The sequence below is a fragment of the Apium graveolens genome, chromosome 6, assembly GCF_009905375.1.
Source record: "Apium graveolens cultivar Ventura chromosome 6, ASM990537v1, whole genome shotgun sequence".
In the NCBI taxonomy this organism is placed as follows: Eukaryota; Viridiplantae; Streptophyta; class Magnoliopsida; order Apiales; family Apiaceae; genus Apium; species Apium graveolens.
Window position 1 is genome coordinate 22698641 of NC_133652.1, and position 70796 is coordinate 22769436.

The 70796-nt window shown below is 37.7% G+C and overlaps 4 protein-coding genes and 1 long non-coding RNA gene across 9 annotated transcripts; 3 read left to right on the plus strand and 2 right to left on the minus strand.

Annotated features, from left to right (window-relative positions):
- Positions 1-15092: 15092 nt before the first annotated feature.
- Positions 15093-18320, minus strand: LOC141663712 (uncharacterized). Of its 4 annotated transcripts, none has more exons than XR_012551606.1 (4): positions 18079-18293; positions 16880-17722; positions 16169-16790; positions 15093-15266 (listed from the first exon to the last, which is right to left on the minus strand). It is a non-coding gene; the product is annotated as an uncharacterized LOC141663712 (long non-coding RNA). The 4 variants fall into 4 exon arrangements; XR_012551604.1 differs by having other exon boundaries at positions 16876-17722; XR_012551605.1 differs by having other exon boundaries at positions 15094-15266; positions 16925-17722; positions 18079-18292.
- An 8112-nt stretch (positions 18321-26432) lies between these two features.
- Positions 26433-28115, plus strand: LOC141664758 (uncharacterized). The gene is made up of 2 exons (XM_074470712.1): positions 26433-27112; positions 27854-28115. The coding sequence occupies exons 1-2, from the start codon at positions 26433-26435 to the stop codon at positions 28113-28115; spliced, it is 942 nt and encodes a 313-aa protein (XP_074326813.1).
- A 17919-nt stretch (positions 28116-46034) lies between these two features.
- LOC141667800 (E3 ubiquitin-protein ligase UPL5-like) lies at positions 46035-48030 on the plus strand. The gene is made up of 3 exons (XM_074474424.1): positions 46035-46136; positions 46580-47163; positions 47261-48030. The coding sequence occupies exons 2-3, from the start codon at positions 46639-46641 to the stop codon at positions 47315-47317; spliced, it is 582 nt and encodes a 193-aa protein (XP_074330525.1). The 5' UTR covers positions 46035-46136; positions 46580-46638; the 3' UTR covers positions 47318-48030.
- A 1058-nt stretch (positions 48031-49088) lies between these two features.
- Positions 49089-50183, plus strand: LOC141664759 (uncharacterized). The gene has a single exon (XM_074470713.1). It carries the CDS (start codon positions 49089-49091, stop codon positions 50181-50183), a length of 1095 nt encoding a protein of 364 aa, XP_074326814.1.
- A 6255-nt stretch (positions 50184-56438) lies between these two features.
- LOC141668860 (uncharacterized) lies at positions 56439-60728 on the minus strand. 2 transcript variants are annotated; one of them, XM_074475891.1, is made up of 7 exons: positions 60516-60728; positions 59047-59198; positions 58845-58954; positions 58648-58733; positions 57320-57400; positions 57072-57176; positions 56439-56931 (listed from the first exon to the last, which is right to left on the minus strand). In XM_074475891.1, exons 1-7 carry the CDS (start codon positions 60623-60625, stop codon positions 56790-56792), a joined length of 786 nt encoding a protein of 261 aa, XP_074331992.1. In that variant the 5' UTR covers positions 60626-60728; the 3' UTR covers positions 56439-56789. The 2 variants fall into 2 exon arrangements, with proteins under 2 accessions (XP_074331992.1, XP_074331993.1); XM_074475892.1 differs by lacking the exon at positions 57320-57400 and having other exon boundaries at positions 60516-60725.
- Between the last annotated feature and the right edge of the window lie 10068 nt (positions 60729-70796).

Below are 70796 nucleotides of genomic sequence, written 5' to 3' on the forward strand. Positions count from 1 at the left end.
GACAATCCACTAGTATGGCTGTAGTATTATTTAGATTAGTTTATATTGACTAATAAATAATACTAGTATACTTTGTGTATATTGAACATGATCAAATTTAGAATTGTTCCCTTAATACTGATTAAGAAGGAGAACTAAGATTCTATGTTATTATTAATGCTTAGGTTCTTAATCCGGAAATAGTAATTGACACGTGTATATTATTTACATGCTTTGATTTATATATGAAATAATTCTTTTGAATTATATCATTATATTTTGGGTGATGGAATTATATACATGGTGGATATTATTTATTGAAGGAATCTATGTCCTGATAATATTCGGGTTAATGATGTCCCCTTGAAAGCTCAAAAAGATTTAATTATGTGAAACCCTGCAGGTGGAATTTATTCTGGCATAATTAAATAAAGGTTGAGTTGATGATCAAGGATAAAAGATATTAATTAAATAAATTATCAGTAATTTATTTAATTAATGGACATATGATATTTTAAACATGGGGAATTTAATAAGCAAATAATATTGGAACCGAATTAATTAAATTACGGTATTAGGAAAGGTAGTGCAAATATTAATTCTTTAGTGGATTGAATTAATATTTAATTACATTGGGCTAGGCTCAAGATGTAATTAGAAGGCCCAACCTAATTATCCATGGTCCCTATTGTAGCCTATATATATTCTTATTCTCTTCTTGCTTGGAATTGTGTGAAAACATATTGTAGCCACCAAGGAGCAAGAAGAGAGGATAACTTGAGAAGACGGAGGCCACACTTCGCTCAAGGGAATTTGGGAATACAATAGAAGAGCGTGGAATCAACCATTAACAAGGTAATCCTCTTTTCGTAATCTTTATCGTAAAACTTAGTAACACCCTAAGTCCGTGGTTCCCAACAATTGGTATCAAGAGCCTGGTAATGGGTTCTACGTTTTATGATATAATGTCCATGTCGTAATTATATATGCGTGTATATAGTGTTTTGCTTGTATTGGTTTTGATGCAGGTTGTTAATCCACTATTATGGCCATGTATATTTTAATTATGTGTTTGGATCCCACGTGGTTTAATCGTGGTTAATTTTTGTTTTGGTTTTCACGTGGTTTAATCGTGGTTGTAATTTACACGAGGGTTGAACGTGTTAGAATAGATTTTACAAAATTAGTTTTGTATTAGATCTATTTTTTTTGTAATTGTTCCGGGTATTTTGTAATAGTTATGTGCGATCGGAAATCAATTCCGGTAGTTTTTTGTTCCGCTGTGCGATTACAAGGGGCTGCTGTTGATGTTTGGATCGAACAAAATCAAAACAAAACTCACAGAAAAGCAACAGGCGCGCGCGCACTGCGGCCGCTGGGACTGCTGGGGCTGCTGGGCCTGCTGGGGCTGCGGCGGCAGCTGGGACTGCTGGGGCTGTTGGGGCTGCTGGGGCTGCTGGGGCTGCTGGGGGCGTCGGGGCGCGTTTGGGGCAGATTTTTTTTGAGAGTTGGATTTTTTTTTCAAGGGCCATAATAGTGGAAAATTTATTTTAATTTTTTCCATTAAATTTTAATTATTGCTTTAATTTATTGATTATGTGTGTCGTTAATTATGTGTGTAATTCTTTTAAAATTGCATGTTTAACTTAATTAGGACGACATGGACATAAAATTTATTTATTGCTTTAATTAAATGTTATATGTTGCTAAAATTATGTGTGTATTTTGAATGCATGATTAGACATAATTATAACAACATGGGCCCCATTTAATTTTAAAATTCCTCAATTTTAATAAAAAAAAATCTAAGTGGGAAAGGGAATTAATATGAAATTAAATCTCATGGTCTCCATTATTGGTTGTAGGTAATTTAACATAAAGACGAATATAAATTATATATACGTCACCCATCGTGGCATGTAATTTGTGGTGTCTAGAATGTTATAGAAATTACTAGAACAAACTTCTTAAATTAATAAATTTTGAAAGGAATAAATACGGATTTTCTTTATTTCTGATTTGGGGCGATTTTGTCAAAAACGGGTTCATCGAACTTGTAAGGCTGTGGGTTTTAAGCGAGACCGATGTGACTCCTCCACTACCTGGAAATCAAACCATTGATGAATATTGAATTGAAGTATTCTATTCAAGGCAAAATTACGAATATTGGAAGGTATACACGCCACCCATCGTGGTGTACCAAGTTCCATAGATTTCGAATAATTTAAGATTTGATGATGGTATACACTTAGCTATGAAAAATAATATAGTCCACCCCAACGTGGCATATTGTTTAGTAATAGGACCGAAGTGACATTTAAACAAAATTAGGTGGTATACATGTCACACATCGTGGCGTACCAGAAGCTTATGGTGTTTAGATGTTAGTGCATTAAATTTTAATAATTTAGATCTTAATAATTAATGCACCCTTATTTATGTGATGTTTTTATGCATGATTCTCAGGATAAAATGGGCTTTAATCCACTATTCACCATACTTAAGGATAACAAACTTACCGGACCTAACTATATTGAATGGAAACGAAATTTGGACATTGTGTTGACTGCTGAGGAGTACAAGTTTTGCACTTATGAACCCAAGCCTGAACAGCCTGCTGCTGATGCTCCTGAAGATGAGAAAGAGTATTATAAACGGTGGATTAAGGCTGATGAGATGTCACGATGTTACATTCTGGCAGCAATGTCGGGTGTTTTGCAGCATCAGCATCAGTCTATGGTCACTGCTTCGGATATGCTCTTTAATCTCAAGAAACTTTTTGGAGATCAGAATAGGGCTGCTAGGCAAGTAGCCATGAAGGCTTTAATGAACACTCAGATGGCTGAAGGCACACCTGTAAGGGATCATGTTCTCAAGATGATGTCGCATTTGAATGAGATAGAGATCCTTGGTGCTGAACTTGACGGGGAAACCCAGATTGACATTATCCTTATGAGCTTGTCCAAGAGTTTTGAGCAGTTCCGCTTGAATTACAGCATGAACAAGAGGCAGTATAGTCTCGCGGAACTGCTGACAGAACTTCAGGCAGCTGAAGGATTATTTCGGCAGAGTGTTCAAGTGAATGTGGCTGAGAAAGGTTCTTCCTCTAAGCCGAAAGGTATTAAGAAGAAGAAAAAGGCTCAGACACAGAAAGCTGTGAAGGCAGTGGGAGTTCAGGGTGGTGTGAAAAAGCCTAAGGGAAAGTGCTTCAGATGCAAACAGTCAGGTCACTGGAAACAGGATTGTCCTCTTCCTAAGAAGACAAACAATACTGGTATGTCTCTTTCTCTAATTACAGAAACATTTATAGCGGCTATATCTACGAGCACTTGGTGTGTAGATACAGGATCCACTGATCATGTTTGTAATTCTATGCAGGGGTTCCAACTATCCAAAATGCTTAGAGATGGTGAGATATACGTGTTCATGGGAGATGCTACGAAAGTAGCAGTAGTTGCAGTAGGAGTTATTCATTTATCTTTTGGTTCTGATAGGATTTTGGTTTTGAACAATTGTCTTTATGTACCTTCTTTTAGAAGGAATTTAATTTCGGTTTTTAAACTTGCTTTGGATGGTTATAATGTTTGTTTGGATCGTAATGTTTCTATTATGATGAATAAACGAATTATATGTTCTGGTACATTGCAAGATAATTTGTATATAATTAATCCTAGTCAACCTGCACTGCAACTGCAATTTAGGGAATTGAACAACACATCTTCTAACTCTACTAAAAGAAAGGAACCTTCTAGTTTGAACCAAACATATCTTTGGCACTTGAGATTAGGTCATATTAACTTGAGGAGGATTCAAAGACTGGTAATAGACGGGCCTTTAAGCTCATTGCCAGTGGAGCCATTTCCAGTTTTTGAATCCTGCTTGGAAGGTAAAATGACTAATAGGCCTTTCAAGGCAAAAGGGAATAGAGCCAAACAACTGTTAGAATTGGTTCACTCTGATTTATGTGGACCCATGAATATCCAAGCAAGAGGTGGTTATGAATATTTCGTCACTTTCATTGATGATTATTCTAGATATGGGTACATTTATTTGTTGCACCGTAAGTCTGAGTGCTTTGATAAGTTCAAAGAGTACAAAGCTAAAATGGAGAAGCGACTTAATAAAAGTATCAAGTCACTACGATCATATCGTGGTGGCGAATACTTGCTTGGAGAATTTAGGGAATATTTATCAGAAAATGGGATAGAATCCCACTTAACTGCACCAGGCACACCCCAGCAGAACGGTGTAGCAGAGAGAAGGAACCAGACTCTTTTAGAGAGTGTTAGATCGATGATGAGTTATTCGGATTTACCCAAGTCGTTTTGGGGACATGCCTTAGAGACAACAACTTATCTTCTGAACTTAGTACCTTCTAAGTCGGTTCCTAAAACCCCCTTAGAATTGTGGACCGGGGATAAACCGAGTCTAAGACATATTCGAATATGGGGTTGTCCAGCACATGTGCTGAACAAGAACGCGACTACGTTAGAATCTCGTACAGAAGTAAGGTTGTTTGTAGGCTACCCCATGGGAATGAAAGGATATTTATTTTATAGTCCGAAGAATTGGGATGTCATTGTTAGCACCAATGCAAGATTCTTAGAGGAGGAATATATAATGAATCACAAACCCATGAGTAGTGTCGTTTTAGAGGAACTAGTGGGAGGGACAAATAATACCCATGAAGCTGTAGTACAAGTAGAACAACCACAACATAATGTACAACCTGTCACTAATACCGCACCAGTGCCTCGTCGTAGTGGGAGGGTTGTTCAACAGCCTGATAGTTTCATGTTTTTGGGTGAGTCTTCAGACTTGGTCTCTGGTGAACATGATGATGATCCCCGTACATACGAAGAGGCAGCACAAGACAAAGATGCAGATCTTTGGCAAAAAGCGATGGAATCTGAGATAGAATCAATGTATTCTAATCAGGTCTGGGAGCTCGTGGAACGACCCAAAGGTATAAAACCTATTGGATGTAAGTGGATCTACAAGAAAAAGAGGGGATTAGATAAAAAGGTGAAAGCCTGGAAAGCAAGACTTATTGCGAAAGGGTATACTCAGAAAGAAGGTATCGATTATGAGGAAACCTTTTCACCGGTAGTCATGCTTAAGTCAATCCGTATTCTTTTATCTATAACAGCTCATCTCGATTATGAGATTTGGCAAATGGATGTCAAGACAACTTTTCTTAATGAAAGTCTTGAAGAAACCATCTATATGCAGCAACCAAAAGGATTCATTAAGGAAGGCCAAGAGCATCTGGTATGTAAGCTTAAGAGGTCTATTTATGGACTTAAACAAGCTTCTAGAGACTGGAATATTCATTTTGATCAGGCAGTCCAGTCATATGGATTTGATCAAAGTCCAAGCGAATCGTGCGTGTATAAGAGAAGTGAAGGTAATGCAGTGGTTTTTCTAGTACTATATGTAGATGATATTTTACTCATTGGAAACAATATTGAGATGTTGTCATCAGTAAAGGCATGGTTGTTCAAACAATTTGACATGAAGGACTTAGGTGAAGCGGCATACATCCTTGGGATCAAAGTTATAAGGGATCACAAGAAAAGGATGTTGGCTTTATCTCAAGAGCCCTACATTGATGAAGTATTAGCTCGTTTTAACATGCAGAACTCCAAGAAAGGTTTTCTACCTTTTAAGCATGGAGTTGCTCTATCTAAAAAGCAGTGTCCTTCGACACCTAAGGATATAGAGAGCATGAAAGCAGTTCCTTATGCTTCAGCATGTGGAAGCTTAATGTATGCTATGTTATGTACGAGGCCTGACATCTGCTTTGCTGTAGGCATGGTTAGTAGATATCAGTCGAACCCAGGTCAGGAACATTGGAGTGCAGTAAAAACTATACTCAAGTACCTGAGAAGGACTAAGGAGTATATGTTAATTTACAAGGCCTCAGATCTATTTCCTTTGGGATATACTGATTCAGATTTCCAATCAGATAGGGATAAGAGGAAATCAACCTCGGGATATGTTTTTACTTTGGGAGGTGGAGCCGTTATATGGAGGAGTGTAAAGCAGAAATGCATTGCAGACTCTACCATGGAGGCCGAGTACGTGGCGGCCTCTGAGGCTGCCAAGGAGGCTGTATGGTTCAGGAACTTCCTTTTGGACTTAGATGTGGTACCTAATTTGCCTAGGAGCTTGACGGTGTATTGTGATAACACTGGTGCTGTGGCAAATTCAAAGGAACCGCGAGACCAGAAAGCAGCTAAACATATTGAACGTAAGTATCATCTCATACGAGGAATCGTAAAGCGAGGGGATATAGTTGTGGCTCACATATCATCAGAAGACAACCGAGCAGATCCTTTCACAAAGAGCTTGCCAACCAAGGTTTTTGACAAGCATGTGGAAGCGATAGGAGTCAGATGGATGGACACATAGATTTTTATGTAATAGTGGATTAAATAAACACTGATGTACACATAGAATATTTTGAGTATAAGTGGGAGATTGTTAGTGTATACTGAAAATATTTATTTGAAGTATGTACATTTATTTCTGGCCAGTTTATTTGAGAATCATTTGAATGTTTACATGTTGTCTAATATTATATATTGTGAACAATCTAGTATCAAATGAGATACAGAATATTAGATTGTTAAATACGGTTATATAATATAATAAGGTTCACAGCACAGGTGGTGTTGGACAATCCACTAGTATGGCTGTAGTATTATTTAGATTAGTTTATATTGACTAATAAATAATACTAGTATACTTTGTGTATATTGAACATGATCAAATTTAGAATTGTTCCCTTAATACTGATTAAGAAGGAGAACTAAGATTATATGTTATTATTAATGCTTAGGTTCTTAATCCGGAAATAGTAATTGACACGTGTATATTATTTACATGCTTTGATTTATATATGAAATAATTCTTTTGAATTATATCATTATATTTTGGGTGATGGAATTATATACATGGTGGATATTATTTATTGAAGGAATCCATGTCCTGATAATATTCGGGTTAATGATGTCCCCTTGAAAGCTCAAAAAGATTTAATTATGTGAAACCCTGCAGGTGGAATTTATTCTGGCATAATTAAATAAAGGTTGAGTGGATGATCAAGGATAAAAGATATTAATTAAATAAATTATCAGTCAAATTCTAACAAAAAATTAGCTAGGGCTTGTCCTTTAATCGTCATCCGGGGCATATACTCCAAATTAAACTGTCCCAACTCCGTAGTGGGTATGTCGTACGGACTTCAACTCTATGGGCCTAGAAATATGGCAGTAATTTTCTTGATGCAAGAACCAGGGCATAAACCAGCTTCTCCATGCTTGTGTAGCGAGTTTCAGCGTCGTGCAATCGCTTGCTCACATAATACACTGGTGACTGCTGCCCATCTTCGTCTCTTACCAGAACTGCGCTGATTGAATACTCAGTCACTGCGAGGTACAGTATTAGAGATTCCCCATCCAATGGTTTTGATAACATGGGAGGGTTCCCCAGTTGTTCCTTGATCTTTCTAAAGGCCTCTTCACATTCTGGTGTCCATATGAAATCCTTCCCCGTCAGCTTAATGGCTTTGAAGAATTCCTTCCATCTGTCGGAGGACTTGGAAAAAAATCGATTTAACGCGGAAATCCTCCCAGTTAAACTCGGCACCTGCTTTACATTGGTGGGTGACTTCATATCCAATAATGCCTTGATCTTTGCGGGGTTGGCCTCAATTCTCCTATGGTTGACGATGAGCCGAGAAACTTGTCCGACTCCACGCCGAACACACACTTTTGTGGGTTTAACTTCATGCGAAGCCTTCTTAGAATGTTAAACATTTCCATCAGGTGCTTGATATGGTCATTCGCCGCCCTGGACTTTACCAGCATATCATCCACATATACCTCCATGGTTCTCCCAATTTGGTTCTTGAACATCATGTTTACTAACCGCTGGTAAGTCGCGCCAGCATTAATCAAACCAAACAGCATTCCTATGTAACAGTATAACCCCCTATCAGTGATGAAGGATGTATGCTCTTGATCGGGACCGTACATCGAAATTTGATTGTAACCAGAGTATGCATCCATAAAACTCAGCAAGGCATGCCATGCTGTCGCGTCAACCAACTGATTAATTCGTGGGAGCGGGAAACTATCCTTTGGACAAGCCTTATTGAGATCTGTGAAATCCACACATGTCCTCCACTTCCCGTTCGGCTTTTTCACAAGTACTGGATTTGCAAGCCATTCGGGGTAGAAGGATTCTTTGATTAGTCCCACCTCTAACAACCAGTCTACTTCTTCTTTTAATGCTATCGCCCTTTCCCCACTCACCGGGCGATATTTTTGACGTAGCCCGTACAATTCGGGAAGATATTCAATCGGTGACACATTACTTCTGGCTCGATTCCCACCATGTCTGAATGACTCCATGCGAAGACATCAAGATTTGCGATTAAAAAGCGGGTAAGACTTCCCCTCATTTCATCATCTAACTGGGATCCCACTTTCAAAACCTTGTTCGGGTCATCTTTGTCAACCGGAATAGATATTGTGTCTTCGGCCGGTCCTGTCTTTTCGGCGGGTATAGGGATCCTGGGATCCAAATCAAAATCAAAGTCTCGGGGGTCCTCGACTTCCACTCTTGCATCTGAGGGCGCGTCCTCGTGAGTTTCTTCAAGGCGCATCCTCTTTTTGAGGAGCATCCACCTTGAATTTATTTCTGAGACCTTGCAAAATCTCACTTCTTCTTTCCAATTTTTCCCCGTTAACCTCCTTCTGCATGATCTCCTCTGCATGGTTCACCGCGACTTCTTCCACGCTACGGATCCTTGAAACATTCCCCAGCGTCAAAACAGAGTTCCCGGTGACATAAGTTTCTTCCTCTTCGGGGAAATCTATGAAATAGTGGGCATGAACCTCTCCACTTGGTTTTGTATGAATGTCCTTCGTACCCTCGAATGGAAGACCCTTTCCCTCGTACCTTCTCCTGCGGAATTCTTTAACAGCCTTGTGATAGTAGTCGCGTGACTCGTACTGCGACCCTCTCAGACTGCCTACTCTGTTTGGTGTTGGGAACTTTATCATCAAGTGATGTATCGAGGTTATCACCCTGAACGCTCGTAACCAAGGTCTGCCGACCAACACATTGTGCGCGGAATCCTGATCCAGCACTTTGAAGTCCATCATTTGAGTGACCGATAAAGCTCCTTCCCCGAGTGTGACGGGAAGCCTAACCGAACCCATAACTCTCACTGCTTCTCCAGTAAAGCCATAGACGTGTGCATCTTCAATGTACATGTCGCTATCCAGGAAACCCAATTTTTTGTATGTGCTGTAATACAAGATGTTCGCAGAACTCCCATTGTCCAAGAAGACTCGATGTACATTCATTGCCCCAATAAGTATGGTAATCACCAGTGCATCGTTGTGGGGATGATGCACCCACCTTGATTCTTTTTCCTTGAATGTAATGTCAGCGGACTCTCCCTTAAAGATCTTTGGAGGTCTGTCTTCCAAGCTGTGAATGTTGGTGAGCGGCGGATGTCGTGCCTCTCTCGCGTTTCTTTCCAATGCTCGATTACTATCACCAACAAAAGGGTGTCCTCCAAAAATTGCCCTGATACTGCCAGCCCTCTGAAACTTAACTTCAGCTGTTTTCTCAACATCTTCCACTCGCGGGAGCTGTCTTTCATCCTTACCCTTGTCATCGCTTCCCCTGCGTCGTTTCACCTTGTCAATCCATTCTCCCAGGTACCCAGCCTTGATCAATTCCTCAATTTCATCTTTTAGGTGACGACACTCGTGGGTGTCATGGCCGGTAGACTCATGGTAATCACAATACTTCTTCTTGTCTCTACTCTGCCATAAAGTTAGACGGTCTGGCTTCTTGAAGATTCCTCTATCCTTATTTACCTCGAAGATATGATCAATGGATGCCGCTAATGGGGTGTAATTGCTGACCCTTCTCTCATAGTTCAATGGCGGGCTCCATTCTCTCCGCGTGTTTACGGTGTTCACTCTATTAGGGCTTCTGGCATTCCGCCGATAGTCTGGGTTCAAGGATCTATCCCTTCTCTTTGATCGCCCCTCGGAGTTAAGGTTGTTGTCATTCTTTTTTGTTTCTGCAAGCGACTGCTCAATCGCTTTGAATGATTCCGCCTGCGCAGGCACATCAGCTAATGACACAGGGTCCTTCCCTTGCAGATGCTTCCAGAAGTCCATTCCCACACGTAGTCAAGCTATAAGGAGTATTTTCAGCGTTTCATCAGTTGCGCCCCGTACCAAAGTGGATTCTGCATTGAACCTTTTGAAGTATGAGGTCAAACTTTCTTCTTCCTTCTGTTTCACATTAGCCAGTGTGGTAACTGGTGGTGTGTACTTCACTGTAGCTTGGAATTGAGTTAAAAACAAAGTTTTTATCTGTTCCCAGGATGTGATCACACCTGGACCAAGTTTCTGGAACCACTGATGAGCGTCTTCTCTAAAAGTGGCCGCCAGGAGACGGCATCGAGCCAAATCAGGTACTTGATATACATCCATTTCAATGTTGAAACGCCCCAGGAATTCTACAGGGTCAGAGTTCTCATGAAAGCGCAAGTCATTGGTTGTGTTCCTGTATCCTGCCGGCAATTGCGCCTCCCTCACGACAGCAGCAAAAGGAGAAGGAGCTTGTGCGGTTGCTGTTACTCTTCCTCCTTCAAGATGGTTGAGTAAGCTTTTGAGATCGTTCACATTGAATGTCCCTACCCCAGGAATAGTTTGAACGTTAGGCTGTTGGAGTTGTTCCGCGACTTGTTGGGGTTCCCCTTGATTACCCCCCGGGTGTATCGGTGGATCTTGCCGCCCCTCACCCTGAGGCTGCGGCTGTGGTATGTTACCCTCTTGGTTTCGAACATTTTCCCGCACGCGAGGTTCCTCTTGACCGTGTCGTGGAATTTCATCATTATTCTGCACTATAACTTGATTCGACCACCGTCCTGGTCATGAGGACGCGCCCTGGAGCCATTACCCGTAGCACTGTGGAAAACTACAGGGATAACGACAGGAGCTTCTTCAGCGGAAGGTGCTCCATCTCTCCCACCATTGTAGGGTGTTCTTCCATATTGGTATCCCATCCTTCCTCGTCCATTCCTCTGATATCCCCGGTAGTAATTCCCGGGCCTTCCTCGTGGAGGGGCACGCTCGTGCTCGCGGTGCCGCGCCCTGTCATCCCTTTGGAATGCAGGGGGCACACGCGTTGTATCACGGGGACTCGCTTCTCCAGTGTTTCCTTCCTTTTACCATTCTACCAGCAACATCCTCAAATCGTCATCTTCTAACCTTATGCCAAGCCTTCTTTTCAAGGTTGAAAAATCCCTTCCTTCCTCATCTTCATTTTGAGTGTTCTCCGCACGACGACGCTCGTCCATCGTACGCCCAGACCTATGTGGGTGTGGCACCACCTGATTACCAAGGCGAGGCCTTTCCCTACCATCAGTGTCCTCATCGACAAGCTCCACAATAGGCTCTATATCATCAGAATATTCCAAGCGCCGCGGAGTGATTCGCGGGTTTTCCTCGATGCCCTGGGTATCTCCTTCAACTACTGGTGTTTTCCCCACGGCATGGCCGTGACGGGGAAAATGACGACATCTCCTCGTTCTCCGACGCTCCACTGTATTCAGTCTTGAGTGAAAACTATTAAGAGTATCCCCATGCGGTAAAACTGCTCCAAGATATCAGCGTTGCTGATGAGAACCGGAGGTATCCCCCCACATCAGGAGCTCTTGGTGGATCTGCCATGTTTCTGGGAACGTAGGGTTCATGGCGAGTGTAGCCTCCCCCGCCTTCTCCTTCAGATCTGCTATGACTTCCATCATAAGAACTTTCATCACGATTGTAAGACAGCTTTTCCTCATAAGATTACGATCTTAATTAGCACCCCTCCTTCTAGCGCCAATTTGTTGACGGAGGAATCTGGTAACAACAAAGATTAAGGTTTCTCGCCGGAACTAAGATCTATGACGGTGGTTCTTCGCCGGAAAATCAAGCGGTGTGCGGTGGTTTGTTTTAGGCTGAGATTGATCAGAGTAAGTGGTGGCTCTCTTATCAGCTCTCAACTTCTTACCCTTTCAATGTGCCTACGTACCATTTATATAGGGATCAAGCCTGACGCAGCTCTTGTGGAACAAGAAATCGAATGGGCTTAGACTTCTTATTCCTAGGCCCGGTAGAAGCCTATCCAAAGTCCGTCTTCCGCTAGCTTTAGGAATGTCCAACTATGAGGCCCAACCGCAAAGGCCCAAGACTCATCCGCAATCGCAGGACTTCACGGATAATACATCTCCCTGCGCAAGGATAACACTCCGCTACAGCTATTTCCCTTGATTTACGGACGCAGGTATAGCCACGGTTCACCCCAAGTGTCGGACGCATCCCTGTCCCCCGAATGAGGATAACCCACCAGATAACAGGACAGGTGATCCCAAGCTCTTGGGTGCAAAGTGCAGGATGACTCCAAAGTTCTCCAACGAGGACACCCGTTCAATACAAGAACAGAGTTCCCCAAACACACACCAATGTTAACCCCGCATCCCCAACGAGGACACCCGTTGAATACAGGAGGAGACCTTCAATCATCAGGCATACCCCTGGAGGCCTTCAAGCTTTTCACGGACATCCCCCTCCTTGACCGCCTCAAGAAGGAAATTCTTCAAAGAGTACCTGCAACAAATACATTAGTAAAAATGATCTCCACTGCTCCTCTCCACACAAGCTTTATCCTAAAGTCACCATTGAAAATACATTGACCAGGCACTGGACGCGTCCTAAGACCCTGGGCGCGTCCTCTCCTTCATGAACCTGCATAGCCTCCTCAAACCCTGGTGCACAACATTCCTCTACACAAGGCGCGTCTTAGTCAAGACAGACGCGTCCTCCAGCTGTTATTGCTGCGAGACCATGTTTGCCAAATGCCTTCACCAAGGTTGAAGCGTCCACGTCCCTTGGGCGCGTCCATCACAAGCGATGCACTTCCATGCTTCACCACCACCTGGTCACAAAACATCCTCTAACATGTAGACGCGTCCCCATTACATGAACGCGCCTTAACCTTCCACAATGTAATACCGGTCTTGACCGCACTTAACCCGCGCTTGACCCGGATCACTCAAATGCCAAATTTTGGGTATAACAATAGTCCTTTAAATTTTTCAATCATATATTTGTTTCAAATGATAAAAATAAGGGGATTATAATCCTTTAAAAATGACTTGCAGAAGGGGATAAAACAATACTTACTCCCACCAAGCTTTAGAGGGGATTATAGTCATATCCTCTGCTCCAACAAAATAAATATACGATAGGATAATTTAAAGAATTATAATTTTTGGATAACTCTTTACTAAATTTTTACAAAAAAAATTATGGGATTAGAAAATTTAAAGGATTATAATCATATTCCCTACTTAATATCATTAAACAAACATGGCGTGACATTAAAACGTGAAATACTTCGCACAGTCATTTGTTGCTACTTGATGAAACAAAGCGAAAGTATTACAAGACGCAAAAAATTCATGATTCTTTACATTTTCAATTGAAACTTCTAAGATATCATTGAAAATAATACAGTAAGCATCATGCAACCGCTCATAATTGAACCATTTATAAGCAAATATTGAACTCTATTATCATATCTGTAAGGACTAAGGAGCACAGGTAGTACGAGCCACTGAGCCAGTCATGCAATCACCACTGTATTGATATTTGCAATATTATAAAAATTCTGCGTTATCAAAATTATAGGATAATAACATACGAGAAGCAGGATCCAATAATTAAACCATGCCTTGAAAGAAACAACATTTAAAAACATACAGAAAAAGCAGTGCGTGCAGAGAAGAATGAGAGCTTGTATAGCTGAAGAATCCACAAGTGGATGACGGAACTAAGGTTTTAATACACTGTGACAGAAACTTCTAATAATTAACATGGTTAGGCATCATGAATTAGTTAGAAATCAGGATCTTTATATAGTGAACAACAGGTTTCACAAATACAATACAAAACCACACATCACTACACTAATTGTTGCAAATTTTACAAGGACCATCAGGCATCAACAACAGGTCTTTCTTAAATGCAAGTGTCAGAACTCTTAAAGATGTTCTTTCCAAGATTAAGTAGTAGACTACTAAATACACATTCAATCTTGGACAAACTTGGAGAGGAAAAATTTCAGAATCTAGGTAATATATTCTAAAACTCATAATTATAGCATCATTCAACCATAAGAATTTATCACAGCACAAGGTGACGAGCCAGCCTGATAAATCATTTACTGAGTCTGGCGAAAACAAGTTTTTTGATAATATTCACCTCCACTAAACTGTAGATTTGTGAAATAGACCCAATCGCGCCCAAGTTTCTGTTAAATATACATAAACACATCTAAGGTTTGCAATTTTAATCTCATGAAAATTAAGCTACTCAGAATGGCAACTTCGTAAAAGCATTCACATCAACCTTTTGTGCTTATTAATCCCTTACCAGAACCATAAAAAACAACCTTGTTATTCGCCCTTAACAGCTGATTAATCTTTTTTCAGTACTAATAAGGCATACTACAGGTATAGCAACCAGAATCAGGGAACCATGACACCAGCAAAGATACATGCTTCTGACAACATATACCACGATAACTATGGTAGCATCTGACAGTCACTAGAAGCATAAATATAGACCCCCAGTGAAAATAAAACGCAGTATAGGAAAATCAAACATGAAAGATTACCATGCTGCTGGCTTATGCTAAGATAAAGATGCAATTAGGGAGTTGATCTTTAGCAGGGAGTAAAATCGACTAGTCCATGGAGAGATTGAACCAGACGCAGTTCCTACTCCCAGACCAACAACACGTACACATTACACCAACCATGCATGTTACAGTGATCCTAAACAAAGCTTGAAATAACTTTATATCATTGAGCTGATGCTTAACACGATCTAAGAAGTAAAACACCTAAATCAACAACACAAATCATTTAGACAGACAAAAATTGACTAAGCACAATATAAACAGAAGTAAAAAAATATACGAATTCTTTAATATAAAAAATTACAAAAAATCATTTCATAGCTAACCAACCACCTATTGCAGACTATACCAGAGGTGTTCATAATATAATACACCAATAACAAACTGAGAATCACTATACCAATGAAGTATGATTTACGGCATTTATTCCTAAACAGTAATAAATTGATGATTTATTGAAAAAGGGGTCTCTTCTTTTTATCTCTTTGAAGGAAAGGTACCTGAAAAATCGCCAATTAGGGCTCAGTATGATGACCATTACAAACCACCCAGGACTCTGGAGACTACACCACAAAGCAAAGAGAAGCCAGCCACAAAAAAACGCTAATACCAGAAAGCAAAAAAAATCCAGAAATAATTGAGTAACAGCAACATCCAACCTTTGATATCTTTTGCCCAAGCTAACTAAATAAATCAACTCACTACAACCATTAAGTCTTTAAAAAAAACCTCAGTCTAAGCATTTCGCACCAAAAACTAAGAATTAAATCGTTCTGCACCATCTGGATAGGCAAGGGACACCCCTGCTGCATCACAATGCAACCAAGACCCAGTCTCTGCTTATAATTCCATTTCAACTACATTTAAGTCTCAGGTCGATTTCAGTAACAAAAGAATCTAACAATGAAGATTAATATAAGTATCAATCAAATTAAACAACCAGGTTTAAGATTCATACAATTAAGGAAATAAATTAATTATATGATAGAATCAAATATGGATACAAAAACCAACAATAATTAGGCACGTCAAATGGATCTAATAAGGAATTTTGTACAGATACAAAAAGGAACTACAATTGAATTTAAAATTCATAAGAAATTAGGCACATCAATGGAATCTAACATAGAATATTGTAAAGAAAATAACCCTTCTATTAAATCCCCCAAATATAATAACAGATCTACTAAAGAACATATTCAAACATCTACACAATGATTTTAAGATATAATCTCCCAAATGAAATCAAAAAATGACTAGAAGTACATATTTAAACATCAACAAAATGATTCTCTTAATGAATTGCACATACACATTATAACAGATTCACAAAATACACATACTTTCAAGTAATAAAAGAAATCAGTAAAAATGTCCTTAGATGGTCATACAAATTTATTACCACATTGGAATGCCTGTGCAGCTCATGAAGGCCTCTCGTTTGATTATCATATACGTTCAAGAAAAAAGGATCGTGTAATAATTTGTCGAGCCCACTAAATGCAGTCGCAAAGCAAAAAAGAGGGAGAGGGGAAGGAAGAACGGCCGTTTTACTTTGGCACAGGAGGTATTGGGTTTGGCTAGGTAACATGATGGATATATATCGGACTACAAATCCTGGAATAACGGTTTCACCATGTCCTTGGCATCGAGTAGTGGTGGTTGATGCACAAACACAGCAAAGATATCAAAAACTTTATACACGCGTGATATTGATGTATGAACACAAGTGATGAGATAGATTTCAAGGCAAATATAGGGTGGTAAACCATCTGATTACATTAGAATATATGTTTTCCACGGAAAACAGATTATTTCAAACATAAGATATCTATTCAATTTGCAGCACACTTAACATAAGATCAGTAATTAGTTGGTTACGTTCTTCTTGTGTCAATTTTTTTACCAAATTCCAGCACCATAGCCTACTCCAAAAGCTTCAGTATATGAACATATTGAAGAGCAGCAGTGACTTCTGGGTTCTTCATTGCCGCCATCATCTCAAGAATCAGGATCCTAGTCGTCTATATGAACATTAAAAAAGAAACTCACATTAGCAATTCAGAGTAGATAATTTTTTAATAGACCGCAACACAATTCAATACATACATACTATCATATTTTAGAACTGCATTGAAACAAATCACGGTCACGAGACCTTAAGAGGAACAATGTCCGTGTGATTATATGAATGACAGCAGACCACAGAAAACAATTAATCCTGACTTGCATATTACATTCCATAGAATATTCTGCTATAGTGGATGCCACCGGGCTTCACCCTAGTTCCAGACATGTCATTGTCTCTGCCATGTCATCTGATTACATAAGTATACACATTTACATTTACACAAATTCATATTGAAGCAAACAATTGTTGATACAGAAACACAGTATACACGGCAAATATATCAAAAACTTCAAACACACATAATATTGATGCATCGACACACGCGATGAGATTGACTTCAAAATCAATCGTAGAAATGTAGGCTGGCATGCAAACCATCTCATTACATAAGTATACTTGTTTTTCCATAGAAAACAGATTATTTCTAAAATGGCAAGTGCTTGATAGCTACAACAAAATTCTCATTCTTCTCCTGATTTACTGCAACTAACACCTTCCGTGAGGATTAGCATTTCGCTTTTGCATAATTTGTCTGTACTCCTTTCTATCCTCATCAGTTATATTTTGCAGCATACATAACATAAGATGAGAAACTAGTTGGTTATGTTCTTCTTGAGTCGAAATATTTCCAGTCACTGAACAGATACTTCTGGCCCTCCATAGCTTGATCATGTAAGATTCCCTTTTGGCGCTTCTCCTCCCTTATTTTTATAAACTCTTGTCGTTTAGCTTGTCTAATAGCCTCCATCTCAGCCTTTACATTGTTTTCATCAGGCACTGTCATTGTCTTTTCCATTGATCAAATTGATTACAAGCCTAGGGTTTCTGCAAAGCAAATGAGAAGCCGAAATTAAAATTACAATAGTCTCAACAATTAAAATTACTAAATTAATAATCATACATTTTATGAACAGGACAAATTAGATTGTCTAACACTAAACAGAACAAATCAATCAAGGACAAATTGGAAGACAATATAAACAAGAATTGAAAAAAAACGAATTGAAGATGGCGGAGAAAAACACATAATTACTCGGTAATTGAAGAAGACATGATGAAATTCAGACACGCTGTAAATTATAATAACAAAACAAAAATAGGCAAGAAAATCAAAAGTGTATTGAGATGTATACAGATATAGATAACTGCTACACAAAAGAAGCATCAAATCAAGCGATTACCTGTACAAATCAGCAAGACCACGACGACAAGAGCGATTATAAGAAGAAAATTAGGGCTACAAAGAACAAGAGAACGAATAATTAAATTTATTTATAAATTTATAAATAAAATAAAGCTTATATAGACATGATTTGGCCCAATTAATCCCTTTTCACACCTGCCGCACTCTCTTTAAAAAATACTATTAAAATTAGCAAGAATCGAATTCAAAATAAGTGTGACTAAAATAAAATAAGCCCTTCGTCCCTTCACTCTTATCTCGTTCTATTTACAAAGTTGAAAACGGTATTATATTATTGGGTTAATGGTTAACAAACTGTAACTTTAATATTTGATTTTGAATTGTATTAAATAAATTCGAATTGGAATAAAAAATACTTGTATCCTGATTCCTCTTTAAAAACAATCGCACGTATAAACAGTGTTTCAGAAATCGGCATCCTAGGGCGGTAAGGGTATCTTTCAAAGATTAATCGACAAATTGGAGATTAATCAGAACATTAATTGGAATAATACAATATTATTTTTAATTTTCATAATTATATAATGATTAATATGTCAAATATTTGTTTGACAAAAAAAATTGAATGATATTAAACAATTTCTTCGCATTTGACATTTGTTATGTACTAATTATTGAGTTAACAATATTAATTAGCCCGTAAGGGTTGGCTCAGTTGGTTAAACAGAGGAAAATTGTCCTCTTGGTCACAGGTTCGAATTCCACGGGAGGAGAATTTATGATTATTTGTTCACGTGGTTTGCAGGCTATTACGTGAGCCGTAGGGTTTACCCAGTGCGCACCCGAAAGGTAGCGGATGCGGGTTACCTACGATTAAAAAAAAACTAATTAAAATATGTCATTTTTCTATTTTAGGTGAGAAAATAAATATATTAAATTACTTGTTACTTCTAACCAATATTTTATATTAGAAATTGGCACGATTGTGTGAAATTATAAAATTAATGAATAAAAATCATAAAAACCTAAAAAATTGATTTTTTATTTATTTTCCGTCTACACCGTCTAGGACCGATTTTTGACTGCCTAATCCCGATTTTCAGAAAAAACGTATAAATCACCGCTTACGTCCGTGTCGCGTTTTACCACCGCCGATCTGTACCCATTTTCAGAACATTCCATGTAATACAACCTATATGTTAACATATATCACTCTCTCTCTCCCTCTCCCTGCATTCGTCTCTCTCTGTCTATGACTATACGACCGTGTTTGACTGCAGAAACTCTAGACTTGCTGAAAATATAAAGACGCACTAGGTCAATTTTAGCGCCAATTCTCATTCGCAATTTTTTGCAAATCTGAAGATCATAGATGTACTCTATCTAATCTTCGTGGTCAATCAATTGTATCTCGCTACTAAATTCATCATTGTATGTATATAAATATGTTTAATTCAGATATAATTCCCATAATCTCTCTCTCCCTTTCTCTCACTACATTCGTCTTTCTCTTGTTAGAATATATAATCTTGGCATAAGTTCTTGGCTTGCCATTGCGTCACAATGAAGGGGAGACTTCATCCCCAAGAAATAAAGTTGTCAGTTCGGATGGGCACAGGCTTTATAAATATCCTCGATCTCCGTCTCCCTGGCAACAAAACAGTACAATCACTTCAAGAAATCATTAAGGAAAGACTCGGAATTCCTATATGTGAACAACTGCTTCGTTACGAAGAACAAAACCTACTCTCAGAGTACACACTCGAGGAATGTTCCATTCACAATTATGCAGAAATAAGTTTGTTTGATATGCGGCATGTGAGGGACCTTGGACAAAACCCTACACATGAGAAAGCATGGGAAGATATTCATTCTTTCTTGTTCTTGCTAGATATCGTACTTACAGAGCAACAAGATGATCATTCAATCTTTCTGCTTAAAGATACTCTTACTGCTTACCTGGAAAAAGTGCCACTAGAGGATGATGATGATGATGAGAAAGCGGGGAAGTACATCGATATTTTAACTTTTTCCGCTGCTCTGCAAGCATTGGTACATCTATCCAAGTCAAAAATTCACCATCACGAGTTATGCACTCAAGATTTAATATCAATTTTGCTCAAGTGGATTAAAAAGGTGCATAAAGATCGTCCATGCCTTGCTGTACCAATTCTGGTGAAATTATTGTTATACCCCAAAATTTGGCATTGAATTGACTCGGGTCAAACACGGGCTAATTACAGTCAAACTCAGTATTGCGTTGTGAAAGTGAGGACGCGTCCAAGCATTCAGGACGCGCCTACTTGAGAAGGGATATGTTACGAGGCGAGGAGAGTGCATGATCAAGGAAGGACGCGCCCAGGCTTTATGAACGCGTCAATGTTTATGAAAGTGCTTGGCAGATGAAATCTTATGGTGATGGACGCTCTAGGACGCGCCTATTTTAGCAAGGACGCGTCATAGGAGGTGAAATGTTGTGCATGATGGTTTAGAGGAGACGGTGCAAGTCTAATAAGGTTAAGGACGCGCCCTAAATTCTAGGACGTGTCCTGTGATTTTGAATGCTATAAGGAACGATTGATGAGGAAACAGGTTTGGATTTATGAAGGTGAGGACGCGCCCAAAGGGTTAGGACACGTCATGTGTTTGATCTATATATTTTTGATGTTGAATTCAGGACAAAGCTTGCATGGAGAGGAGCAATGGAGGTTATTTTTACTAATGTATTTGTTGCAGGTACTCTTTGAAGAATTCCCTCCTTGAGACGGTCAAGGAGAGGGATGTCCGTGAAAAGTTTGAAGGCCTCCAGGGGTATGCCTGATGATTGAAGACCTCCTCCTGTATTCAACGGGTGTCCTTGTTGGGGATGTGGGATTTACTTTGGTGTGTGCTTTGGGAGCTCTGTTCTTGTATTCAACGGGTGTCCTCGTTGGAGAACTTTGGAGTCATCCTGCACTTTGCACCCAAGAGCTTGGGATCACCTGTCCTGCTATCTGGTGGGTTATCCTCATTCGGGGGACAGGGACGCGTCTGGCACTTGGGGTGAACCGTGGTTATACCTGCGTTCGTAAATCAAGGGAGATAGCTGTAGCGGAGTGTTATCCTTGCGCAGGGAGATGCACTATCCGTGAAGTCCTACGATTACGGACGAGCCTTGGGCCTTCGCGGTTGGGCCTCATAGTTGGACATTCCTAAAGCTAGCGGAAGACGGATATCGGATGTGCTTTTACTGGGTTTAGGAGTAAGAAGTCTAAACTCATTAGACTTCTTGTTCTACGAGAACTACGTCAGGCTTGATCCCTATATAAAGGGTACGTAGACACATTGAGAGGGTAAGAAGTTGAGAGCTGATAAGAGAGCCACCACTTACTCTGATCAATCTCAGCCTAAAATAACCACAATTAACCACACACCGCTTAAGTTTCCGGCAAAGAACCACCATCACAGATCTTAGTTCCGGCGAGAAACCTCAATCTTTGTTGTTACCAGATTCCTCCGTCAACAAATTGGCGCTAGAAGGAGGGGGCTGCTAATTAAGGTCAAAATCTTAGGAGGAAAAGATGTCTTACAATCGTGATGGAAGTTCTTATGATGGAAGTGACAGTAGGTCAGAAGGAGAAGGCGGGGGGCGTTATACTCGCCATGAACCTTACGTTCCCAGAAACATGGCGGATCCACCAAGGGCTCTGGATGTAGGGGGGACACCTCCAGTTCTCATCAGCAACGCTGATATATTGGAGCAATTATATCGCATGGGGGATACTCTTAACAGTTTTAACTCAAGACTGAACACGGTGGAGCGTCGAAAGACGAGGAGAGGTCGGCGTTTCCCCCGTCATGGTCATGCCTTGGGAAAAGCCCCTGTAGTTGAAGGAGATACCCAGGGGAGCGGGGAAAACCCGCGAATCACTCCACGGCATTTGGAGTATTCGGATGATGTAGAACCTATTGTGGAGCTTGCGGATGAGGACACTGATGGCAGAGAAAGGCCTCGCCTGGGCAACAAGGTAGTGCCACACCCGCATAGGTCTGGGCGTACGATGGACGAGCGTCGTCGTGCGGAGAACACTCAAAACCAAGACGAGGGAGGAAGGGATCTTTCAGCCTTGAAAAGGAGGCTTGGCATAAGGTTGGAGGACGACGATTTGAGGATGTTGCTGGTAGAATGGCAAAAGGAAGGAAACGCCGGAGAAGCGAGGCCCCGTTATACGACGCGTGTGCCCCTCACATTCCAAAGGGATGACGGGGCGCGGCACCGCGAGCACGAGCGTGCCCCTCCGCGAGGAAGGCCCGGGAATTACTACCGGGGATATCAGAGGAATGGACGAGGAAGAATGGGATATCAATACGGAAGAGCCCCTTACAATGGTAGGAGAGGTGGAGCGCACTCTGCTGGAAAAGCCCCCGCCGTTATTCCCGTAGCTTCCCACAGCGTTACTGGTAATGGGTCTGGGGCGCGTCCTCATGACCAGGACGGCGGGCGAATTCAAGTAAGAATGCAGAACAATGATGAAATTCCGCGACGCGGTCAAGATGAACCTCGCATACGGGAAAATATCCAGGACCAAAATGGTAACGTGCCACCGCCGCAGCCTCAGGGCGAGGGGCGGCGAGATCCTCCGCCACACCCGGGGGGTAATCAAGGGGAATTTCAGCAAGTCGCAGAGCAACCCCAGCAGCCTAATGTTCAAACCATTCCTGGGGTAGGGACATTTAATGTGAACGACCTCAAGAGGTTGCTCAACCATCTTGAGGGAGGAAGAGTAACGGTGACTGCGCAAGCTCCTTCTCCTTTTGTTGTTGTTGTGAGGGAGGCGCAATTGTCCGCTGGATACAGGAACACAACCAATGACTTGCGTTTCCATGGGAACTCTGATCCTGTGGAGTTCTTGGGGCGTTTTAACATTGAAATGGATGTATATCAAGTACCTGATTTGGCTCGATGCCGTCTCTTGGCAGCCACTTTCAGAGAAGGCGCTCAGCAGTGGTTCCAAAAACTTGGTCCAGGTGTAATTACATCCTGGGAACAGATGAAAACTTTGTTTTTGACACAATTCCAAGCCGCGGTGAAGTACACACCACCTGTTACCACGCTGGGTAATGTGAAACAAAAGGAAGGAGAAAGTTTGACTTCGTATTTCAAGAGGTTTAATGCAGAATCTACTTTGGTGAGGGGTGCAACTGATGAAACATTGAAAATATTGATTATAGTTGGGTTGCGTGTGGGGACGGATTTCTGGAAGCACCTACAAGGGAAGGACCCAGTGTCGCTGGCTGATGTGCTTGCGCAGGCGGAGTCGTTCAAAGCAATCGAGCAGTCGCTTGCAGAAACAAAAAAGAATGACAATACCTATAACTCCAAGGGGCGATCCAAGAGAAGGGACAGATCCTTGAGCCCAGATTATCGGCGAAACGCCAGAAGCCCTAACAGGGTAAATGTTGTGAGCTCGCGGAGAGAATGGAGCCCACCATCGAACTACGAGAGAAGAGTCAGTAATTATACACCGCTGGCAGCGTCCATTGATCATATCTTCGAGGTAAATAAGGATAGAGAAATCTTCAAGAAGCCCGACCGTCTAACTTCATGGCAGAGCAGAGACAAGAAGAAATATTGTGACTACTATGAGTCTACTGGCCACGACACTCATGAGTGTCGTCACTTGCGGGATGAGATTGAGGAATTGATCAAGGCAGGATACCTAGGAGAATGGATTGACAAGGTGAAGCGACGCAGGGGACTTGATGACAAGGGTAAGGATGAAAAACAGCCCCCGCGGGGGGAGGATGTTGAAAAAATAGCAGAGGTTAAGTTTCAGAGGGCTGGCAGTATCAGGGCAATTTTTGGAGGACATTCTTTTGTTGGTGATAGTAATCGAGCACTGGAGAAAAACGCGAGAGAAGCGCGACATCCACCGCTCACCAACATCCACAGCTTAGAAGATAGACCCCCGAAGGTCTTTAAGGGAGAGTCCGCTGATATTACGTTCAAGGAAAAAGAATCTAGGTGGGTGCATCACCCTCACAACGATGCGCTGGTGATTACCATGCTCATTGGGGCAATGAACGTACACCGAGTCTTCTTGGATAATGGGAGTTCTACAAACATCTTATACTACAACACCTACAAAAAGCTAGGTTTCCCAGATAGTGACATGTATTTCGAAGATGCGCACGTCTATGGCTTTACTGGGGAAGCAGTGAGGGTTATGGGTTCTGTCAGGCTTCCCGTCACGTTTGGGGAAAGAGCTTTATCGGTTACCCAAATGATAGATTTCAAGGTGCTAGATCAGGATTCCGCGCATAATGTGCTGGTCGGCAGACCTTGGTTGCGAGCGTTCAAGGTGATAACCTCGATACACCACTTGATGATAAAGTTCCCAACGCCAAACGGGGTTGGCAGTCTGAGAGGGTCACAGTATGAGTCACGCGACTGCTATCATAAGGCTGTCAAGGAATTTCGTAGAAGAAGGTATGAAGGGAAAGGTCTCCCATTTGAAGATGTAGAAGATATTCATACAAAACCAAGTGGAGAGGTCCATGCCCACTATTTCGTTGAAAGCCCCGGAAAGGAAGAAACCAATGTCTCTGGGAACTCTTTTTTACGCGGGGACGTATTTCGAGGATCCGTAGCGTGGAGGAAGTGGTGGTGAACCATACCGAGGTGATCATACAGAAAGAAGTTAACGGGGAAAAGTTGGAAAGAAGAAGTGAGATTTTGCGAGGTCTCGGGAATAACCTCAAGGTGGATGTTCCTCAAAAGAAGGACGCGCCCTTGAATGAAATTGAGGTTGATGCTTCTCCAAATGAGGACGCGCCTTCAGATGCGAAAGTGGAAGTCGAAGACCCCCGAGACTTTGATTTCGATTTGGATCCCAGGATCCTTATGCCCGCCAAAAAGACGGGACCGGCCGAAGACACAATATCTATTCCGGTTGATAAAAATGATCCGAGCAGGGTTTTGAAAGTGGGATCCCAGTTGGATGATGAGATGAGACGAAGTCTTGCCCGCTTTCTAATTACAAATCTTGATGTCTTCGCATGGAGTCATTCATATATGATAGGAATCGACCCGGAGGTAATGTGTCACCGTTTGAATATCCTCCCGAATTGTAAAGGCATACGTCAGAAACGCCGCCCGGTAAGTGGAGAAAGGGCAATAGCATTAAAAGAAGAAGTGGACCGGTTGTTGGAGGTGGGGCTGATCAAAGAGTCTTTCTACCCCGAATGGCTTGCAAATCCGGTACTGGTGAAAAAACCGAACGGGAAGTGGAGAACATGTTCACAGATCTCAATAAGGCCTGTCCAAAGGACAGCTTCCCGTTGCCAAGAATCGATCAGTTGGTTGGCGCAACGACGGGGCATGCGTTGTTGAGTTTTATGGATGCATACTCCGGTTACAATCAAATTCCGATGTATGGCCCCGATCAAGAACATACATCCTTCATTACTGACAGGGGGTTATACTGTTACATAGGAATGCCGTTTGGATTGATTAATGCTGGCGCGACCTACCAGCGGTTGGTAAACATGATGTTCAAGGATCAAATCGGAAGAACTATGGAAGTGTATGTGGATGATATGCTGGTAAAGTCCAAGGTAGCGGGTGACCACATCAAGCACTTGATGGAAATGTTTGACATTCTGAGGAGGTTTTGTATGAAATTAAACCCGCAAAAATGTGTGTTCGGCGTGGAGTCGGGCAAGTTTCTCGGGTTCATTGTCAACCACAGGGGAATTGAGGCCAACCCCGCAAAGATCAAGGCATTGATGGATATGAAGTCACCCACCAATGTGAAACAAGTGCAGAGTTTGACTGGGAGAATTGCCGCGTTAAATCGATTTATTTCCAAGCCATCCGATAGATGCAAAGAATTTTTCAAGGCGATCAAATTAGCTGGGAAAGACTTTGTATGGACGCCAGAATGTGAAGATGCTTTCAAAAGAATCAAGGAGCAACTGGGAAACCCTCCCATGTTGTCAAAGCCGTTGGATGGGGAGTCTCTAATACTGTACCTCGCAGTTTCTGAATATTCGATCAGTGCAGTTCTGGTAAGAGAAGAAGATGGGCAGCAATCACCAGTGTACTACGTGAGCAAGCGGTTACACGACGCTGAAACTCGCTACACAAGCATGGAGAAACTGGTTTACGCCCTAATTCTTGCGTCAAGAAAATTGCGACCGTATTTTCAAGCCCATAGAATTGAAGTTCGTACAGCGTACCCGCTGCGACAGGTTCTGCACAAACCAGAGTCATCAGGCAGAATGCTGAAATGGGCTGTGGAGTTGGGATAGTTTGATTTGGAATATGTACCTCGAACAGCGATAAAAGGGCAAGCCTTAGCCGATTTCTTGTTGGAATTTGATTCTGAAATTGATGATAAAGCTTTGGTAATGCTACATCCGCCTTATTCTGAGGAGTCTTTGGAAGAGTTTCCGCATCCTTGGTGGATCTTGCATATGGATGGGGCGGTTAACCATGGAGGAGCGGGTGCGGGTATAGTACTTGTATCTCTGGAAGGCCACCATCTGATGAGCGCCATTCATTTCAAGTTTTATGTAACCAATAATAATGCGGAGTATGAGGCGCTGATTAATGGCCTGAAAATTGCTTTGGAAATGGGGGTGCGGAACTTAATTGCAAGAAGTGACTCAGAGTTGGTAGTGAATCAGGTGAACGGGGGATTTCAAGCACGAGGCCCACGAACAGAATTATACTTGAGATGTACACAGCGCCTGATTGGAATGTTCAAAGAAGTTAGATTGGAATGTGTTCCGCGGGAGAAGAACAGTAATGCGGATGCTCTGGCAAAAATGGGGTCACAACAAGAGGCTGTGTTGTTAGGATCCATCCCCCTTGAAATCCAGGAGATTCCTAGTATCCCAGAGGTAGAAACTATGCGAGTGGATGAGGCTCCCAAGGAAACATGGATGACGCCCATTCTAGCTTACATTCGCAAGGGAATACTCCCCGAGGATAAGTTTATGGCTCGCCGACTCCGCTATCAGGCTGCAAGATACATGATATACGACGAAGTCCTGTACAAGAGAGGGTTCAACCAACCTCTGCTTAGGTGTGTTGAAGAAGAAGAAGGAAATTACATCCTAAGAGAGGTGCATGAAGGAATCTGTGGCAATCACTCGGGGGGTAGTTCGTTGGCAATGAAAGTTTTGCGCCAAGGGTATTATTGGCCCACAATGAGAGAAAATGCTATAAATTTCGTCAGGGCATGTGATCGCTGCCAGCGCTTTGCAAACTACTCGTCTATGCCGGCGACACTCTTGACGCCTATGGCAAGCCCGTGGCCGTTCGCCATGTGGGGAATTGATCTTATCGGGGAATTGCCGAAAGCTAAAGGAGACGTCAAATATGCAGTGGTTGCGGTCGATTACTTTACTAAATGGGTGGAAGCTATGCCACTGGCTACTATCACCGTAAAGAAAATCAGAGATTTTGTTTTCAACTCAATTGTATGTAGGTTTGGAATCCCTTACAAGCTTGTCTCCGACAATGGAAAGCAGTTTGATAGCAAGGAGTTGCGACAGCTATGTGAGGAGTTGAAAATCAAGAAGGAGTTTGCGGCAGTCTATCATCCTCAAAGCAATGGACAAACAGAAGCTATTAACAAAATAATAAAGCATACCCTCAAAATCAAGCTGGAGGAACGTAAAGGGAATTGGCCTGAAGAACTCCCGAAGGTGATGTGGTCATACAACACTACGCCGCGATCTACTATGGGAGAAACGCCGTTTATGCTGACTTACGGCTACGAAGCTATGGTCCTCGTGGAAGTTGGATCGGGATCACTTCGCAGAGATTGTTACGGGAAAGAAGATGTTGAGGTTAATCAAAGGCTTCATTTAGATCTCTTAGAGGAGATGAGGGAAAATTCTCTGCTAAGGCTAGCGGCATATCAGCAGCGCGCCGCAAGGTATTATAACAAGAAGGTAAATGGACAATTGCTGAAGGTGGGGGATTTGGTACTTAGGAAAGTGATGCCCAATACAAAGAATCCCCAACATGTAGTGTTTGGAGCTAATTGGGAAGGACCGTACAGAATAAAGTCCATCATGTGAAAGGGGACTTATCACCTTGAAGATATGGACGGGAAGCTAGTTTCGCGAGCTTGGAATGCGGAACATCTCCGAAAGTATTACCAGTAAGGCGTGGCTTTGGCCCCTTGCATATTTCTTTTATCATTTTGGGTTATGCCCAGATTATAGGCTAGAATTAAATAAATTCCTCCTAGCCTAGGGGGGTAGTGCATGTACTACTTACCTTGGGACTAGTTGAAGGGTCATTTTTTAGAAATAATTTCCCCACAGAGCATAGTAGCCGTGGGACTGGTGCACTTTTGACATCAGAGCGCATTATAAATAAAATTTTGAAACTTTCCAAAAGGATATTTGCTCAGTTTGCTTGGTCTCATGACGCGTCCTAAGTGTAGGGCGCGCCCTAAGCTAGGGTTTTATATGAATGAAACTCAAGTAAAATGTACTATTTTCAAGGACGCGCCCAAGTTATCTTGGTTGATGCTCCTTTAGACTGGATGTTACTGTAATATTGACAACATAATTAAAAAAGAAAAAGTGCTTGTCAAAGACGCATCCTGCTTGAAGGATGATGTATTTTGGATCAAAGGTGAGGCGCGTCTTGATTGATAGTTCTATGTGGATGTTAACTGAAGTAGTGGCCGCTAAAAGGAACAATAGAACTTGAGTAAAAATGGAACTAGGAAGTGTACTATTTCCAAGGACGCGCCCAAGTAATATTGGTTGATGCTCTTTCAGTTGAATGTTTCCTTAATTTTAAAAAAAAAACAAGTCCCTACCGAGGACGCGTTCTCCCGGAGAGAAAATATTTCTGAAAGATAACGTTAAGGTATGTCAAACAGTTAGGACGCGCCCCATTGTGCCTTGTGCCTTGGTTAAACACATAAGTACAGCGTAGTGTCGTGCTCATGCACTTTCCAGAATAAACAAAGACGCGTCTAGCTAGAGAGGACGCGCCCACAATGGATATTTGCTTGACGGAGTGAAAAATAATAACAATTAGTCAAAGGTGACGCGCCCTTAACACAAGGCGCGCCCATATAAATGACTACTTGAGTAAAAAAGAAGTGCAAGTGAATGTTCAAAAATAGTCTTTACAACTTGCAAGGCTTCAAGGGGCCCGCACCCTTAAAATAGTTCAAGTATATAAAAGATAAAGGACGCGTCCTAAGTAGGAGGCGCGTCTTGTGGCTTGTCTTGGTCTTCTGCAGGGGGAGGCTGAGTCTGAAGTGGAGCAGGATCAGGGGACGCGTCCTCTTCCTCTAAGCCTAGAAAAATCCTCTTATTCTTGATGGAGTCTGCGGCCCTGACCCTGAAATCATTTACCCATATCTGGGTATCTGCATCAAACTTTGAGAATGTATACTCTGGGTCGTTGGCAATGAACCCAGAGCACCATTCTTCAAACCCAGCCTGGAAGTCGTGCTGGTAAACTAGCTTTTTCTCCTCTGTCCATCCATGCAGCCTATCATCATTCAGGGTGTCAAGCTCCAGCTGCATGGTGGAATTCAGGGCGATGACGCTGTCCATTTGCTTCTCTATTGAGGAGACATTGCCTTCCAAAACAGCTTTTTCTGTTTCTAGACGCGTCATCTCCCCCTCCAGGCGTCTGATTTCAGCATCTTTCTCTTGGGCAAGCAGGGTAATGTATCTCTCCAGGGATTTAACTTTGTCTTCGGCCTGGCTCTTTGCAGTGTCTGTAACAGCAAGACGCGCCCTAAGCCTGGCAGCCATGTTAGCACTCTGCCTGGCATGCAGGTGAAGCTCGGCTGCAGCCCTGACCATAGCCTCCTCTGTTTGTTGCTCAGTCCTGAAGGTCCAACCTCTCACTTCGTCCTCGGAAAAGTCACCAACCGAGGACGCGCCCAGGTATCTGAGAACGAAAGACTGGTCATCAGGGACAGTCTTTTGACGCTTTGAGGGCGCATCCTCCACCCTTTCGGGAATGTCTAGCACAGTGGTGTCAATTATCTTGGGAGGAGGAGGAGGAGTTACAATAGGAGGTGGAGTTTTTGCCTTTGAATCAACCTTTGTAGGAGCCTGTTTCCTTGCCCTTAGTTTTTTGGAAGCCCCAATTGTGAATCCTTTGGGGAGTGAGGCCATATCTGTGATATAAACAAGAAAAGATATTAGTTAAATGCATTAAGACGCGTCCAGGGAACAAGACGCGCCCATGTTGTGATATAAAATTCTACATGCATGGCAGATTAAAGTAAGAAGGTACATGAAAAGATGGCAACCAAAATGTATAAATGCGTAAAGATCTAACAAGGAAAATGAAAGACACGAATAATGCATGTATGTATCAGGCAAAGGAAGATGCGCCCTACAAAAATGGCGCGCCCTGCCTAGAAACGTTGGCTATGACAGGTTATAAAACACGAGCCATAGGAATATAGGACAAGCGGGACGCGTCCTGTGAGAAAACGCGCCCTTAGCAGATGTATGTGCATGAAACACCTTTGACATTTATGTAAGTTAATATTTTTTGAATGGGGAGCTAATTTTTGTAGCTGTGGACTCGTCCAAAGTTAATGACGCATCCTCCCTCACTTAAACTTACCTTGTTCTAAGTCGAATTGCTTACTAATGTCGATTTCGATCACCTCCGCAGCACTAAGGCCCCTGGTTTTTTCTGAGGTTGTGAGAACAGGTTTGCCGTTGTGAAATTCACGAAACTTGCAGATAGAGCCAACCCGGGAAGACAACGCGCCCACCAGCTTAAGGTTGTCTTCTGTAATCATGTCCTTGAGGTTAAAGTGCTTTTCTGCATATTGAAGGACTTTATCTGCTCTCTTTTTCCTTTTTCCTGTTAATTCCTTCTGAACTCTTTTGTCTAAAGATAAAAGATAGTTATAAGTTGTTAAAAAGAGGAACGAAGAGTTTGTTAAACAAGTAAACAAAATAGGACGCGCCCAATCAAGAGGACGCGCCCAGTGATTGAAGAAAGGCTTTGGTAATCGCTTACTTGGTTCCAAGTTGAAGCGAACACCCGTCCTTCTGACGTCATAAATGTAGAAAAATGGCTCCTTCCAGTCTCTCTCGTGGCTAATTTTTCCTTCATTAAATCCCTTGTTGTTCAACCATTTGTTGACAACCAGAAAATGGTACCCGGGAATTGATTTCCTGATGCTGTAAAAAAAGATGAATTCTTTCATCGAGGGCGCGCCCAGCCTGAGGTTGTGGTACATCAGGAACAAAGCCCAAGCTAGCTTATATGAGTTTGGAGATAGTTGGATTGGGGCGACCTCATACCACTTCAAGATCTTTTTGATATATGGGTGCAAGGGCGCGCCCACACCTAGAGAAATCAACTTTGGAGTAAGCACCATTCGGGGGATCCTTTGATTCCCAATGTTAAAAATGTGTGGCCTCATGGTTCGAAGAGGGCGCGCCCAGATGCCTTCCGTGTCGTAGTATTTCATGTGCCACTGGATTTCCAGGTCAGACACAGTAGAATCAAGAGCTACGCATGCCAGTTTATCCTCTTTTTTCCTTCTGACATTCTTCTCTGCTTTAGTAAGGGTACCGAGCCTCGCCCAGTCACAATCTATTTCTACATCTGAAGGTTCCCAATGCTCTAGGGGAGGATCAGACTTTTGAGGAGATACGGGATATGTCTCAGGGTCAGGAATCCTTCTTTCGAACTCACTTACACTGTGTGGGGACGCGTCCCCAGAAGGAGCCGCGCCCTGAGAAGATGACGCGTCCTGTGTGTTTGACGCGTCCATATCAGAAATAGCCATTTCTTGAGGTTTTTGGCTTGTAGTAGGGATAATTTCGTCGTCCGTCCAATCTTCGATGGCGGCCCTTGTATGGAGAATTGGAGTTCTTTGCCTTTTGACTCCCTTCTTTTCCATTCTTGAACTTATGGGAACATGGTCCATGAAATCGGAGCTGGAATCAGACATTATTGAGTTTTTTGATTTAAGGGAACCAAAGACGCGTCTTTCTGCTCTAAGGAAGGAGTTCGTCCTGTGGATTTCAAGAAAGTCGGGTTTAAAAGTGATCAGATGTGGGGAGTAGATTCCAAGGCGTTTGTTGAGGGCTTTGAATGGATGAAATGGTGAGAAGGAAGACGTGTCCTCCAACTGTAAGAGAATGAATAAATATTTGAGGACGCGTCCATATGTTAAAAAAAAAGAGAAAAGAGGAGAAAGGAAATACTGGAAATATGGAAGGACGCGTCTGTTAGGTCACACTATCACTGTAGAGGGGGTGAATACAGTGTTTATTACAATCAAATCGAACTTCAAGAACTTAAATAACAGAAAACAAACTTTATTGAAACAATAAACTCTGTTACAATCTGAAACTGTTATCTCTCAGTGATGAACAAAATATCACGAGAGCTGCTAGGGTTAAGTTAATAATATTCTCGATTATGATAACTCATATAGTGTAAACCCTATGTCTGTGTTTATATATTACACAGTTACAAGATAATCGCTAACTGATATGGAATATAATTCTGCTTCCTAATATATATCAATCAGATATCTTTTCTTCCAAGTATTCCATTCTTTATGGAATTCCTTCTTCATGCATATCTCTTCTTATGTTTATCTTGATCTTCTTAACTTTAATCAGCTGCTGTCCTTATCTGATCGTCCTTCAGCACTTAAGTTCTGATATCTATCTCCTGATGCTTATCTCCTGATAACATACGTACTGATATCTCTTAAGTCCTGATGTCCAGTATAAGTACTGATCAGTTAAGTACTGATTTGTCCTGTTCAAATAAGATCTGAAATCTAAACATAAAACATATTAGCCATGACATTATCAAATATATCTAACAATCTCCCCCAACTTGTAAATTAGCAAAATATACAAGTTTAACAGATATTTGATGATGTCAAAAACATTAAGTACAAATGCATGAGAATTAGACAAGATAACTACAACTTACAGTCCTTAAAGCTTTTACCAATTCAACTTCTGATAACAACTTTAGTCTGTATACACATCAGAATTTAAGCAGTTGTAGATCTTCGACTTGGCTTCATCATTTTCTGATCTCTCTGATGTCAGGAGTTGTTCTGAGATAATTCTTCAACAAACATTTCTCAGCATATCTAAGTTCATCAATCATTCTCCGTTTGACATCTTTAAGCTCTGCAGTATCTTCACCAGTTTGAAATATTGCAGCTCTGAGATCATTAATCTTTGCTTTTCTCAACTCCTGATCTAGTCTTATGACATAGGCTTTGTCAGACTCTAGATTAAACTCAAGCCCTTTAATACCAAGATATGTCCTGATCTGTGCAGTATTAGGCTTCATATCAACAATATCACCATTGTGATTTCTGTACTTTGGAACATATATGCTGTCAGACTTAACAGAATAAAGTCTTTTCTGTCTCTGAATCTGTTCTTTCAAATAATTTGCAGCAGTCCTTGTCAATCTGTCATCCACTTGAAGTAAGAATAATACATGCTCCAATTCTTCAAAATACTTCAATGGAATGGCATTTTGTCTTATATGATATACCCTACCATCTGTCATGAAATACAACAAGATGTGTTCCTTCAAGTAGGTATGGTAAACCATTTGTACAGATTCCAGTTGATTCAATCTTTCAGGAGTTGCTCCAATACCTGGTTCACTCAAGGAAGTTGGATCATTGGTAGTGTTGTGTACTCTTCTTTCATCAGCACTTCCCAATCCAGTTTTATCTCTTGCTTCCTTTCCAGTAACTACTCTAGCTTCAAAACGACTTGCAGTAGTCTTCAAAGGTTGAGTTTGTTTTGCTTTAGTGAATCCTGGTAGGAGTGTTTTTGATCTTCCTTCTGATATCAAGTTAACTTGAGCTGTGTCAGAGGTTACTTGCTTCTTTTGAATATCAGAACTTTTAATTTCTTAACTCTGAACAACTTGAGCCATGTCAGAGGTTGTTTTAAGAACTTTTCTTGAAGTCAGAGCAAAATTATCTTTGTCATCAGTAATTTCTTCATCTCCAGGAGGTACATAAACTTTAACAGGTTCACCAACCTTTTCTTTACCCTTGGATCTTGGATCTATCTTTGGTTGTGATTTAGCAAATGTTGTTTCAGTTTGTGCCTTTTCTTTAATCACAATACCTTTCAGTTTTGGAAGTGACTTTTTACCAGAAGCTTCAGATTTAGATGTGGCTTTCTTTGATTTAAGTCTAGCTTCTTCTTCCTTTAAACTTTCCAAGTCCATTCCTGGATTTTCTTGAAGAAATAACTGTCTTGACATTTCTTCATCAAGATCTAGAAGTTCATCAGAATTTATTCTTTTACCAGTATCAGAACTTAATTTCTTCCCAGTATCAGAACTTATCCTGTGACTTGCAATTTTAGCATTTCTTGATGAGAATCTTTTACCTTGACTATGACCTCCACCCATTCCAGAGTTTCCTTGGTCATCTTTTTCATCTTTGCTCCATCAAAGAGAATGTCCTTGGGTGCCATTATGTTTGAAAAGAAATCGGTAACCTGTAATGTGTTTGAAAAAATGCCTCTTAAAAGAAAATCGTCAGTAGATGAGAGAGTTGAAAAGTAAAGAGAGATAAAATATAAAGGTAAATAAAAGATTTGACAATCTTTGCTCTCTTTTACTTATACATAAAAAGTAACCGTTGAGGACACATGGCAGACATGCATTTAAAAGTAGTGGTAAATACCTTGACAACTGTTATACATAGATAAGACAAAAAGTAATGGGCACGGTAAATAAGGAATAATTACCACCCACTTGCAGTTTTTCAAGGAAAAACCGTTCCACTTACCTAGATTCCATTAATCAAGGTGAATCAGTTTAATTTAAAATTAAAACCGTTCCCACTAATTCAAATATTTTACTCTGCAATATCAATATTCTGAAAAAAAACTGTGTGTGAGAATGAGTAATATCAATCAGTTAAGTAAGTACTGATAAAACATTATCAGAACTTAAAGTCAGACACAATTTAGACGATCATCAGAATATTTATCAGGATTTATTAATGCGTATTAAAATTTCTCAGAGACAAGATCATAAGATAAAAACAAATTCCATTAATATATCAAAATAATACATTTGATGAAATTGAAATTACATCAGAACTGTTACAATATTGTCCTAAGCTTCTAAATCTAACATCAACAGCCTTAGTCCTAGCTAAGAAGCCTGATAAAGCTGAGGATGAAGAAGAACAGGAAGAAGACGAGATTAAGTCATCTTCCTCTTCCTATCTTCGACAAACAAGATAGCGAGTCGAATGATTCGCTCTTGCTGACGGATAGCTTCCCGCCTTTCCTCCTCCAATCGATCAAGATGAAGCTGGTAGTCCATCTCAAAGAACACAAGTCGGTTCAGCACCGCCTGTGGGACAGAGCCCCATATCTCTTCAGGAATGGCAGTTACATGCCACTCCTGCTGCTAGTCAGCGCAGCTTAGCTCCATATGAAAATTTTGGTAATTCAAAAACATGTTGAATCGGACCATGATGTTTTTGAAAAAAGAATATGAAGTTAAGATTGTGAGAAAAATGGATGGAAAGGGTAATGTGAAGTGGCTTTTTATATAGGCAAGAGAATGCCAGGAGACGCGAAGATATTTAATGCTGACAGATATAGTTAAGTCTACCTCGTCTCCCTAGACTTGAAAAAGAATAACAGTCATTGGAAAAGGAATGTGCACATGTAACAAGAGTGAACTGTTCAAGGACGAGTGCCATTAGTCCTAACCATAGACTATTAATCTTCCACTTCAACATATCCTAAAATAATCTGAGACTGGTACCAAATTTTACTCACAGATAAGTCAAGTAAAGGGTTAGACTGAAAAATCAGAACTTAGACCTATACCAGAACTTAACAGTCATCAGAACATAATGTCTTAACTCGAACAAGGAATATCTATCTTAGTAAGTTTTCATACAAGTTCTGAGTTATAGTCTTCAGAACTTAATCATCAGAACATATAACTAGAACGTGTCCTCAGTATTTGTGCAAGGTGACACAGTGACTGTTTGTCTAAAAGAACATAGACCACCACAAAAATTTCATCATTCATATGGAGTGATTTGTGTGTGCATTAAGCTAAATAACTAATAAAGAGTAAAGTCTGATTTACTTCAGTACATCTTAGAAATAAGTCATAATTAAAATTTTGCTAAAGAGCTGTCATTATCCTGAAACCTACTGATAAATGAGTTCATGCATGAGTCCACCTCAACTGTTTTTGTGCTAATTTTATGCATCTTTTTAAATTCTATTTTACAGTGGCTTCTCAGTGTAAGTGAGTTACGACTGCTTATCAGAATTTATGCTATTATCAGAGTATTTCTCCAGTAATCATAGAGTGTGAAAAGTCACCAAGAAAATATTTTGCTTTTCTAATGCATATTTACTTAATACCAGCTATGCACTTGGTTCGTCCCATTCACATTTTTACTCTAGATCTCAAAGGAGTACCTGATATTCTTCTTTGATTCTTTTTCTTCTTCTTTTGATAAGTGAGGTTTATCAGCACTTAGTACATTCAGCAGTTTTACTAGAATCAGAACTTAACAGATGAGTAGCATTTATTCTAATTTGTGACTTAGTAATAAGATGAATAAAGTAAACTAAACTAAGCTCTAGTATCAGAATTTGCTTGTGTCATTAGATTTCCACAGAAATAATTACTTCTTTCATGGGATCATTTGTTTATTGAAGACTAGTAGGTCAGTATCTAGCACAATTATCCTCATAGGATATAATGATTACTTAAACAGATATATCACTTATTAGAGTTAAGAGATATATATCAGACAACAGTCAGTACTTAAAAACATTTATCAATTAAGCACAGAATACACAAAGAGATTAATTCTGTAAATACTGATCATAAAGTCTGATAACATAGAACAAGTTTAAGCATATTTAGAGAAAGAACCTGAAATCATTCCAAGTTCATTTACCAATCTTGTAAAGGTAGCTTCACACAGTGGTTTTGTGAAGATATCTGCTACTTGTTGTTCTGTGGGAACAAAATGCAATTCCACTGTACCTTCATCCACATGTTCCCTGATGAAATGGTACCTGATGCTGATGTGCTTTGTCATAGAGTGTTGAACTGGATTACCTGTCATAGCAATAGCACTTTGATTATCACAGTAAATAGGGATTTTGAAATATGTTAACCCATAATCCAGTAACTGATTCTTCATCCAAAGAATCTGTGCACAGCAGCTTCCTGCAGCAATATACTCTGCTTCTGCAGTTGATGTGGAAATTGACTTTTGTTTCTTGCTATACCAAGAAACCAATCTGCCTCCAAGAAATTGGCAGCTTCCACTTGTGCTTTTCCTGTCAATTTTGCAACCTGCAAAATCTGCATCTGAGTAACCTATTAATTTAAAATCTGATTCTCTAGGATACCATAATCCTAGATCAGCTGTTCCTTTAAGATACTTAAAGATTCTTTTTACAGCTGTTAAGTGAGGTTCTCTTGGATCTGCTTGAAATCTTGCACAAAGACAGGTAGCAAATATGATATCTGGTCTACTAGCAGTTAGATAGAGAAGTGAGCCAATCATACCTCTGTAATCAGTAATATCTACTGAATTACCAGTATCCTTATCCAGTTTTGTTGCAGTGGCCATGGGAGTGGATGCACTTGAACAGTCTTGCATTCCAAATTTCTTCAGCAAGTTTCTGGTGTACTTAGATTGACAAATAAAAGTGCCTTCTTCACTCTGCTTGACTTGAAAGCCCAGAAAATAACTAAGTTCTCCCATCATACTCATCTGATATCTTGACTGCATTAGTTTGGCAAACTTTTTGCAAAGTTTGTCATTTGGAGACCCAAAAATGATATCATCAACATAAATCTGGACCAAAAGTAAGTCCTTGCCATGGTTGAGATAGAACAGTGTTTTGTCAATAGTTCCTCTGTTGAATCCACTTTCCAGAAGAAACTGAGCTAAAGTCTCATACCATGCTCTAGGAGCTTGCTTAAGTCCATAAAGTGCTTTATCAAGCCTGTAGACATAATCTGAATGTTTGGAATCTACAAAGCCTGGAGGTTGTTCAACATATACTTCCTCCTCCAATTTTCCATTGAGAAAAGCACTTTTCACATCCATTTGAAAGACAGTAAACTTTTTGTGAGCAGCATAAGCCATGAATATCCTTATGGCTTCTAACCTAGCAACTGGTGCAAATGTTTCATCATAGTCAATTCCTTCCTGTTGAGAATATCCTTTTGCAACCAGCCTTGCCTTGTTCCTTGTAATTATGCCATCACTATCAGTTTTATTTCTGAATACCCATTTTGTACCAACAACAGATCTATTCTTAGGTCTTGGCACTAAGGTCCAGACTTTGTTTCTTTCAAATTCATTCAACTCTTCCTGCATTGCTTGCACCCAATCAGCATCTTGAAGAGCTTCTTCCACTTTCTTTGGCTCAGACTGAGAGATAAAAGAATTGTAAAGACATTCATTAGAAGTACCTGTTCTAGTTCTGACACCTGCATCAGGATTTCCAATTATCAAATCAGGTGTATGTGATTTTGTCCACTTCCTTGCAGATGGAAGGTTTTCTCTAGAACTGGATGCTCCCCCATGATTCATGCTGTCTTCGTTTTCATTTTCTGATGCTCCCCCTGAAACTATGCTCTCTGAGTTGGATCCTTCAGCATTTAGATTTTCAGCACTGTCAGTAATTGGCTTATCAGAACTTGACGAATCAGAACTTGAAGAGCCAGTTGTGTGTTCTGATGCTTCTTGAGATGTGATAATATCTTGAGTATGCTCCCCCTGCATTGGTGCATCTTCCTTTGACATAGTCACCACAGTTTAAATAACATCAGAGTTTAATCTATCAGAGTTTACAGTATCAGGACTTAGACTGTCAGGACTTTTGGTATCAGAATATGAATCTTCATTTTCAAATCTCAGCTGATCATGATCAATGCAATCTTCAAGTCCAGTGATCTTCTTGTCATCAAAAGAGACATTGATAGATTCCATGACCACTTTTGTTCTCAAATTATAGACTCTGAAGGCTTTTGTGGAAAGTGGATATCCAACAAAGATTCCCTCATCAGCTTTTAGATCAAACTTGGATAGCTGTTCAGGATGAGTCTTGAGAACAAAACACTTACATCCAAATACATGAAAGTATTTCAGATTTGGCTTTTTGTTCTTTACCATCTCATATGGTGTTTTTCCCTGCTTGTTAATGAGTGTTGCATTTTGAGTAAAACAAGCAGTCTGCACAGCTTCAGCCCAGAAATAGGTTGGAAGCTTTGCTTCTTCAAGCATTGTTCGTGCAGCTTCAATGAGAGTTCTATTCTTCCTTTCAACAACTCCATTTTGCTGTGGAGTTCCAGGAGCAGAAAATTCCTGCTTTATTCCATGATTTTTGCAGAACTCTTCCATTATCAGATTCTTGAATTCAGTGCCATTATCACTCCTCAAAATTTTCACAGAATCTTTGATCAATTTATCCAGATGTTTGACATGATCAATCAGGATAGATGCAGTTTCACTTTTTGTGTGCAAGAAATACACCCATGTGTATCTGGTGAACTCATCTACTATGACCAACGCATATTTCTTCTTTGCAATAGACATGACATTCACTGGACCAAATAGATCAACATGAAGTTGATAATAAGGCTCAAGAATTGATGATTCAGTCTTGCTCTTGAAGGAAGATTTTCTTTGTTTGGCCTTCTGACATGAGTCACAAAGACCATCAGGAGCAAACACTGATTTTGGCAGTCCTCTCACAAGATCTTTCTTAATCAGTTCATTTATCTTGTTGAAGTTTAAATGAGAGAGTTTCTTGTGCCAATTCCAGCTTTCTTCAATTGAGGCTCTACTTATCAAACAGATTGCAGAACCATCAGAACTTGTTGAAAGCTTAGCTTCATAAATGTTACCACGCCTGAATCCCTTCAGAACAACTTTTCCTTTCGATTTACTAACTATTTCACAATGTTCTGCAAAGAAATCAACATGATAACCTCTGTCACAGATTTGACTTATACTCAGTAAGTTGTGTTTAAGTCCTGAGACCAGAGCTACATCTTTAATGATGACATTCCCAAGATTGATATTGCCATATCCCAAGGTTTTTCCAATGTTGCCATCTCCATAAGAAACACTTGGGCCAGCTTTCTCCATAAAGTCTGATAGCAGGGCCTTATTTCCAGTCATATGTCCTGAACATCCACTGTCCAGAACTAAAATATTTTTCCTGTTGCCCTGCAATCAAAAAGACCACTAATTATTAGTTTTAAGGACCCAGACTTGCTTGGATCCTTTGGCCTTTTTAGGTTTGTTAACATTTGCAGCAGATTTAGCATCAGATTTTATGTTAACAGTTTTCTTATCAGAACTTATACTACCAGACTTTGAATCAGAACTTACACTAGAAGGAACAACAGAAACTTTCTTTAAAGAAGGTTTTATTTGATAATAATCATAGTACAAACTATGATATTCCTTACAAGTATAAATGGAATGCCATAAACTACCACAATGAAAACAAGGATTTTGTGGTTTGTATCTAACAGATTGACTCTTAACTCCTGATTTTGAAGATAAGGAGTTAATATTCTTATTCTTCCTGCAAAAAGAAGCCAGATGGTTAGAACTTCCACAGTTATGACATGCTTTCCTAGGAGCATCAGGAACAGATTTATAGTTATTGCTTTTATTCACACCTTCCTTTCCATTCCTGTTTTTCCTAGGTGATTTTACCTTGTTTGCATTCTTAACATCTTTCAGCTTATGCTTAAGCTGCTTCTTTGTCATTAAGCCTATGTTAACTTCAGCTGTCTTTTTCTGTTTTAGTTTGTCAGAAGCTAATTCCTTTTTAACTTCTGATTTCTCATTTTCAGATTTTTCAGTTACAAACTTAACAGGTTTTAACTTCGGCTTTTGCTTATCAACAGGCTTAATTTCTACAGTTCCTTTTTCATTTTTATTTTCTCCATAACCTAAGCCCTCTTTCCAGTTTCCACTGCTCAGCAAATTTTGAGTTGTTTTGCCAGAGTTAGTCCAAGTCCTAATAATCTCTCTCTCCTTTTCTAACTCAGTTTTTAGAGATTCATTCATTTTTAGCACTTCATCCCTAACATAAAAAGCATCATCTCTATCCTTCTGAGTTTGATGGAACATGACTAACTCTTTTTCTAAGAAATCATTTCTTTTCCTAAAAGCAAGATTTTCAGAAGTTAATCTTTCACATGTTAAAGTTTGATCTCTATAACTAACAAACATGGTTTTAAGATATCTTCTCAACTCATTAATATCATCAGTATGAAAAGCATAAGTAGTCTGAGGTACCTTTGTTTCAGCAGCTTCAGAACTGCTCTCAGAACTTGATTTATCAGTATTTGCCATCAATGCATAGTTCTCCTCACTTTCAGAGTCTGAGGTGTCTGTCCAGCTTTTCTGCTTTGTGACAAGAGCTTTGCCTTTGTCACTCTTGGTCTTCTTGCAATCAGGAGATATGTGGCCTTTCTCACCATAATTATAACATTTAACATTGGTGTAATCTCCTCTGTCAGACTTTCCTCCTCTTCCTTCAGATCTTCTGAAATTCTTCTTATCAGAACTTATGCCTTTCCTGGAAAACTTCTTTCCCTTTCTGAACTTCCTGTATGCAATCTTTGTGATTCCTTTCACCATAAGAGCACACAGCTTCATCATCTCCTCATCAGCATAAGTCTCAGGCAAGCTTTCAGAATCTGAGTCATCATCACTCTCAGAACTTGATGACTCAGTATCAGACTTTATGAAAAGAGCTTTACCCTTGTCTTTCTTTGAGGAAGTTGCTTTGGGGGATTCCTCTTCAACCTTGAGAGCAACTGTCCTTGACTTTCCTCCTTTCCTCTTGCTTCTTTGTTCCATCTCAAGTTCATGAGTCTTGAGCATTCCATAGATTTCATCAAGAGTTGTTTCATCAAGATTGTAGTTGTCTCTTATTGTTGTTGCCTTCAAATCCCAGCATTCAGGAAGAGCTAACAGGAATTTTAGGTTGGTATCTTCAAGATCATACTCTTTATCAACCAATGACAAATCATTCAAAAGTTTGACAAATCTATCATATAAATCATTCAATGACTCATTAGATTTTGAGTCAAAATGTTCATACTCTTGAGTGAGTATTGTCTTCCTGTTTTTCTTAACTGTTTCAGTTCCTTGACACCTTATCTCCAGTGCATCCCATATCTCTTTGGCAGTCTTGCAGTTTATTACCCTGTTTGACATTACATTATCAATGGCACTATGCAGTAAGTGTCGTACCTTGGCATCCTTAGCAATAGATGTTATATCTTCAGCAGTGTAATCACTCTTTTCCTTTGGTACAGTCATTGCTGCTTCACCTGCAACTACAACAGCGAGCTTGGTAGGTTTGTGAGGCCCTTCCTTGATTCTATCAAGATATTCTGGATCTGTTGCTTCCAGAAACATGGTCATCCTTACCTTCCATATGGGATATTCAGATGGTCTCAATATGGGAACTCTAATAGTCTCATATCGACTCTGAATTGATGTCTTTGATGATTCCTCAGTTTTGGTAGGCTTAGTTGGAGTTTCTGTGTCAGACATGATTGTGTTTGGATCTTTAATTGTATGTGTGTTTACAGAAGGCTCTGATACCAATTGTTAGGTCACACTATCACTGTAGAGGGGGTGAATACAGTGTTTATTACAATCAAATCGAACTTCAAGAACTTAAATAACAGAAAACAAACTTTATTGAAACAATAAACTCTGTTACAATCTGAAACTGTTATCTCTCAGTGATGAACAAAATATCACGAGAGCTGCTAGGGTTAAGTTAATAATATTCTCGATTATGATAACTCATATAGTGTAAACCCTATGTCTGTGTTTATATATTACACAGTTACAAGATAATCGCTAATTGATATGGAATATAATTCTGCTTCCTAATATATATCAATCAGATATCTTTTCTTCCAAGTATTCCATTCTTTATGGAATTCCTTCTTCATGCATATCTCTTCTTATGTTTATCTTGATCTTCTTAACTTTAATCAGCTGCTGTCCTTATCTGATCGTCCTTCAGCACTTAAGTTCTGATATCTATCTCCTGATGCTTATCTCCTGATAACATACGTACTGATATCTCTTAAGTCCTGATGTCCAGTATAAGTACTGATCAGTTAAGTACTGATTTGTCCTGTTCAAATAAGATCTGAAACCTAAACATAAAACATATTAGCCATGACATTATCAAATATATCTAACAGCGTCCTAGAAATCTACCGCAAAGGGTGTAGTATAAAGACGCGTCCTAGTATGCCACTGGCCTTGTGTTACACTACTTGCTCGGAGCAGTTTAAACGTGTCTTAAATAATAAGATGTAAGACGCGCCCTGATGGGAGGACGCGTCAGTTATGGTTGCAGCGTAATAAAATCTTAATCGATTACAGTCGATTTTTGGGAAAATTCTCTAAAGAAAAACAAACTAGAAATATGCGACTACAAGATTGAAGAAGCAAAGTATGAGACAATTACATATATACACACATATACATACAAGGAGAATTAAGAACGGTGCATGGAAACTTGAAGCATATGAACGGGTTTTTTGCTCATTAAACTCGATTTACTCAATTAAATAAGAAAGTAAAAGAAGATTTGTGTACCTTTTGAGTTGAGGAGTGGATTGAACTAAAGAAATCAGGAAATCACCGGCTAAACCGTCGGGGTTTCGAGCTCAAAAGCTTGAGAGCAGCGGTAATGGTGGTTTCCGGAGAAAAGAAGATAGAATAAGGTGCAATTATGGTGAACCTAGGGTATTTATAGAAGAAGGACGACCCTAAGGACGACAACTGTACACCACATGCAGAAGGTGAAAGTAAGACGCGTCTTCCTGTCACGACGCGTCCACCTGTTTTGAGCCAAATTTCGCTTGGAAAGAAATTCCAATTTTGTTTTTAACTGCAAATGGAATTTGGGGGGTAGTTGTTATACCCAAAATTTGGCATTGGATTGACTCGGGTCAAACGCGGGCTAATTACAGTCAAACTCAGTATTGCGTTGTGAAAGTGAGGATGCGTCCAAGCATTCAGGACGCGCCTACTTGAGAAGGGATATGTTACGAGGCGAGGAGAGTGCATGATCAAGGAAGGACGCGCCCAGGCTTTATGAACGCGTTAATGTTTATGAAAGTGCTTGGCAGATGAAATCTTATGGTGATGGACGCTCTAGGACGCGCCTACTTTAGCAAGGACGCGTCATAGGAGGTGAAATGATGTGCATGATGGTTTAGAGGAGACGGTGCAAGTCTAATAAGGTTAAGGACGCGCCCTAAATTCTAGGACGTGTCCTGTGATTTTGAATGCTATAAGGAACGATTGATGAGGAAACAGGTTTGGATTTATGAAGGTGAGGACGCACTCAAAGGGTTAGGACGCGTCATGTGTTTGATCTATATACTTTTGATGTTGAATTCAGGACAAAGCTTGCATGGAGAGGAGCAATGGAGGTTATTTTTACTAATGTATTTGTTGCAGGTACTCTTTGAAGAATTCCCTCCTTGAGACGGTCAAGGAGGGGGATGTCCGTGAAAAGCTTGAAGACCTCCAGGGGTATGCCTGATGATTGAAGGCCTCCTCCTGTATTCAACGGGTGTCCTCGTTGGGGATGTGGGGTTTACTTTGGTGTGTGCTTTGGGAGCTCTGTTCTTGTATTCAACGGGTGTCCTCGTTGGAGAACTTTGGAGTCATCCTGCACTTTGCACCCAAGAGCTTGGGATCACCTGTCCTGCTATCTGGTGGGTTATCCTCATTCGGGGGACAGGGACGCGTCTGGCACTTGGGGTGAATCGTGGCTATACCTGCGTTCGTAAATCAAGGGAGATAGTTGTAGCGGAGTGTTATCCTTGCGCAGGGAGATGCACTATCCGTGAAATCCTACGATTACGGACGAGCCTTGAGCCTTCGCGGTTGGGCCTCATAGTTGGACATTCCTAAAGCTAGCGGAAGACGGATATCGGATGGGCTTCTACTGGGTTTAGGAGTAAGAAGTCTAAACTCATTAGACTTCTTGTTCTACGAGAACTACGTCAGGCTTGATCCCTATATAAAGGGTACGTAGGCACATTGAGAGGGTAAGAAGTTGAGAGCTGATAAGAGAGCCACCACTTACTCTGATCAATCTCAGCCTAAAACAACCACAATTAACCACACACCGCTTAAGTTTCCGGCAAAGAACCACCGTCACAGATCTTAGTTCCGGCGAGAAACCTCAATCTTTGTTGTTACCAGATTCCTCCGTCAACAATTATGTTTGGATTTTTGTAATTCATGGCACGAATTTGATTTAAATACAGCATGTCGGTCTTCACTTGGTGATATGATGGAATATGTGGTTGTATCCAAGGATTCAACAAAAAGAAATAATATCGGCTTGCAAGATTTAAATGTAATACTAGGCAACATTGTAAAAGTCCCGGGTGTTAATCTTACTGATGCCGAGGTATCTTGTCCCTTGAATACTGATGTCGATGATTTCAAAAAGTTTTTGTTACCCATAAAGAAGCTGAGTATGGAAGGTATAACAAGTCAGGAAGATAACGACATCAAAAACCTTCAGGTGGCATTGTCAAAATTAATTACAAATATGGATATTTGTTTGGATGATATGGAGCTGTCAGCTGAATCCTTTAATGTTGGGTGCTACGAACATATGGTTCTTTTGTATGAATTACACAGTGTTGCACAACTTTTTCAAAGCACAGAAGAAGAACTGTGGCTGATGTTGAAGGGAAGGAGAATTATGTTTAATCATCTGGTTATTAACCATAGTAGGAGGAGTGCTAATAATGAATGGATTTACAAGTACAAGGAGCTAACTACTTTTGAGTGCACAAGACATTTGGCCCTTTTGCTATTTCCTGAACTCAATGACAGTGTGGAACTCCCGACAATAACAATAAAGAGATCTAAAGTGTTGTAAGGGAGTGGTTTTCCTTGATCTGTCAGGTCCTATTCGATCCTCAACGTGACTTCTTTATAGCTTGTCCAAATCATCGAAGAAGGCTTTTTCCAAATTCAGGCTTGTTCCCGTTATCACCTGATATTTTAAGGAAACAAAGTCCCCTTCTCTGAGAATTTAATTCTAGAATTTAACATCAAAAAGGGCAACTCCCATCATTCTCTGTGAATACCAATTCGCAGGTTTTCTTTTTGCCGACTGCCTTGTATAAAATTAGATGTGCTAGAATCAAGACCTAAGTTTGAGAGAATTGCCACAATATTGGAAACATTAAAAACCTAACAACAAAAGTTCAAAATATAGATAGTCTATTCGATAATGATGATTCAGAAGTTTTAATGAATAAATATATATTAGGTACTATGTAGTATGCTCTGTCTTTTCCATGTTCTACTTAATTTTCGAAAGTCTTCATTCTTGTTAAGATTAGACTGTATAATGAAACATCCTATCTTGTTAACATAAATTTCTCAAAAATACTCTATATGAACCGTTGTTTGCAGCTTCTAAGGTGGAACCAGACTATTTTAAATTTGCTGGCCGAGTTGTAGCATTAGCCTTGATGCACAAAGTACATATCGGCATTGTTCTTGACCGTGTATTTTATTTGCAATTGGCTAACAGACCCGTGTCCCTTGAAGATATTCAGGATATAGATCCTTTTGTTTACAATAGTTGCAAGGACATATTGAATATGGATCCTGAAATGGTTGATCAAGATACTCTAGCTCTTACATTTAGTGTTGATGAAATAGATGAGTCAGGATCAAAGAGAGTTTTGGATCTTGTTCATGGTGGAGCCAATATTGCAGTGGATAGTAATAATAGAGGAAAATATGTTGATCTTCTAATTCAACATTGGTTTGTTAAATCCGTTGCGATACATGTTGATGAATTCATCAAGGGATTCAATGACATTATAAGTTCCTCGGAAAAAGGGAAAGTATTTTTTAAATGGTTAGAATCAGAAGATCTTGACAAGATGTTGCATGGCAGTGAAAGACCTATTTCTGTTGAAGATTGGAAGGATCATACTACTTATTATGGGTACAATGATACTGACAATCAGATTGTCTGGTTTTGGGAGGTAATTTAAAGTTCATTTTGTATCTTACTGTCAGTTATTTGTAGAAAATTATCACAATGTTTATTGCTATTTTTTTACATTATACCGTGATTTGCAGATCGTCGAAAGAATGTCAGAGGAGCAAAGAAAGGAATTGCTTTTCTTTTGGACATGAGTAAAGTATCTACCTGTTGAAGGTTTCAGGGCCCTGCCCCATCCCCATCAATTATCCATCCATAGGAGGAATGGTGTTAGCTTCAACCTTCTTCCAGTTTCCCACACATGTCTTTACCAATTGTGTTTTCCACCTTATTCATCATCACAAGTAATGGAGGATCGTATAATTACTATTACTAAGGAACATATTGCCCGCAGTTTTGGTACATATTGAAATAAACTATGAATGCGATCAAGGCTAAATGTAGCACATATGAAGTTGTTGAAGCAGCCTTATGAACTAAAGGCAAGTTTCAAATGCCTTTGCCCATGTTTGTGACTTTCTCGTATCTGTTGAGCCTGTTGCCCTTTACTTGATGATGGACAAGAAATTTAGTTTGTCTGATTGTAGTCCTGTTGTGAACTTGACATTTCCTATACTTGTATCATTGATGGAAACTACACATAACAAAGTGCATTCTCCGGTTCTAAGATTTCTAAGTGCCAAGTTATATGTCATATACAGAAATGGTCAAATAGCTTTGTTATATACTTCCTACTCTTTAAGTATAGGCTCTGTATAGTTGCAAAGAATGAAATCAGGAGGAAAAGGATCAGAAATCAGAACTATATATATTACCTATGCATCTTTTTAATTATTTTTAATTATTACTTTCTTGTTATATATTTGAATGACTTTTAACCTTACAACTTACCCCAATAATTCTCACACCCTTTGGCTTTTCATTTTACACCATTTGGCTTTTCATGCTACTTGTAACCTATAAACTCTAGCCCTATATAAACCATTGTAAGATATGTGATTGATATATGAAATGAAAATCTTCTCTATTCTCTTAGTAATTTTGTTCTTGTAATGCTCTCTATATAATATATTCTATATTAGTTTGTAACACGTTATCAGCACGAAAGCTAATAAGATCTGTGGGTGCACCAGAAGGAGAAGTTGGTTTACGAGTTTACACGAGTTTCTTGTCAACACAAGTACTAGTACTAGCTGGGTGATCATTACTTCCTGTCTCTACAAAAGGTATGCCCATGTTTTAATTGTTAAATGAATATATTACCGCAGGCATGATTGCATGTTAGTAAAACTAGATCCATAACATGCTAGTCTATTCTTTTAGTTCATATTTGTCATGTTCACGTATTACACTTTGCGGGTGGTTAAATATATAAGTGGATGCCTGTATAATATTCTGTACTAATCATTTATGCTAATTGCTTGACCTGATTTTCATGTCTGCTTAGTTGAACATTTACTTAAGTAAAATTAAAATCACTTCACTTGTTTTTCTGCTTCATGAATTATTTGTATTAGTTCTTATGTTATCCCTTGCAAATTACTTAAGTGGCTTGATATTTTTATGCTATAAAAACTAAAAGCTAAAAGCTAGGCTATGCCTTGTCTCCTGCAGCTTTTATAATCTATTTCCGTGACTAAGAGTTGATGTAGCAGTAATTTATATTTGTTTTACTTGTGCATGCGTGTTAATAATTGTCATGTTAACTAAGATGGGTTGTTATCAATGAATAGCATATATTTTAGTCTCTGAGACTTAACTAAAATCATGTTCTATTAAACTTGTTGATTAAATGCATCATTATGTGTAATATATTATATTTGTTTAAGTGAGTATATTTGATAAGTGATAATCTGTTTCTTTCGCAAATTATTTGTTATCTTGTCATAAAAAATTATCGCATTGCATTATATTTATGTGCATAAACATTGATGTTGATTCGAGTTTTGTTTATTTTTAGTGAAAATGTCGAATCTTACGAAACTTGAGTTTAACGCACTTGATGTCACCGGCAAAAATTATTTGACATGGATTCTTGATGCTGAAATCCATCTTAGTGCAATGGGTCTCGGTGACACCATAAAAGAGGGAAATAAGACCTCTGAACAAGACAAGGCAAAGGCCATGATATTTCTTCGCCATCACCTTGATGAAGGCTTGAAAACTGAATATCTGACTATTAAAGATCCATCAACTCTTTGGAAAGATATTAAAGAAAAATATGATCACCAGAAAATGGTGATACTTCCTAAAACTCGCTATGATTGGCTACACTTGCGATTGCAAGATTATAAAAGTGTGAGCGAGTATAACTCTGCCATGTTCAAAATTACATCTCAATTGAAATTATGTGGCGAGAATATCACCGATAAAGATATGTTGGAGAAAACATATTCCACTTTCCATGCCAATAATATGCTCTTGCAACAACAATATCGTGAACGTGGATTCACGAAATATTCTGAGCTTATTTCTGTGTTGCTTCTTGCTGAACAAAATAATGAACTTTTGCTGAAAAATCATCAAGCACGTCCCACTGGCTCAACACCATTCCCTGAAGTGAATGCGGTGACTAATAATGAATATAGAGATAATAAATCATTTGGACGTGGACGTGGGCATGGATATGGACGTGGACGTGGGCGTGCCCGTGGTCATGGATTTTGGCGTGGTCGAGGCCGAAATCAACAAAATCGCCCCCACTTTAAAAGGAAGCCTTACTATCAAAAACAGAAAACAAATGAGGAGAAACCCGAGGGAAGTACGATGGTTAAAAAGGGTGAAAGTACTTGTAGCCGTTGTGGAATGAAAGGTCATTGGAGAAGTACATGTCGTACCTCCAAGCACTTTGCTGACCTATATCAAGCATCTTTGAAAAATGTTGAAACTAATTTCACCGAACAGAATGATCCTTTGGGGATTGCTCATCTTGAAGCACATCTTGGAAGTGATGGCCAAGTTGATCCTTCGGCCTTTACTCACATGGAAGTTGGTGATTTCTTTGAAGATGTCGATGTGAATATGCCTAAATTTGGTGGTGATGAGCCTAAGAATAATTAAGAAAGGCCTTACTTGCTTGTTGAACGTTTTCCTTATTTATTTTGGATTGTTAGTACTTAATTTTTGAACTATGATAATCATCCTTATCAGTTGCTTATGTAATTTTCTTTAATGAAGTACTTGAGATGTTTTACCTCTACTTCTAATTTTATTTTATTTTTCGTGAAGAAATATGGCCAGCAACCTCTCATCATGTGCTATAAAAGATGAGGAATCTTTTTGTTTGGCAGATAGTGCAACCACACATACAATTTTAAAAGATCAAAAATATTTTTCGCATCTAACATTAGCCAAAGCTAATGTAAATACAATATCGGGTGCATCAAATATAATTGAAGGCTCCGGAAGAGCAAGTATAGTGCTACCTAATGGTACATGTTTGTTGATTGAAAATGCACTATTCTCCACCCGATCAAAAAGAAATCTTTTGAGTTTTAAAGATATACGCCACAATGGCTATCATATTGAGACAACAAATGAACTTGAAAGTGAATATTTGTGTATCACGACTACTATCTCAGGGAGGAAACATGTGATAGAAAAACTCCCATCATATAATTCTGGATTATATTATACTTTCATAAATCCAGTTGAGTCACACATGACTATTAATACAAGATCTGTTGACCCGACAAATTTTATTATATGGCATGATCGTTTAGGCCATCCGGGTTCAACAATGATGCGAAGAATTATTGAAAATTCAAATGGACATCCACTCAAAAACAAAATTGTTCCATTGTCCAAAGATTTTTCATGTGTTGCTTGTTTTGAAGGAAAATTGATAACAAAACCATCCCTTGTGAAAGTTGCAATCGAATGCCCAAAATTTTTGGAGCGAATTCAAGGAGATATATGTGGACCAATTACCCCATCTACTGGGCCATTTCAGTACTTTATGGTACTCATTGATGCATCAACAAGATGGTCACATGTTAGTTTATTGTCCACTCGTAATGTTGCTTTTGCACGACTCCTTGCTCAAATAATTCGATTACGAGCACAATTTCCTGATTATAATATAAAGAAAATACGATTGGACAATGCAGGAGAATTTACATCCCAATCTTTTAAAGATTATTGTATGTCTATTGGGATTGAAGTGGAGCATTCTGTTGCCCACACACACACTCAAAATGGTCTTGCCGAGTCTTTCATTAAAAGGCTACAACTAATTGCGAGACCATTACTTATGAGAACAAATTTACCAACTACTGCCTGGGGACATGCAATATTACATGCGGCTTCTTTAGTTCGGTTAAGACCGACTTCTTATCATAAATATTCCCCACTGCAACTGGTAAATGGTCAAGAACCAAAATCTCTCACTTGAAAATTTTTGGGTGTGCTGTTTATGTTCCAATATCCCCTCCCCAACGAACAAAAATGGGACCCCAAAGAAGATTAGGGGTATATATTGGATTTGATTCTCCCTCAATTATTAAATATTTGGAGCCCAAGACTGGTGATTTATTCACGGCAAGATTTGCCGATTGTCAATTTGATGAGATAATTTTTCCTGCATTAGGGGGAGATAAGACAAAATTTGAAAAAGAAAAGCAAGAAATTTTGTGGAATGCAGTGTCCCTGTCTCATTATGATCCTCGTACAAATCAATGTGAACTTGAAGTTCAAAAGATTATCCACCTACAAGAAGTCGCAAATAGATTGCCTGATGCATTTACTGATGTCAAAAATGTGACAAAGTCACATATACCAGCTGTTAATGTTCCTTGTAAGATTAAACTTCCTGAAGAAGATAATAAAATCATGCTAGCAAATGAGTCTAAAGCACGCCAGAAGCGTGGAAGACCTATTGGATCCAAGGATAAAACTCCAAGAAAAACAAGGAGACTTGATAATAAAGCTGGAACATCAAATGACATCGTAGAATTGATGATCACTGAAGAAACGTCTTCCAAAGATGATCAAACACCTGAAATTGTTGACAATGAAGAGATCTCGATAAATTATGTCATTTCAGGAAAGAGGTGGAATAGAAAAGAAATTGTCATGGATGATATATTTTCATATGCAGCTGCACTTGACATTTCTGAGGAAATCGAGGATCATGAACCTAGATCGATCTATGAATGTAAAAGAAGAAATGATTGGCCAAAATGGAAAGAAGCTATTGAAGCTGAACTGAAATCACTTGAAAAATGCCAAGTTTTTGGACCTATTGTCCAAACACCTGCAGGTATAAAACCCGTCGGATATAGATGGGTATTTGTGCGTAAAAGAAATGAGAAAAATGAAATTGTGAGATACAAGGCACGCCTTGTTGCTCAAGGTTTCTCACAAAGACCGGGAATTGATTACGAAGAAACTTATTCCCCGGTAATGGATGCAACAACATTCAGATTTTTAATAAGTTTATCAATTCTAGAAGGGCTCCGAATGAATTTAATGGATGTTGTAACTGCCTACTTGTATGGATCACTCGATAGTGACATTTACATGAAAATCCCTGATGGGTTAAAAATGCCTGAAGCATATAGTTCAAGACCCCGAGAGATTTACTCAATTAAATTACAGAGATCATTATACGGATTGAAACAGTCGGGTCGTATGTGGTACAATCGTCTCAGTGAATATCTTTTGAAAGATGGATATACCAATAATGTAATATGTCCATGTGTTTTTATTAAAAGGACAAAATTGGGGTTTACTATCATTGCAGTATATGTTGATGATTTAAACATCATTGGAACCCCAGATGAACTTAATGAGACGATTGAATATTTGAAAAAGGAGTTTGAAATGAAGGACTTGGGTAAAACAAAACTCTGCCTTGGTTTTCAAGTTGAACATTTATCTACTGGAATCTTTGTCCACCAGTCTTCGTATATTGAAAAGATTCTTAAACGGTTTATTATGGATAAGGCATATCCTGTGAGTACACCCATGGTTGTACGATCATTAGAAAAGAATAAGGATCCATTCCGCCCAAGAGAAAAGGGAGAAGAACTTCTTGGTCCTGAAGTACCATATCTTAGTGCCATTGGTGCACTAATGTATCTTGCCAATTGTACACGTCCTGATATTGCATTTTCTGTCAACCTTTTTGCAAGACATAGTTCTGCTCCAACTCGAAGACATTGGACTGGTGTGAAACAAATATTTAGATATCTTCGAGGAACAATGGATATGGGTTTATTTTATTCTAAAGACTCAAAAGTGGAATTAGTTGGCTATGCAGATGCAGGATATCGGTCTGATCCACACAAAGGAAGATCACAAACAGGTTATGTATTCACATATGGTGATACCGCAATATCTTGGCGGTCTACAAAGCAGACTCTTGCAGCAACTTCTTCGAATCATGCTGAGTTATTGGCGCTACATGAATCTAGTCGAGAATGTGTTTGGCTAAGGTCTTTGGTCCATCATATTCGAGAATCATGCGGTCTGTTAGTCAATAAAGGAAGCCCTACTATTTTATTTGAAGATAATGAAGTATGCATAACTCAGACTCGAGAAGGTTACATTAAAGGTGATAGGACAAAGCACATCGATCCAAAGTTCTTCTTTACCCATGAACTTCAACAAAGGGGGGAAATTGATGTTTGTCAGATTCGATCATGTGAAAATCCAGCAGACTTGTTCACAAAAGCACTTCCTACATCTTCCTTCGAGAAGCTGGTACACAAGATTGGGATGCGTAAATTTCGAGATCTATGCTGATTTTCATAGTCGTGTTAAAATGAGGGGGAGATATAATGCACTCTTTATTACACGTGTAACACATGTACTCTTTTTCCTTCACTAGGGTTTTTCCCACAGGGTTTTTCCTAGTAAGGTTTTAATGAGGCATGTTGTTTATACGAGTCATTCAAGGGGGAGTGTTATATATTTGAATGACTTTTAACCTTACAACTTACCCCAATAATTCTCACACCCTTTGGCTTTTCATTTTACACCCTTTGGCTTTTCATGCTACTTGTAACCTACAAACTCTAGCCCTATATAAACCATTGTAAGATATGTGATTGATATATAAAATGAAAATCTTCTCTATTCTTTTAGTAATTTTGTTCTTGTAATGCTCTCTATATAATATATTCTATATTAGTTTGTAACATTTCTCCATTAACTTACTAATAATAATTTTAACTATAGCTTAAAGCCCTTTATTTAAGGGTGAATATTTAATTCTCTTCAAACTCAATATCTTCACAGAAAATGGCACTTTTTAATTTGTTTTTCGAACTATTTGAGTGTAAGAGCATAAGGCCCTTTCTTTATGAGAGACTACCAGACACAAGAATATGCATATCCACCATCAGAATCTTAAGCAGCTCCCTTCTCCAATCTCCATAGTAGTAGGTACATTTGTTGATTAGTTTCCTTGTCCAAAGATGCTGCAACATACAGAAATCAGTTTTTTAATTCATCAAAGAAACAAGTAAAAATGCAATATAATATAGCATGCAAAAGGTTACTGTAGACGCTTCTGTTTTTTATATACACATAATTCCACACTTAGGTCTCCGCCCTAACGTTGCCAACATAACAATTACTGGCTTGCACTCTCAATCTCAACCTTCGAATAACAAATTTGCATCCAAAGTGCCGGTAAACACTAAACAGGAAGAATCGGGTCTTATATACTTCCTCTGGACACGTGGCACTTCTCTAAAAGTTGAGCTGGGGTTTGTGTATAAATATTAAAAATAAATGGACAATAAATTTCTCTCTAATTAATTTTTAAATGTATGTGTACATATTATATCCGCATATATATAATTATATCCCTGTTATATTATATTCAAGCGTAAATGTGTTTTTATCCAAAATTTTGTTTATATATCATCAAAATAATATCCTGATATTTTTAAAAATAAATAATCAAAATTATATCTTATTGAAAATAAGGCCTTTAAAATCAGTTGAAAAAATTCTCAATCCAAAATTGATTATTTCTCTGCTATTCAAATATCAAAATACGAAATATCCTAATACAATTTTAGATAGAATATGATCAGAATCTCAACTAATCGTAAAGTTTTTCAAAATCGTTATTTTAATCTGGTAACTAACAAACATCTGTTAAAACCTCTAATTTGGTTCAATTCTCTCATTTTAAAAAAAGAAAAAGAAAAATCAACTTCCAAATACAGTCGTTGATTCTTAAGATATACTTTTCAAATCCAAAATTATAGTAGTCATTTATGCATCATAGCCATTTAGAAATTTTTAGTAATATACTTCACTTGAAGCTTCTGCAAATGTGACTTGAATTTGGAAGGTCACCCATCAAATTTATAACTACTACACCATCTATGCTATATTATAAAACATGAAACATTAAAAAATTGCTTATCAGTCGTCACGGTACATAATGACTTTACTTAATTACTCTTCCTAATTAATCAAAATGCAGGAAAAATAAACAAGTACCGAAGAATTAGTCAACACATTGGTGCCCGTTTTGGCACTAAACTACTAACTGGAGGAAACCAAGAGAGACGGCCAAAACACTTCCCGGACACACCCTATCTCTGAACAACAATCCTCTGACAATACCAAAAAGCCCAAAAAAAACACGACCATATCGAAGCAGCACAAAACCTATGCAAAACAGATAACGCGAAGGCCGGAAGACCAGGCCTTGGCCGGAAGACCAGGCCTTGGCCAGCTCAGAGAAGACATTTCAAATTCGGTCCCAACTCCCAACCGTTGTAATTAACAAAAAAAAAATTACTAATCGATAGTATAAGATAGCCAGCCACCAGTTGGGAATAAACAAACTGATGTATCCATACTCCCATATTGCAACTATTTATGATAAACTGATGTATTGCTAAAGGAAAAAAAAAACCCAAAAGCCATACAAACTAGTAAGCAAATTTAAATCAAATTCCAACTTTAGCAAATGCATGCTACTATAATTTAACAAAGACAATTCACAAGTACATTGCATTAAGTTTACATACTCTTGAAAGCAAAAACTAAATCACAGATAATCAGAAATCTAACATGAACAAACATTCCCCTTTCAAAATCTGAGTTCGGCCTGGAGAGTGGGAAGAAAACTTGGAAGTGCGGTGATATTAATGTTCTAATGTGTTTCTCAGTTAGTATGTATGTGTAATTTTATATTTCAACTGTTCCAAAATTAATTTGATAACACCTTCAGTTTCTTGTAAATGAATATTATCTGAAGTCCTGCTACATGTATATTGTAAATGCAATGATATTAGATTATTAACGACTAATTACCATTTAAAAAAAAAAAAGGAATACGACATATCCAAGTCACTCCAAAACAAAACCAACACACGAAATTTTTCAAAATTGTGACACAATTTTTTCAAAGTTACACATCGATAAAAGGTTACATTACAAATCTCAAAACCTAAATTTTTCTTACCAAAGAACTTTACTTCAGTCATTCCTTACTCACTTTTTAAGAGAAAAAATATTGAATTTGAGATACCCGAGTATTGGCTAGACAATAAAGACTGAAGTATCGTGCTTACTTCTTCATACTTGAGTAAATCCACAACGTATACTGCACTTCCTCCACCACAAGCAGAGTTGCAAAAATTCAGCATTGAGCTCTCGCTGTCAAATTTGATCAACTGCCTTCACTATAAACCTTCAAGAATCATTAACTTTTCTTTTCTTTGACGTTTTACTTTTTTTATCACTGTTTAAGGAAACTATTTCCCCGTTGATGGTTCCATTACTATGTTGCATACTTTCAAGTCTATCATCATCAATTCTCAGCTTCTTCGAGTTTCTGCATATTTATTCCCAATTATATACTTGTAGTGGTTATATAATTGTATACCAAAGTAAGTACATTTGTTCAGTTTTTCACTTAGCATGCATCTTAAGTATAATAGGTGAAATCGATTAGCAAGAGGCATAGACTGCTACCTGTCATCCTGTGACCCATCTTCTGAATTTGTATGTAGCCATAAGGCACTTCCCGTATTACTAGGAAGCAACGACCCAGATATATGTAGTATCTCCTCGTCAAAACTACATGGACAATTCACACACAAGTGATTAAGATACTCTACTCAACATGGAAGTCAGAAAAAAAGGTGACACTATAATTAATATAGGTTACTTTATAATAAAAAATCCAACAAGGTATACCACTCAGTAACCTTTTTATATACCTAGCAATAAATATAGGAAACAATGCCAATGCTGATTTCACATAAGATACACCATTACAATGCAAATACAGTGTACTGAACCTGAAAAGTTATTAATAATTCGGTAAGTATTGATAAGATACTCATTTTCACTCTATAAACTTAAATTGGCTTAGTCTGCTGTTAATGTTTTTCGTTAACCAACCTGTCCAAATATATTGGGTAGTCCTATAGATGAGGAGATTGTGTAGTTAATTTTAGGGATGGAAATGGGTTCGGATCGGTACGGATTTGATTAAAAACAAACCCGAATTAACCACAAAAAAATTAAAACCAAACCCTAATCATCAGTTTTTGGAATTTGGATTGGCTTGAGTGTAAACAAACACAAATAAATACACAAAACCCGGTTCAAATAATAAACCTAAACCAAAACCCAAAAACCATATATAACATACATGTTATATAAATTTCTAGTATGGATAATAATATATATTTAATTTATCCATTCGTCCAATATATATTGACCACATTTCTTATTTTATTTGTCCCAAAATGAATCTACACATTCAGTTATTAACTTTAATTAACACCTTTATTCCATTAATACCAATAACAATTTTATACTGGTAAATAGAAGAACTAGAGTTACATTCAGAATGTGGTGTAGCTCAGAATTTGTGGTATAAGTTATTGGCTAATTTTGGCGTTTGTAGTCTGCTCATGTCTTCCTCGCAATTAATATTGCGTCGTTCATATGGGAACAAAAATCTATCTAGAAATGGAACTACATTGATTTTGGCCATCTTCTGGGTTATTTGGTTATATGGCAGAATTTTCAAGGATGTTTTGGGTTCGGCAGATGATTGACAAATTTAAGTGTTGGGTGGCTATAGTCTATCGTTCCAAATGTTTTGAAATTTTATCATTTAACTAGAGTTTGGAACTGCTTTTTGTGTAGCGATTAGTTTCTAATTGTTCTTGTATTCTCCGCTCACCTCTGTATTAGGTGAAGAGTCTCAAGATTGAACAACATAAAGGCAACTTTGACAAATAAAATATATTTTAGGCAGTTAGCAATTCGCCTAATGTGACTTATGTAAGGTAAATTTTGGCCAATGGACAAGAAAATGGGACACAATGAGGATAATGTATATAATTCTGGTTTTGGATCGGGTTTGGTTTTCAGTTCATTTTACTTAACAAATAAATCCAGTCCTAAAAGCCTAGAGTTTAGGAAAGAAAACAAATCCAAAAACTGGATTTGCGTTGGTACAATCAGGTCAAAATGCATCAAGTATTGCCATCCCTAACAAAATTACACGGAGAGAATATATTTTATGTATCACCTCTTGACAGTGAAGCGTATAATTGTTCCAACTTTGATCTTGTGTTGCTTCTGCAATCTGTTCACATAATATCCTTTTCCCCTTTTCTGCAACCAAACATATTAAGTTAAAGGGGAAGTTATTACAAATTCTATATCAAGTACATTAAATGTACGCATATTTGTAAATCATAAATCAGAATCAGTCAAGTAACTTACAATCTTGTATCTGAACTCTTTAGGGATATCCTCCTCTGTTATGACGGCAGATGAAAAACCAAGAACAATGACATGAATTGCCTGTTGACTAAGTTTAACCACCTTTCCTTCTGAACATCATAGAATATCAGATAACTATAAGCATAACAAAATACATATACACATATCATTAAGATCAAATTAAAAGGTTCGCACATATTACCTAAAAGCATATTGGGCTTTGGATTAAAAAGCAGCAACTTTGACTTCAGTTTTACACCGAAATATGGATGAATTCCTGGAAGAATTTTCCCCAAAGTACCAATAATATCTACATCATAAGCCAATAAAACACCATCCAAACTCTCGCTAAACCTGTAGTATAATATAACACAAATGATGCGTGAATGAGTGCCACATTCTTAAATATATAAACAAAAATCATGTTGTCATGTAGAATGATGATTCCAAACAACAAACATAAACCAAAGTAAATAGTTCCCACTAACATCTGGGTTTCTCCTCTTAGATTGCAATAGCATGTGCTGCAGATAATTTCTTCGCAAATGACTTAATGAAATGCAATAATGGGTATACACTCACCAGTAAAATCAACAAATAACTTACACAACCAAGAACTTTGACCACCTATAAGAATTTAGCGCATCTCCTCTGCTCCTCAAGGTTTACAATACCCGTGTGTTTTGTTGTGTGTGCCGTGTGAAGAAGATCGAGGTGAAAGATCAAAGTTAAAAGTCAAAAAAAACACAAGGTTCCAAAAGTTTCAACCTTATGGAAATTTACAGATAACCGAATAAATTCTAATTAGTATATATACAAAAATGACTGTGCTAGACACTTCTGGTGCAAAAAATCAAAAGATGTCATACAATTTTCAAAAATCTCAACCTTTAGATAAATCCAGCTAATTGAGTTAAATCTTCATATATGTATATACCTACATATACATACCCGTGTATGTGACAAAAATAGAAGTGAAGCAGGAAAGGGAAATTGGGGAATTTTCTCAACTAAGAATAGATACATGTATGTGTGTGAAGAGGGAGGGAGGGAGACAGACAGAGAGGGAGGGAGGGAGGGAGAGGGAGAGGGAGAGGGAGGGAGAGAGGGAGGGAGGGAGGGAGGGAGTGAGTGAGTGAGTGAGTGAGTGAGTGAGTGAGAGAGTGAGAGAGAGAGAGAGAGAGAGAGAGAGAGAGAGAGAGAGAGAGAGAGAGAGAGAGAGAGAGAGAGAGAGAGAGAGAGAGAGAGAGAGAGAGAGAGAGAGAGAGAGAGAGAGAGAGAGAGAGAGAGAGAGGAGAGAGAGAGAGAGAGAGAGAGAGAGAGAGAGAGAGAGAGAGAGAGAGAGAGAGAGAGAGAGAGGAGAGAGAGAGAGAGAGAGAGAGAGAGAGAGAGAGAGAGAGAGAGAGAGAGAGAGAGAGAGAGAGAGAGAGAGAGGAGAGAGAGAGAGAGAGAGAGAGAGAGAGAGAGAGAGAGAGAGAGAGAGAGAGAGAGAGAGAGAGAGAGAGAGAGAGAGAGAGAGAGAGAGAGAGAGAGAGAGAGAGAGAGAGAGAGAGAGAGAGAGAGAGAGAGAGAGAGAGAGAGAGAGAGAGAGAGAGAGAGAGAGAGAGAGAGAGAGAGAGAGAGAGAGAGAGAGAGAGAGAGAGGAGAGAGAGAGAGAGAGAGAGAGATTACTTAAAAAGCTGAGAGCTGAGCTCGCTAAGAATGGCATCGGAGGCACTCTTGGACTTTGAAGGGTGAACGTATACCACCAAATTGCCATCAGCTATTTTCAATCCTTCCATTTTTGAATTAGCTCTGGCCCCTATTCTACACTGCAAAAATAAAAAATTGGGTCTTTCATAAACCCTGGAACAAACCCTAATTTCAAGAATTGAAGTGAACGGGTTGATTGATATTTAGAGTATGTATGTGGTTTTAAGTGGGCTGGATTAGTATTTGGTTTTCGTATCATACTGGGCCGTCCAATAATATATCCAAGTTTCTTGTCCTACCAATTCCTGTTTATATATTTTTCTTAGGACATTCCGTACAATAACATGCATGCATGTGTTTGGTATCTATACTATTATAATCCAAACATAATTTCGTTTGGTCGGTTGGTTACCACCTTCCTAATAAAAAATATGTTAACACCTTCCAAAAAAAGTTTAAATAAATATTATTTAATCAAAATTAACAAATCATGTATCTCATATAACTACAAACTCTATGAATTATAATTCAGCTTGATATCTAAAAGGGGTTTTATATCAAGTCAGCCACCCTATTCGTCAAAATATCTCACTTAGACCACCATTTCCCACGGCGACTCATTTAAACCATTAAAAAACTAATATATATCACGCCGTTATCCTTTTCTAAAAAAATTAACAGAAAATGTTAATTTTTTAAAATTTCTGTTAGTTCAAGCAGAAATAGTCAGAAGTGGTGAGCTGGTAGTCCACGTATGTTCCACATTGGACTAGCTATCAAGTGACACAACACAAGTGAAAGAAACCCTAATAAATTAAACAAATAACCCAAATAAACAAATAAACTGACATATTGGCGGGTTAATTTGGGACTAAACAAAAACCCTAAACAGCGTGTTCATTCAATCATCACTATCAACCATCATCCAATCGTCAATCGTATCTATCTTCAACAAAATCTGGACACCAATTATCACTCTTTAACATCTTTCGATAAGGTAATCATTTACCTTGCTTTTACCACAACTCCAGAAACGTCTTCCTGGATTTTTAGAAGTCCATACTGTGTTTGTATGTCTGCTATATATACAGGGGTCAAAGTGAAGTCAGTCAAGCTAATCGTTGCTTATTCAACGCCATGTCAGCTGACACATCAGCATCACCGTTAACTTTTTTTTATTAATATAACGGCATGATATATATTAATTTTTTAATGGTTTAAATGAGTCGCCGTGGGAAATGGTGGTCTAAGTGAGATATTTTGACGAATCGGGTGGCCGATTTGATATAAAACCCTATCTAAGAGCACTCAACTTATTTCTTAGTAGGAAATCAAACACTTCCAAAATTAATTTTATTAATTCAAATTATAATATAATAAAATCTATACTATATTATAATAGACGAAACATTAAAAGTTTGGTAGTTGGTCGGTCGGTACTTGCTGAAATTATCTAATTACCCTTACTTAATTATTCATGTAATTTTTACTTAATTGCCCCTAATTTATTATATTTTGAACCTATTTATTTTAAAACTATTTAAATTCTAATTAATATATAAATCAATTATCTTTTCCAACTAAAATATATATATATATATATATATATATTTATTTATTTATCTTTTTAACTAAAAAACCTCCTTTTCTACTGATTTATCATGTCAACATGTCGAGGTAACACACAGAAAAGCCACATAGACTTGTGATAGAGATATGCTACCCTTCAAATAATAATACGAAAATTTATTAGTTGCTCAAGATATAAACTCGATTTCTTATTCTACGAAACCAATCACACGAAGCTAAAAGTAAAAAAGGTTGATGACGAGTTACCCTATCTGGATCAATAAGTCTAGAACTATTTAACATAAAAAGTTTGCATTTTTAATGAATTAAGCTCAAATTTGGTCAATATCAAAATCGCTAAAATTAATTCACTGATCAATACAACGAACCTAGCATACTATAATAAAAAATATATTCGGCTATATTTATTGATACATACTTCTTTTTAAAAAAAATATAATTAACAAAATAATAATTATTTAATATAACTGTGCATCGCACGGGTTTCAGACTAGTATTTATTAAATCAAGGATAAATTAAAAAAACAATAGCAAATCATCCATATACACGTATATTCAAAACTCCCACTTTCGTATATGCCCTACACCCGCCATATAGATTGCAGAAGAAGAAAAGACTTTTTAAAATTATGTCAACACCTTCTAAAAAAAAGTTTAAACAAATATTATTTAATCAAAATAAATAAATCATGTATCTCATATAACTACAAACTCTATGAATTATAAATCAGCTTGATATCTAAAAGCACTCAACTTCTTTCTTAGTAGGAAATCAAACTCTTCCAAAATTAATTTTATTAATTTAAATTATAATATAATAAAATATTTATTAAATTAAGGAAAAATCAAAAAACAATAGCAAATCATCCATATACACTTATTTTCAAAACTCCCACTTTCGTATATGCCTTACACCCGCCATATAGATTGCAGAAGAAGAAAAGACTTTTTTAAAATTTTAACTATTGAAATTTTGAATTCTTCAATAATATATAATACATAAAAAATAATATGTAAATATTTTAATTTTATTAATTTCAATAATATATAACCATTAATTTTATAATTTAGTTTTACGAAATAACAAAATAATAAAATTACAAATATTATAATCAGTCCGTGCATCGCACGGGTTATAGGCTAGTATATATATATATATATATATATATATATATATATATATATATATATGTCTTTCTTCCATAGAGGGTCATGTTATATGGAGGTTCATAGAGAACCCTCTTGATTAATCTCAGCCACATGATCGTACGATCATTATATGTCTATTACTTAAAATCATTGTGCGTATAGCAATATAAACGCACTCAACTCCCCGAAGCTCACCACTGTTGTATCTCTTCTCTCTGCGATTCGAACAAAACTTATCTCTTCTCGACAATCTCTCTCATTGTATCTCTTTCAATCTCAGCGATTTTAATGAATAGTATGTCCTCTTCTTCGAATCAAAATCAAATTTGTCATTCTATCGTTTATAGTCTTAATCAGGTTTCTCTCTTTATCATTCATTTTTATTCAATGATTCTACTGCTAAATTCATTAAATTAAGATTTGAAAATGAACTTATATGCATTATGGTAAAAAAATAAGATCATATTTCATTTTTTGGAGGTTAATTATGGTTAAAAATTAATATTGCCTGATGGTTTTACTAACAATTAAGACCAATTTTTTGTGTTCTACGGTGGAATCCTATAAATTGTATAGATACATGTACTAGTTATAAATTTCAAAGATGCGTGTTTTTTGTTTTCTATAATATAATCAAAATTTATGTAATAATTTGTTTTATGTTTAGTAGATTTAATTCTTATTTATCAATATTTTGTATTCTACCATAGTTACAAGTTAAAGTTATATAGCGCATATTGAAATTTAGTCATTCTATGATATAATTTAGTCGATTGTGTTAGGATTAGAGTGCGTCTGGGCTTATAGTGTTTCTTCAATTTTATTCTATATCTTTTAATATTGTGGTATTATTCCAAAGTAGAATTTTATATTTCATGTTATGGTTCTATTAGAGGTTATTTTACAACAAAAATTGTTGCATAAATATGGATTAAAATATTTTTAGCTGTTCCTTTTTTATCAATTTTCTATAATATTGTGTTATTATTCTTAAAATTGAATCGACTTTTGATATTGTTAGAAATTATAGTAATATTGTTAGGTTTCTATATGTATAGTTTGCATATTTTTAAAGTTTTTGTTCAACTGTACATGGATTAGAGGATCTCTAGTGCTTCATTTTTATTTCATTTTTTCAAATGTTGTGTAAATATTCTAAATTGGAATCAATATCTTTATATTTTATGTTATGATATTGTTAGGATCCTATATGTGTGGTTTGTATTTATTAGGATTCATGTGGTTGTCATAGTGTAACCAACCAGTGGTTCATTCTGATAATTTTGGTTGTTTCATATATTATGCAGTCTTGATCATTTTGGAAAGTAATGCAAACTTTTAGTAAGGAAGTTAATACTTAATAGCACTAGAAGTGCTAGAACAACAGTAGAAAATAAGAAATTTACAAGTCTTCTGATTTGTGTTTCTAATATATGTTGAGTAGTGATCTACTTCGTTTTGTTCTGTAAAAATGAATCTTTTATGTAGTTTTTATAATGTAAAACTGAACCAAATACAGCTCAGGCCCTTCAAGGAATCTTTACTCATCTCAATAGTGAAGTTATGGAGTAGCATACATGTACTAGAATATGGCCACATATTAAAATAAAGTTATTTACAATGTCACTAGATTTAATCATATAATTTTTGGAAGATTTAAATCAAATTAGCAGAAGATTAATTTCAAATGCATCCAGCTTTGGTTGACTATAGACAATTATCTTTACGTAACCCATTATAGCATGCACATCATTATGTGATTATCTAAATAGAAATACATGTAGATCATTCTCATCATCTGACATAGTTGATCTTGTTCCTTCACCTAATATCACTTCCTAAAAAAATTATAGAGTACGGGAATCACTAACATCAAGGTGCTAAAGTGAAGAATTAAGATTTGAAAATGCTCTAAAATATGCAAACTCGTTAAATCCCTATATAACTACTAATGACAATGAAGGCTAGGATATTAACATTTATCTTTAAAATGATAATTAAGGCAATGATCCTTTAGAGTGCATCATTATATTTAGTCGATATGAATTTCTTATGTAGTTTTAAAAATATATCACCATGTTCACAAGTAATAGCCTCGGATTCTATTACAAGTAGCTGCATTTTATTTTAAATTCTCTGTAGAATTATAAACTTACTTATCATGAGGAAAATATTGGTGTTGTGAAGTTTGGATGAACTTTTCTAATAGGAACATATATTTATTACTGTTATGAGATAGAAAGATCAGCAAGTAGATGTGATCAAAATAAATTATCAGTAAAAATATTGCATTATGCACTGGATTAATTTGTTTTATCCGACATAGCTACTAATTTATTTTATTTTGATTTTTATAGAATGTTAGCCTCTACCAGGAGCATGAAGGAAGATTGAAGTCTGTAAGAATACATGAAGAGTGGAGTTATAAAGCAGGATTTTGAGCAGGATTACATATTAGCATTGACATTGGTAGTTTTTTTATATATTTTTTTGAATGTAAACTAATCAAGCAACTCGTAATTTAGAATTCTGAATTACTTAAATTGGTGACTATAAACTAGCTTTAGGTAATCTAATTTTTTGAATATATTAATACTATTTTAGTATATTTCATTAAATTTTAATTTCGGTATTTAACTTTTATTATGGGTAATAATCAAAATTTTAATTTCGGTTCTATTTTTGGCAAGCTTCTTTCCAATATTTCAGTTTCTGTTAACCGAATAAAAATTTGATACGATTTTTACGAATGCACAACCTTAGCTTCTAGTACTTAATTTGGATTAGGTATTTCAAAGTAGTGTTACGATTCTAAAGTATAATAAATTCTTTTATATTATATGTTATGATTCTGTTAAGTTATGATATGTGTACTTTGGTTTGGAAGTTGTTCTGTGCATCTAGTAAGATTCGTTTTTATTCTTCTTCTTTTTTTATGAATATTGCGTTATGAGTCTAAAATTGAATCTAAATTGTACATTACATGTTCCTGTCATCAGATGTTCTATTACATTGGACTGGTTTTATAGTTGACCTTGCATTTTAATCTCTCAGTAATTTATTATTTGTAGAGGTACATATCTCAAAGTTCAAATGTGACTGGTATCAACTTCTGCCCATTATGCGATTATTAATCTTGTTGCAATAAATATTTTTCCAAAATGATTTTGATATGCAAAATCTTTACGTATTTGATGTGAAGCTAGTAAATTTATAAAAGTGACGTGGTTGATGTCGTATAAGGTAGACAATAACCTTATATAAAACAATCATGCTTTTCTTGGGAACAAAGGTCATTGTGCTAGTTTTTTCTTATTTATAGTTGCTCGATCCTTGAAAGGTTGAAGTTTCGTCGTGCTAGTTCATTGGATAGTTGCTGACATCTAATTAGATGATAAAGTACATGATTGATCAAATTGGAAAAAAATTATATAAAATGGACAAAGAACAAAGATAATATCTGCTAAAGAAACAAATAAACAAATAGAATGATTCATATACCATTAGAATTAATATATTCAAATATCATAACAAGTCAAGGGTCTCAAATCTCAAACCTTTGTTAACAATTAGTCTACGGACTATAACTATGTGTTATTCTTATCACAGACAAACTATAACTACTTTTTGGTCTTACTAGAAACATACAAACATCTTACTGATACATATGCTCCATAACAAAAGTAATGATCTTTGTCTTTTGGTTACACAGAAGTTCATCCACGTTTTTATCCTCCATATCTATTACAAAAGAGTCGGACTTTGGTTGTGCAAACCTTAATTTCCCATCTCATACATATGGCCACTGACATCGTTCTGTCTCCAATAAAAATGGCAGCCCATTTGGTGCTAGTTGTAACTAAAATTGAAGGCGTTGTCTTACAATATCGTTTCGTTAATCACTAATGAAGCCCAATGTCACAATTTATCAAATAACAAGCTGGAAATTCTTCTTCGTCACAAATACCACCCATTAATTTGATATTTGATATATTCTTGAGATAGCGTTCAAAGCACAATTGATGAGCTATACACATCCTGATTTAGTTTAAGAAGGTACTTATTTACATAAACCCCTGTATAAACAAATTTTACTATAATAATATATTAGCTACAAAAGATAATTAACTATAAAATTCACAAATTATTCCACTTCATCGATGAATAATGCAATCAAGTCATACATTCTTCTAGGTGGAACAAGAACATTAATTAAGACTTCTAACGAGAAAGAGAGTTTGAAAAAAATAAGATTTCACATAAAATAATGATTGACAATAAAGCTGCTTATTGACTTCATTCCTTAACTCTAGCAAATTGAATAATTCTATGCATCTCTCGGATATTGTTAGGAGCACTTAGTCCTATGCTATGTAGCTCTCCCTAGAACAAGAAATCAATTACAAAAACTAAGAAACTTGATCATACTTGATAACTCTCACTTAGGTGCCACTTGAATCAGACCCTCCAAAATGAGAGAGCTTTGCTTATTTGTAGACCCCGCCTCCTCCATGGAAAAGATCTAGATCCCTACACTACCTTGATGCTCAAAATAAATACTAATCAGATAAAATATTCACTTCAAAGGTTGTAAGACTTCTAAAACTTACCAGTTTGGAAATCATATGCAAACAACCACACTTGTGTCTTTCGGCTCGGATAGGACAAATTCTTTCATAAGCTTCACTGAGACTTTTTCCATATCTTTAGAGAGTATTTGTATTAGTCTAAATTTCCTAATGAGAAAAACAGTTTACTGTGTACCATTTGGTCGTAAACCAATTTAGTTTGGTTTGTAGAGTTCAAATCCTCTTTAGTTAAGTTAATGTGCCAGAAAGAAAAACATTCCAGTACAATATTATCTGTATTATGTTTAGGTGCCGCCTGCATGCACAAAAGAAGAGTAAGATTTTGAGGAAAAATAAAAAACAACATGCTTATCAAGAGCTTGAATTAGCTTATGAACATATAATTGAAATGAAGTTAATTACTAATGAAGGGGAATGTACTTATTTACTTACGAGACGAGGGAACTAATTAAGAGGAATCCTATCCTAGTATCAGCTTGTGAAGACAGTATACTTATGGTAGTTGCACTTTATTCCACCAACACACATAGTTCTTCAAAGTACTTTCTGCAATAAGCTCCAATAAATTATTCTGACTTAAAAAAGGAAAAAGATAATTATTATTGCAAATAATACAAAACAAAGAAAAGAAAAGACAATCCTTTTTAGTGCATCTATGACAGGGATGTTAATATGACCAAACTGATTTATAAAAGATAATGCATCCATTATATATTTTCCAGTATACTAATTCTTAATACACAATCATCTAAAATGAAGGGAAATTATTCAAAGTTCAAACAACAAAGCAACTATCATTATCGACATCATTACATAATCAATGTTACAATTTAAACCATTAGTCCCTAAATGAAAAAATCTGCACAGATAAAGAGCTACATGTTGCTACAGAAAAAGAAACTATCTCGATATCATGTTAAAGGAACCTGTCAGGACCAAAGGAGCAAGAGTATTCTGCATTGATAACCGAACTAAGTGTAAGTTATATGCTTTAAACACAAAGCACCTTATTAATAAAACTGATGTCAGTTAAAAAATCACGGTCTTTGTAATAATATGAGTTGCTTAAAATTAAAACTGAAACAGAAAAATTAAATGACTTGGTGTACTTCTATGTGAAACCTCAAATTCAGCAAAACAATATGAATGACAAAAGAAAGAGATGGGGAAGGCTCTAAGGCCGTGTTTGTTTCTTCTCAATGATAACTTGTAACTTCTTACGCCATCGTCCATGTTAGGTCCCAATTTGTTTGTAGAAGGGGGGGTTGAATGCAAACAATACCGTTTAATCGAATAAAATGCGGAATAAAAATGTGAAACAAAATTCAAGTTAAATAAAACTTTTATTAAACTTGAAAGGTGTTACAACTACGGTATCGGTTACAAGGGATTAATCTCAAATCAATTATTACAAATCTAGAATAAATTCGACATGAACTTTTTCTGTTTTTGCAATTAAAAGATCAAATGCTAAATGCGATTTGATATTAAGTTCTAGGGATTTTAATCCGCTAGATTGATACACAAGAACAAGATAAATAATTCTAGTGGATTGGATTTAACTTTTCAATCTAGAATTTTGATCTTGAATAAAGCAGATGAAAAATAAAATGTTGTGCCTTTGTTTTCTGCTGTGTTCTTGACTTGTGTTTCTAGTTGAATTATTGCATGAATGTCTTCTGCTGTGTTTTTGTTGTTTAAGTAAACAGAACAATCCAGTTTACTCAGCAAGACTTTCGGCAAGACAATCAAATGAACTGGTATGACAATCCATTTGAACTGGTAGGACTTTCGGTGAGACTATCCTCTTGAACTAGCAAGACAATCCCAATAGCTAGCAAGACAATCAGAATGAACTAGCAAGACTTTCGGTATGACTATCAATTGTCATACCGATTGTCATAGTAGTTCAAATCACATTGTCTTACTGAATTATTAATAGATTTTAATCTAATAATAATTCTGAAAATCCTTAATATTAATTCTGAATTAATTAATCAATTAATCAATTAACTCAATTAATCAATAAACTAATCTTTGCAGATATAATTTATTTTCTTAATTAATTTATTTGACTTAATTAATTAATGGAGAATTAATACTAATCTTGAGCAGCAACCATTCTTCTGAAAATCTTCTGAAAATTACTGTCAATTATGAATCAATTCCACCACTCCAATGTTGACACTCGATGTACTGTCTGGTTCATGAGTGACTAACTTCCGTGACGTTTCTTCAAGCCTTGACCTTGATACTCTTGATTTTCTTCAGATTAAATCCTTGTAATTAATTGATACCCTGACGAGATCTCTGTCACTTGATTAAATCCACAATCTTGATTTATATCACTGAGGCTTGATCAATTTCTTGAGCTTCTTCCAGTGAATTAAGTCTTCAAGTCTGTAGATGAATAATGTTTCTTAACCCTTTGACAGATGTTACTTTGTGAGATCTCTCTGACGATAGATCCACTATTTACTTATTACATTCTTATTTGAGTTGAGTTATATCCTCGAATATACAAATAAGCTATGCCATATGCCTTTCAATCTCCCCCTATTTGCTTGTTAGACAATAACAACAAATACCTAGAGGATAACTCAACTAACAAATAAGAAAAAGATATAAACAGTAATGCAAAGTAAATAGCAGAAAAGTTCTGGATTATATTTAACATTTTCCAGATTCCAAAAGAAATTTACAAGTGAATACAAGATAGATGTTCCTCTAGCCTGAACATATAACTACATTAGACTATCTTGATTCATAAAGCTCTAATCATATTACATTGAGTTTTGAGCTAATTGACTTCAGTTGTCTTCTCTTCTGACTTCACCTTCTTCTAAATCTTGAAGCAACTCTTTGTCAAAGACACGATCCTTTTCTGAAGTGAAGCTTGCTGGTCTGACTGGTTGAACTCCAACTGACTTCA

What these genes read in the sequence shown, in the direction of transcription:
- LOC141668860 (XM_074475891.1), bottom strand. Translation starts at nt 60,625, where the DNA reads ATGGAAGGATTGAAAATAGCTGATGGCAATTTGGTGGTATACGTTCAC. An exon ending in AAAGCCCAATATGCTTTTAG is followed by an intron (nt 58,955 to 59,046) that starts GTAATATGTGCG and finishes TATGATGTTCAG; the next exon opens with AAGGAAAGGTGGTTAAACTT. An exon ending in TTTCCTATATTTATTGCTAG is followed by an intron (nt 57,177 to 57,319) that starts GTATATAAAAAG and finishes TTGTCCATGTAG; the next exon opens with TTTTGACGAGGAGATACTAC.
- LOC141667800 (XM_074474424.1), top strand. Translation starts at nt 46,639, where the DNA reads ATGCACAAAGTACATATCGGCATTGTTCTTGACCGTGTATTTTATTTG. An exon ending in AGATTGTCTGGTTTTGGGAG is followed by an intron (nt 47,164 to 47,260) that starts GTAATTTAAAGT and finishes CGTGATTTGCAG; the next exon opens with ATCGTCGAAAGAATGTCAGA.
- LOC141664758 (XM_074470712.1), top strand. Translation starts at nt 26,433, where the DNA reads ATGCTACATCCGCCTTATTCTGAGGAGTCTTTGGAAGAGTTTCCGCAT. An exon ending in TTCAACCAACCTCTGCTTAG is followed by an intron (nt 27,113 to 27,853) that starts GTGTGTTGAAGA and finishes ATCACTTCGCAG; the next exon opens with AGATTGTTACGGGAAAGAAG.
- LOC141664759 (XM_074470713.1), top strand. Translation starts at nt 49,089, where the DNA reads ATGTCGAATCTTACGAAACTTGAGTTTAACGCACTTGATGTCACCGGC.